This window comes from Triticum aestivum, chromosome 1D (genome assembly GCF_018294505.1).
Source record: "Triticum aestivum cultivar Chinese Spring chromosome 1D, IWGSC CS RefSeq v2.1, whole genome shotgun sequence".
Classification (NCBI taxonomy): domain Eukaryota; kingdom Viridiplantae; phylum Streptophyta; class Magnoliopsida; order Poales; family Poaceae; genus Triticum; species Triticum aestivum.
The window spans coordinates 454,824,853-454,896,941 of record NC_057796.1 but is presented as its reverse complement, the minus strand read 5'-3'; the positions used below and the strand labels follow the sequence as shown (position 1 = coordinate 454,896,941).

The window sequence follows — 72,089 nt, the reverse complement described above, 5'->3', positions numbered from 1 at the left end:
TTATCTATGAACAATATTTGAATCTTCTCTGAATTCTTTTATGTATGATTGGTTATCTTTGCAAGTCTCTTTGAATTATCAGTTTGGTTTGGCCTACTAGATTGATCTTTCTTGCAATGGGAGAAGTGCTTAGCTTTGGGTTCAATCTTGCGGTGTCCTTTCCCAGTGACAGTAGGGGCAGCAAGGCACGTATTGTATTGTTGCCATCGAGGATAACAAGATGGGGTTTATATCATATGGCATGAGTTTATCCCTCTACATCATGTCATCTTGCTTAAAGCGTTACTCTGTTCTGATGAACTTAATACTCTAGATGCATGCTGGATAGCGGTCGATGTGTGGAGTAATAGTAGTAGATGCAGGCAGGAGTCGGTCTACTTGTCTCGGACGTGATGCCTATATACATGATCATACCTAGATATTCTCATAACTATGCTCAATTCTGTCAATTGCTCAGCAGTAATTTGTTCACCCACCGTAATACTTATGCTCTCGAGAGAAGCCTCTAGTGAAACCTATGGCCCCGGGTCTATTTTCTATCATATTAATCTTCCAACACTTAGTTATTTTTATTGCCTTTTATTTTACTTTGCATCTTTATCATAAAAATACCAAAAATATTATCTTATCATATCTATCAGATCTCACTCTCGTAAGTGACCGTGAAGGGATTGACAACCCCTTTATTGCGTTGGTTGCGAGGATTTATTTGTTTGTGTAGGTGTGAGGGACTCGTACATGGCCTCCAACTGGATTGATACCTTGGTTCTCAAAAACTGAGGGAAATAATTACGCTACTTTACTGCATCACCCTTTCCTCTTCAAGGGAAAACAAACGTAGTGCTCAAGAGGTAGCAAGAAGGATTTCTGGCGCCGTTGCCGGGGAGTCTACGCAAAAGTCCACATACCAAGTACCCATCACAAACCCTTATCTCCCGCATTACATTATTTGCCATTTGCCTCGTTTTCCTCTCCCCCACTTCACCCTTGCCATTTTATTTGCCCTCTCTTTTCCGTTCGTCCTTTTGTTTGCTCGTGTTGCCATGTGCCTTCTATATGCTTGCATCTTCGCTTGCTGAAAATCTATTGATATGGATCCACTTAAAGTGTTCTACTTGGATCATCTTCGATCCTTATGCGCTCGTGCTGAAACCCCAACTAGCCTAGTTGATGGGAAATCTTTAGATGAGCATGCTCAATTTGTGCGTCATCGTTTGTCTGAAAATGGGAAGCTCTTATGGTATCATATAAATAGTTTGCTATGCTATGCTTGGAATCTTTGTGAAATTTGTGATTTTACTTGTTGCTCTAAGAACCCTTAAAAACACCTTCCCTACCTATGTGAGTTCAATGATAATGAAATCTTATCTTCTTATGCAAAGGGTGTTTATAGTTACTATGATATCGAACAAATTGAAGAATTTGTCGTTTTTAAGGGTGCTCATGAAGTTGCTTCTTTGATTGAAAAGTATGATTTTACTCTCAACAAATCTGAAAATTCCGTCATACTTAAATATTGCAATGAAAAATTTGCTCATAATGTCTATGTCTAAGAATTTATTGAAAGAATGACTGTTGCTTTGGAAGAAAATAATGATATGCATGAATCTATAGATAATGATGATTCCGATGATTTGGTTGAAATATCCCTTGATGAACATGATGCTTGCTATTCTTGTGGCCATGATGCCAACATTTATGAAGACGAATTTGCTATAGTTCCAATGAGATCGTTGCTATTGCACCCATGCTTGATAGTTCCTTCGATGAAAAGCATGATTGCAATGATTTTACTATAAATTCTCTTGATGTCAATTGTGCTAATAATATGCAAAACCCTAAGCTTGGGGATGCTAGTTTTGCTATGTCCACTATTTGTTGCAATGATCATGATTGGGGTGATTTTTCTTATGATCTTGAAAATTTATTTAATCCCCATGATAAATATGAGATTGACAATATTGTTTGCAATAATATTGAAGAGTGTCAACTTTAGATCCCACATATTTGGAGAATATTCAATCTTATGAATTTTTTGATAAAAGTGGGTTTGGAGAGGTCATGACTTTAGTTAATGTTAATCCCACTATTTCGGAAGAGTGTCAACTTTGCATGCATGTGGATCGTGTTGAAAATATTTTATATGATAGCTATATTTTTGAATTTTCTTATGATCCTACATGTAATTATTATGAGAGAGGAAAATATGGTTGTACAAATTTTCATGTTACTAAATTACCTCTCGTCATGTTGAGATTGCTATCGTCTCTTTCTTCTTCCTTCCATATGCTAGTTTTTGCTTGCCTTGATAATTTGTTTGCTTATAAAATGCCTATGCATAGGAAGTATGTTAGACTTAGATGTGTTTGTCACATGCTATTTGATGCTCTCTTTGTGCTTCAATTCTTGTCTCTCATGCGAGCATCATTAAAATTATCAATGCCTAGCTAGGGGCGTTAAACGATAGCGCTTGTTGGGAGGCAACCCAATTTTTTTTAGTTTTTTGCTTTTTGCTTATGTTTAGGAATAAATCTTTGATCTAGCCTCTGGTTAGATGTGTTTTTATGTTTTAATTAGTGTTTGTGCCAAGTTAAACCTATAGGATCTTCTTGGATGATAGTTGTTTGATCTTGCTGAAAATTGCAGAAACTTTCTGTTCACAAACATAATTATTAAAAATTACAAGAACGTGATAAAATACTGATTCCAATTGCTGCTGATCAATAAACAAATTTTCTAGGTCTTCCTATTTTGGCTGAATTTTTGTAGTTCCAGAAGTTTGCATTAGTTACAGATTACTACAGACTGTTCTGTTTTTGACAGATTCTGTTTTCGTGTGTTGTTTGCTTATTTTGATGAATCTATGGCTAGTAAAATAGTTTATAAACCATAGAGAAGTTGGAATACAGTAGGTTTAACACCAATATAAATAAAGAATGAGTTCATTACAGTACCTTGAAGTGGTGTTTTGTTTTCTTTTGTTAACGGAGCTCACGAGATTTTCTGTTAAGTTTTGTGTTGTGAAGTTTTCAAGTTTTGGGTAACAGATTTGATGGATTATGGAACAAGGAGTGGCAAGAGCCTAATATTGGGGATTCCCATGGCACCCCAAGATAATCTAAGGACACCAAAAAGCCAAAGCTTGGGGATGCCCCGGAAGGCATCCCCTCTTTCGTCTACTTCCATCGGTAACTTTACTTGGAGCTATATTTTTATTCACCACATGATATGTGTTTTGCTTGGAGCGTCTTGTATTATTTGAGTCTTTGCTTTTTAGTTTACCACAATCATCTTTGCTGGACACACTTTTTGAGAGAGACACACATGATTCGGAAATTATTAGAATACTCTATGTGCTTCACTTATATCTTTTGAGCTATATAGTTTTTGCTCTAGTGCTTCACTTATATCTTTTAGAGCACGGTGGTGGTTTTGTTTTATAGAAACTATTATTCTCTCATACTTCACTTATATTATTTTGAGAGTCTTAAACAGCATGGTAATTTGCTTAGATAATCCTAATATGCTAGGTATTCAAGACTAGTAAAAAACTTTCTTATGAGTGTGCTGAATACTAAGAGAAGTTTGATGCTTGATGATTGTTTTGAGATATGGAGGTAGTGATATTAAAGTTGTGCTAGTTGAGTAGTTGTGAATTTGAGAAATACTTGTGTTGAAGTTTGCAAGTCCCGTAGCATGCACGTATGGTAAACGTTATGTAACAAATTTGAAACATGAGGTGTTCTTTGATTGTCCTCCTTATGAGTGGCGGTCGGGGACGAGCGATGGTCTTTTCCTACCAATCTATCCCCCTAGGAGCATGCGCGTAGTGCTTGGTTTTTGATGACTTGTAGATTTTTGCAATAAGTATGTGAGTTCTTTATGACTAATGTTGAGTCCATGGATTATACGCACTCTTACCCTTCCATCATTGCTAGCCTCTTCGGTACCGTGCATTGCCCTTTCTCACATTGAGAGTTGGTGCAAACTTCGCCGGTGCATCCAAACCCCGTGATATGATACGCTCTTTCACACATAAACCTCCTTATATCTTCCTCAAAACAGCCACCATACCTACCTATTATGGCATTTCCATAGCCATTCCGAGATATATTGCCATGCAACTTTCCACCGTTCCGTTTATTATGACACGCTCATCATTGTCATATTGCTTTGCATGATCATGTAGTTGACATCGTATTTGTGGCAAAGCCACCGTTCATAATTTTTCATACATGTCACTCTTGATTCATTGTTATCCCGGTATACCGCCGGAGGCATTCATATAGAGTCATACTTTGTTCTAGTATCGAGTTGTAATCATTGAGTTGTAAATAAATAGAAGTGTGATGATCATCATTCATAGAGCATTGTCCCAAAAAAAAGAGAGAAATGGCAAATAAAAAAAGGAAGGCCCAAAAAAAGGATAAAATAAAAAGGGACAATGCTACTATCCTTTTTTCCACACTTGTGCTTCAAAGTAGCACCATGATCTTCATGATAGAAAGTCTCTTGTTTTGTCACTTTCATATACTAGTGGGAATTTTTCATTATAGAACTTGGCTTGTATATTCCAACAATGGGCTTCCTCAAATGCCCTAGGTCTTCGTGAGCAAGCAAGTTGGATGCACACCCACTTAGTTTCTTTTGTTGAGCTTTCATGCATTTATAGCTCTAGTGCATCCGTTGCATGGCAATCCCTACTCCTTGCATTAACATCAATCGATGGGCATCTCCATAGCTCATTGATTAGCCTCGTTGATGTGAGACTTTCTCCTTTTTTGTCTTCTCCACATAACCCCCATCATTATATTCTATTCCACCCATAGTGCTATATCCATGGCTCACGCTCATGTATTGCGTGAAGGTTGAAAAAAGTTTGAGATTACTAAAGTATGAAACAATTGCTTGGCTTGTCATCGGGGTTGTGCATGATGAGAGCATTCTTGTGTGACGGAAATGGAGCATGACTAAACTATATGATTTTGTAGGGATGAACTTTCTTTGGCCATGTTATTTTGAGAGGACATAATTGCTTAGTTAGTATGCTTGAAGTATTATTACTTTTATGTCAATATTAAACCTTTATCTTGAATCTTTCGGATCTGAATATTCATACCACAATTAGGAGAATTACATTGAAATTATGCCAAGTAGCATTCCACATCAAAAATTCTGTTTTTATCATTTACCTACTCGAGGACGAGCAGGAATTAAGCTTGGGGATGCTTGATACGTCTCCAACGTATCTATAATTTTTTATTGTTCCATGCTATATTATATTCTGTTTTGGACATTATTGGGCTTTATTATACACTTTTATATTATTTTTGGGACTAACCTATTAACCGGAGGCCCAGCCCAGAATTGCTGTTTTTTTGCCTATTTCAGAGTTTCGCAGAAAAAGAATATCAAACGGAGTCCAAACGGAATGAAACCTTCGGGAACGTGATTTTCGGAACGAACGTGATCCAGAGGACTTGGACCCTACGTCAAGACATCAACCAGGAGGGCACGAGGTAGGGGGCGCGCCTACCCCCCTGGGCGCGCCCTCCACCCTCGTGGGCCCCACGTTGCTCCACCGACGTACTTCTTCCTCCTATATATACCTACGTACCCCCAAACTACCAGATACGGAGCCAAAAACCTAATTCCACCGCCGCAACCTTCTGTACCCGTGAGATCCCATCTTGGGGCCTTTTCCGGAGCTCCGCCGGAGGGGGCATCGATCACGGAGGGCTTCTACATCAACACCGTAGCCTCTCCGATGATGTGTGAGTAGTTTACCTCAGACCTTCGGGTCCATAGTTATTAGCTAGATGGCTTCTTCTCTCTTTTTGGATCTCAATACAATGTTCTCCCCCTCTCTTGTGGAGATCTATTCGATGTAATCTTCTTTTGCGGTGTGTTTGTTGAGACCGATGAATTGTGGGTTTATGATCAAGTTTATCTATGAACAATATTTGAATCTTCTCTGAATTCTTTTATGTATGATTGGTTATCTTTGCAAGTCTCTTCGAATTATCAGTTTGGTTTGGCCTACTAGATTGATCTTTCTTGCAATGGGAGAAGTGCTTAGCTTTGGGTTCAATCTTGCGGTGTCCTTTCCCAGTGACAGTAGGGGCAGCAAGGCACGTATTGTATTGTTGCCATCGAGGATAACAAGATGGGGTTTATATCATATTGCATGAGTTTATCCCTCTACATCATGTCATCTTGCTTAAAGCGTTACTCTGTTCTTATGAACTTAATACTCTAGATGCATGCTGGATAGCGGTCGATGTGTGGAGTAATAGTAGTAGATGCAGGCAGGAGTCGGTCTACTTGTCTCGGACGTGATGCCTATATACATGATCATACCTAGATATTCTCATAACTATGCTCAATTCTGTCAATTGCTCAGCAGTAATTTGTTCACCCACCGTAATACTTATGCTCTCGAGAGAAGCCTCTAGTGAAACCTATGGCCCCGGGTCTATTTTCTATCATATTAATCTTCCAACACTTAGTTATTTTTATTGCCTTTTATTTTACTTTGCATCTTTATCATAAAAATACCAAAAATATTATCTTATCATATCTATCATATCTCACTCTCGTAAGTGACCGTGAAGGGATTGACAACCCCTTTATTGCGTTGGTTGCGAGGATTTATTTGTTTGTGTAGGTGCGAGGGACTCGTACATGGCCTCCAACTGGATTGATACCTTGGTTCTCAAAAACTGAGGGAAATAATTACGCTACTTTACTGCATCACCCTTTCCTCTTCAAGGGAAAAACAACGCAGTGCTCAAGAGGTAGCAGCTGCCTCCACTCTCTTCCACTAAAGCCCATGTAGGACCATTAAGCCCCCGGGGGGTTCCGGTAACCCCCCGGTACTCCGAAAAATGCACGAACTAGTCCAAAACCTTTCCGGTGTCCAAACATAACCTTCCAATATATCAATCTTCATGTCTCGACCATTTCGAGACTCCTCGTCATGTCCGTGATCACATCCGGGACTCCAAACAACCTTCCGGTACATCAAATCACATAAACTCATAATACCAATCGTCATCGAACGTTAAGCGTGCAGACCCTACGGGTTTGAGAACTATGTAGACATGACCGAGACTCATCTCCGGTCAATAACCAATAGCGGAACCTGGATGCTCATATTGGTTCCTACATATTCTACGAAGATATTTATCGGTCAAACCGCATAACAACATACGTTGTTCCCTTTGTCATCGGTATGTTACTTGCCCGAGATTCGATCGTCGGTATCATCATACCTAGTTCAATATCGTTACCGGCAAGTCTCTTTACTCGTTCCGTAATGCATCATCCCATAACTAACTCAGTAGTCACATTTCTTGCAAGGCTTATAGTGATGTGCATTACCGAGAGGGCCCAGAGATACCTCTGCAACAATCGGAGTGACAAATCCTAATCTCGATCTATGCCAACTCAACAAACACCATCGGAGACACCTGTAGAGCATCTTTATAATCACCCAGTTACGTTGTGACATTTGATAGCACACTAAGTGTTCCTCCGGTATTCGGGAGTTGCATAATCTCATAGTCATAGGAACATGTATAAGTTATGAAGAAAGCAATAGCAATAAACTAAACGATCATAGTGCTAAGCTAACTGATAGGTCAAGTCAATCACATCATTCTCTAATGATGTGCTCCCGTTCATCAAATGACAACTCATGTCTATGGCTAGGAAACTTAACCATCTTTGATTAACGACCTAGTCAAGTAGAGGCATACTAGTGACACTATGTTTTTCTATGTATTCCCACATGTATTAAGTTTCCAGTTAATACAATTCTAGCATGAATAATAAACATTTATCATGATATAAGGAAATATAAATAACAACTTTATTATTGCCTCTAGGGCATATTTCCTTCACCATCTACTGGGGAGGCTAAAAAAACTAGTTGGAAAGCTATTGGGGATGTGTGAAATTTACCTGGAAGTGGCTGGCAAAGCTTCTTGCTTGCAAAGAGGGAAAAATAAAACAAGTCCTGCTGGGATGTACACAAAATGCATATAAGTTTGAGGCAACTCCTCTTTTTTTCCTGAAACATAAAATTGGATAGCTTTGTGCGAAGCTTACCCAGAAGTGTATGTTGAAGCTTCTTTCTTGGGCGTGTGCACAAAACCTCGAAAACGTTGCTTTGACACCATTTTATAATTTAGTGAGGCCCTGCAAGCAAAACAAACACTCTGTTTAGGCAAGAATATCTATGAAAGCATATTTATGAAACTTAGGTGCTTAGGTAGTGTTTTGAGCAATGGTTTTGGTTTGCTCCAGTAGGTACTAGTCAAATATTCAAAATATGGTAGGATAGGATAGTCATTGCAGTAGCAGTAATAACAACCATACAAAATGAATCAGAATCTTAAGTGCCTCTGCATCTCGTGTCCCTTGCTCTCTCTCAAGTTATATTGTGTGGAACATCAAGTTGTGATGTGTCCCCTGGGCAAATATGATAACCCAAAAGTATAGGGGATCGCAACAGTTTTCGAGGGTAGAGTATTCAACCAAAATTTATTGATTCGACACAAGGGGAGCCAAAGAATATTCTCAAGTATTAGCAGTTGAGTTGTCAATTCAACCACACCTGGATAACTTTGTATATGCAGCAAAGTATTTAGTAGCAAAGTAGTATGGAAATAATGGTAATGGTGGCAAAAGTAACAATGATAGTTTTGTACTGATTGTAACAGCAGCAACGGAAAAGTAAATAAGCAAAGAACAATATGTGAAAATCTCGTAGGCATTGGATCGGTGATGGGGAATTATGCCGAATGCGATTATTCATGCAATAGTTATAACATAGGGTGACACAGAACTAGCTCCAATTCATCAATGTAATGTAGGCATGTATTCCGAATATAGTCATACGTGCTTATGGAAAAGAACTTGCATGACATCTTTTGTCCTACCCTCCCACGGCAGCGGGGTCCTAATGGAAACTAAGGGATATTAAGGCCTCCTTTTGATAGAGTACCGGACCAAAGCATTAACACATAGTGAATACATGAACTCCTCAAACTATGGTCATCACCGGGAGTGGTCCCGATTATTGTCACTTCGGGGTTGCCGGATCATAACACATAGTAGGTGACTATAGACTTGCAAGATAGGATCAAGAACTCACATATATTCATGAAAACATAATAGGTTCAGATCTGAAATCATGGCACTCGGGCCCTAGTGACAAGCATTAAGAATAGCAAAGTCATAGCAACATCAATCTCAGAACATAGTGGATACTAGGGATCAAACCCTAACAAAACTAACTCGATTACATGATAAATCTCATCCAATCCATCACCATCCAGCAAGCCTACGATGGAATTACTCACGCACGGCGGTGAGCGTCACGAAATTGGTGATGGAGGATGGTTGATGATGACGATGGCGACGAATTCCCCTCTCCGGAGCCCCGAACGGACTCCAGACCAGCCCTCCCGAGAGAGATTAGGGCTTGGCGGTGGCTCCGTATCGTAAAACATGATGAATCCTTCTCTTTGATTTTTTTTCTCCCCAAATGTGAATATATAGAGTTGGAGTTGAGGTCGGTGGAGCTCCAGGGGGCCCACGAGGCAGGGGGCGCGCCCAGGGGGCAGGCGCGCCTCCCACCCTCGTGGACAGGGTGTGGACCCTCGTGCCTTGATTCTTTCGCCAGTATTTTGTATATATTCCAAAATAATTCTCCGTTGATTTTCAGGTCATTCCGAGAACTTTTGTTTCTGCACAAAAATAACACCATGGCAATTCTGCTGAAAACAACGTCAGTCCGGGTTAGTTCCATTCAAATCATGCAAGTTAGAGTCCAAAACATGGACAAAAGTGTTTGGAAAAGTAGATACGTTGGAGACGTATCAACTCCCCCAAGCTTAAACCTTTGCTTGTCCTCAAGCAATTTAGTTGATAAACTGAAAGTGATACAGAAAAACTTTTACAAACTCTGTTTGCTCTTGTTGTTGTAAATATGTAAAGCCAGCATTCAAGTTTTCAGCAAAGATTATGAACTAACCATATTCACAATAACACTTAGGTCTCATGTTTACTCATGTCAATGGCATAATCGACTAGCGAGCAATAATAATAAATCTCAGATGATAACACTTTCTCAAAACAATCATAATATGATATAACAAGATGATATCTTGCTAGCCCTTTCTGAGACCGCAAAACATAAATGCAGAGCACCTTTAAAGATCAAGGACTGACTAAACATTGTAATTCATGGTAAAAGAGATCCAGTCATAGTCATACCCAATATAAATTAATAGTAATAGATGCAAATGACAGCGGTGCTCTCCAGCTGGTGCTTTTTAATAAGAGGGTGATGACTCAACATAAAAGTAAATAGATAGGCCCTTCGCAGAGGGAAACAGGGATTTGTAGAGGTACCAGAGCTCGATTTTAAAGCAGAGATAAATAATATTTTGAGCGGCATACTTTCATTGTCAACATAGCAACCGAGAGATGGTGATATCTTCCATGCTACACACATTATAGGCGGTTCCCAAACAGAATGGTAAAGTTTATACTCCCTCTCCACCAACAAGCATCAATCCATGGCTGGCTCGAACCAGCGAGTGCCTCCAACTAACAAGAGTCCCGGGGGAGTTTTGTTTGCAATTATTTTGATTTGATTTGCATAAAGCATGGGACTGGGCATCCCGGTGACCACCCATTTTCTCGTGAGTGAGGAGCGGAGTCCACTCCTCTTGAGAATAACCCGCCTAGCATGGAAGATATAGACAGCCCTAGTTGATACATGAGCTATTCGAGCATGCAAAACAGAATTTCATTTGAAGGTTTAGAGTTTGGCACATACAAATTTACATGGAACGGCAGGTAGATACCGCATATAGGAAGGTATAGTGGACTCATATGGAATAACTTTGGGGTTTAAGGGATTGGATGCACAAGCAGTATTCCCGCTTAGTACAAGTGAAGGCTAGAAAAAGACTGGGAAGCGACTAACTAGAGAGTGACAACAGTCATGAACATGCATTAAAATTAATAAACATTGAGTGCAAGCATGAGTAGGATATAATCCACCATGAACATAAATGTCGTGAAGGCTATGTTGATTTGTTTCAACTACATGTGTGAACATGTGCCAAGTTAAGTCACTCGAATCATTCAAAGGAGGATACCACCCTATTATACCACATCACAACCATTTTAATAGCATGTTGGCACGCAAGGTAAACCATTATAAACTCCTAGTTAATTAAGCATGGAATAAGCAACTATAATCTCTAATTGTCATTGCAAACATGTTTATTCATAATAAGTTGAATCAGGAACGATGAACTAATCATATTTACAAAAACAAGAGAGGTCGAGTTCATACCAGCTTTTCTCATCTCAATCAGTCCATCATATATCGTCATTATTGTCTTTCACTTGCACGACCAAACGATGTGAATAATAATAATAGTGCACGTGCATTGGACTAAGCTGGAATCTGCGAGCATTCAATAAACAGGAGAAGACAAGGCAATATGGGCTCTTGGTTAAATCAACAATAATGCATATAAGAGCTACTTCAACATTTTCATTATGGTCTTCTCCTTTCGATCCCCAAAGAAAAGAAAAGAAATAAAACTATTTACACGAGAAAGCTCCCAACAAGCAAAAGAAGAACAAGAAATCTTTTTGGGTTTTCTTTTAATTATTACTACTACAAGCAAGAAAGTAAACTAGCTAAGAGCTGCAACTAAATTAATTTTTTTTGTTTTTTCTTAAGGTTTATCAAACACACAAGAAGAAAGCATAAAAAGAAAAATAAACTAGCATGGATAGTACAATGAAAAAGTATGAGCACCGACAACTAGCATGAGTGTGTGAACATAAATGTAATGTCGGTGAGAAATACGTACTCCCCCAAGCTTAGGCTTTTAGCCTAAGTTGGTCTATTGCCACAGCTGGCCTGGCGGATATCCAAAGTTGTAGTTGGGGTCGTACTGAGATGCAGCGGCTATCGCATCGTGGGCTGCAGCTTGGAGGCGAGCTGTCTCAGTCCTCCACTCGTACTCGTTCGCCTCCTCCCTGGTTATAACATGTCTCCCTTTTGCCTGAAAGTCAAAGAAAGTAGGAGCAGGGAGAGCGACGTGATAGGTGCGTCGTCTGTCAAAGATTAGTCGGTACTGGAGGAACTGATCGTTCCTCTCAACAAACTGATGACGAACCATAGCCTCATAATCTAAGTAAACAGGAGGCAACTCAATATCATACTCACGTATGGGTATATCAAGAAAATTAGCTAAACAGGTTGCATAAATTCCACCAAAGAAATGTCCATTAATTCTATTATTATGCAACCTACGTGCAACAATGGCTCCCAAATTATAATGTTTATCTCCTAATACAACACTTCTGAGAACACTGAGATCAGGGACACACATATGACATGCTTCATCCTTACCATTTATGCACCTACCTATGAAGAGAGCAAAATAATGTATAGTAGGAAAATTCAAACCTTGTCACAAAGGAATCAGTGAGATAGTGGTACTGGTGATAATCCCCAAGTGCAGGGAATCATCGTAGCAATTTCCAAAGGTGGAAGTGATAAGTATGGAGTGTCGAACCCACAAGGAGCTAAAGGTAAGATCAATATTCTCTCAAGCCCTATCTGCCACTGATACGACACTACGTGCACCGAAAGTTTGCTTTCAACTAGCAACGAGTAATAAAACTACGTTGTGGGTATGAAGAGGATAACTTTGTATTATATCGGAGAGCTAAAAATATAAAAGTATGTGCTGTTATCATAGAGTTAGAATATATTACTAAGTATTATAAATAGCGAGTGTGGAATAATGGTGGATCGGTGTGCGGAATTGTCCTAGGCAATTGTTAACAAGACCGGTAGTCGTCATTGCAATTTCATATGAGGGAGAGGCATAAGCTAACATACTTTCTCTACTTGGATCATATGCACTTATGATTGGAACTCTAGCAAGCATCCGCAACTACTAAAGATCATTAAGGTAAAACCCAACCATAGCATTAAAGCATCAAGTCCTCTTTATTCCCATACGCAACAAACCCCTTACTCGGGTTTGTGTTTCAGTCACTCACCAACCCACTATAAGCGAATCATGAACGTATTGCAACACACTACAGTGGGGATCCCTCACGCTTGCGCGACACGGAGGGCACTATAGGACAGCACTAAAATAGAACATACAACTCGTACCAATCTAGATCATCAATCAACCCAAAGACAAAGGATATCTACTCAAAACATCATAAGATGGCAACACATCATTGGATCATAATATGTGGCATAAAGCACCATGTTCAAGTAGGGATTACAGCGGGGTGCGGGAGAGTGGAGCGCGTAAAAGAGATGAGGATGGTGATGATGATGGTGATGTTGATGAAGACGATCACCGCAGCGATGATTCCCCTCCCGATGGCACTCCGACGGCACCGAGAGAGAGGAGGAGAGGTTCTCCCCCTTGTGCTTCCTCCTCCATGGCCTCCCCCCTAGATGGGGAAAGGTTCTCCCTCTGGTCCTTGGCCTTCATGGTGATGATGGCCTCTCCGGGATACTCCTCCATGGCCACCAGTGATGATGGCCCCCTCCGGCAGGGTGCCGGAGAGGGCCTAGATTGATTTCTCGTGGCTACAGAGGCTTGCGGCGGTGGAACTTCCGATCTAGGTTTCTTTCTGGAAGTTTGGAGTTATATAAGAGGTGTTGGAGTCGGGAATAATTCAGGGGGGTTCCCGAGGCGGCCACGAGGCAGGGGGCGCACCCCCCACCCTCGTGGTGGCCTCGGGGCTCTTCTGGCCCACTTCCGTTACTCCGTGGGCTTCTTCTGGTCCAAAAATGGTCTCCGTCAAATTTCAGCTCAATTGGACTCCGTTTGGTTTTCCTTTTCTGTGAAACTCAAAAACAAGGAAAAAACAGAAACTGGCACTGGGCTCTAGGTTAATAGGTTAGTCCCAAAAATCATATAAAATATCATATAAATGCATATAAAACATCCTAGAAGGATAATATAATAGCATGAATACTTCATAAATTATAGATACGTTGGAGACGTATCAGCATCCCCAAGCTTAATTCCTGCTCGTCCTCGAGTAGGTAAATGATAAAAGAAATAATTTATGAAGTGTGAATGCTAGCAAGTGCACAAGTTTGATCAATGATAATTTCAATCACCTTTTTCTAGCATCATTATATGTCATAACAGTAGCTCATCTCATAAAACTTTTCATGATCAAGTAACAAGCTATTCACATGTTAAAGTATAGATCATAAACTTTCTTGAAACTAACAAACTATATTCTCAGTCATCAAACAATTGCAATTCATCTTATTTTCAGGAAGGGTCTATGTCAGAGCTTTGATTTAGCAAACTCCACATACTCAACTATCATTTAATCTTTCACAATTGCTAACACTCACGTGATATTTATGGGTTCAAAGTTTTAATCGGACACAGAGAAAGATAGGGGCTTATAGATTCGCCTCCCAACCTTTTACCTCAAGGGTAATGTCAACAATAATAGTTCATGATAACTTACATCCAATTGGACATATATATCAGGATCTTTCCAACACAATGTGCTTGCCAAAGGATAAAATGTAAAAAGGAAAGGTGAAGATCACCATGACTCTTGCATAAGGTAGAAGATAAAAGTAAAAGATAGGCCCTTCGCAGAGGGAAGCAGAGGTTGTCATGCGCTTTTATGGTTGGATGCACAAAATCTTAATGCAAAAGAACGTCACTTTATATTGCCACTTGTGATATGGACCTTTATTATGCAGTCCGTCGCTTTTATTTCTTCCACATCACAAGATCGTATAAAGCTTATTTTCTCCACATTAATAGATCATACATATTTAGAGGGCAATTTTTATTGCATGCACCGATGACAACTTACTTGAAGGATCTTACTCAATCCATAGGTAGGTATGGTGGACTCTCATGGCAAAACTGGTTTAAGGAATGTTTGGAAGCACAAGTAGTATCTCTACTTGGTGCAAAGAATTTGGCTAGCATGAGGGGGAAAAGCAAGCTCAACATGTTGGATGATCCAAGACAATATACTTTATTTCGGATATAAGAAAACATAACCCATTACGTTGTCTTCCTTGTCTGACATCAACCTTTTAGCATGTCATATTTTAATGAGTGCTCACAATTACAAAAGATGTCCAAGATAGTATATTTATATGTGAAATCTCTCTTCCTTCAATATTCTTTCATGAATTGTTCAAGTGACCAATTCTACGTTTGCTAAATTTCAATAAGTTTACTACCTATACTTATTCTATGTGAAGTCATTACTCCCCATGGTATAAGCATATGAAACATATATAAATTCAGATTTATGATATTCAATTATTCAACCATTTACTCATAGGATATACGTGAAGCACGTGAGTAAATGACAAACTACTCCAAAAGATAATAGTGAAGGACACTGAGTGGTCAAATAGTTAACTAGCCATGGGAGGATTCTTTTTCATTTAATATTTCAGAAACAATGATTTTATTCAAACAGCAAGTAAAATTGAAAATACGCTCCAAGCAAAACACATATCATGTGACGAATAAAAATATAGCTCCGAGTAAGGTATACCGATAGTTTTGAAGACGAAAGAGGGGATGCCTTCCGGGGCATCCTCAAGCTTAGGCGCTTGAGTCTTCCTTGAATATTACCTTGGGGTGCCTTGGGCATCCCCAAGCTTAGGGTCTTTCCACTCCTTATTCTCCTCATATCGATATCTCACCCAAAGCTTGAAAACTTCAATCACACAAAACTTAACGAAACTTCGTGAGATAGGTTAGTATGATAAAGAGTAAACCATTCACTTTGGTACTGTCAAAGAAAAGGTTCATAATTGTTCCCACACAATGTCTACTGTACCATATCATTTCTACAATTTATATTGAGGAATATAAGCCATAGAAACTAGAAAACAAGCAAACTATGCAATGAAAACAGAATCTGTCAGAAACAGGACAATCTGTAATGATCTGAACAGCAACCGTACTTCTGCTACTCCAAAAATTATGAAATAAATTGGTGGACGTGAGGAATTTGTCTATTAATCTTCTGCAAAAAGAATCAACTCAAAAGCACTCTTCTGTAAAAACTGATAGCTAATCTCGTGAGCGCAAAGTTTCTGTTTTTTACAGCAAGATCACATTAACTTTCACCCAAGTCTTCCCAAAGGTCTTACTTGGCACTTTATTGAAACAAAAGCTATAAAACATGATTACTACAGTATCTTAATCATGTAACAAAAAAAAAACAGTAAGGGTAAATATTGGGTTGTCTCCCAACAAGCGCTTTTCTTTAATGCCTTTTAGCTAGGCATGATGATTTCAATGATGCTCACATAAAAGATAAGAATTGAAACATAAAGAGAGCATCATGAAGAATATGACTAGCACATTTGAATCTAACCCACTTCCTATGCCTAGGGATTTTGTGAGCACACAATTTATATGAAACAAGAATCAACTAGCATAGGAAGGCAAAACAAGTATAACTTCAAAGCTTTAAGCACATAGAGAGGAAACTTGATATTATTGCAACTCCTACAAGCATATATTCCTCCCTCATAATAATTTTCAGTAGCATCATGAATGAATTCAACAATATAACCATCACATAAAGCATTCTTTTCATGATCTACAAGCATAAAAAAAATTCTACTCTCTACATAAGCAAAATTCTTCTCATTTGGAATAGCGGGATCACTAGTTCCTAAAGTTGACACTCTTCCAAACCCGCTTTAGATGATAGTATAATTCATACTCCAAAAGATATAAGTGAAGTTCATGGAGCATTGTACGATTAATATAGACTAACCAATATCCAAGATCAAAATGTATAAGTGAAGCACACGAAGCATTCTATAAAACCATACTCAAAAGATTTAAGTGAAGCACAAAGAGCAATTCTATAAGATCATACTAAAAAGATATAAGTGAAGCACATGAAGTATTCTATAAATTGATGAAGGGACATATCATACTAGCATGGTTCTTAAAGAAAAAGAAAAACACAAAGACACAAATCATGTGAAGAAAAGAAAATCGAGGTATACTGATATTTGTTGAAGAAGAAAGATGGGATGCCAACCGGGGCATCCCCAAGCTTAGATGCTTGAGTATCCTTTGAAATATTTACTTGGGGTGCCTTGGGCATCCCCAAGCTTGAACTCTTGCCTCTCTTTATTCTTCTCATATTGATAGCTCCTCGATCTTTGAACACTTCATCCACACAAAACTTTTAACAAAAACTTTGTGAGATCCGTTAGTATAACAAAGCAAATCACTACTGTAAGTACTGTTGCAAACCAATTGATATTTTGTTTTTGCATTATAGATACTGTAATATAACTTTTCCATGGCTTAATCCACTGATAGAAATTGATAGTTTCATCAAAACAAGCAAGCAATGCATCAAAAACAGAATCTGTCTTAAACAGGACAGTCTGTAGTAATCTGGAAGTTTAGCAAACTTCTGTAACTCCAAAAATTATGAAATAAATTTGACAATTTGAAAATTTTGTACAGAAGTAATACGCAAAAATTTTCAGACCCATTTGACCTTCCAGTCAAAAAATGTAAATTCATGCACTACAGCCAAAGTTTCTGTTTTTGTTCTGCACATAGTAAACAAGCAATCTAATCATCCTAAAACCAAAGCTTGGCACATTATTTTTATAATACAATGGATATATACAAGGGGATAATTATTTACAGAGAAACTTCCATGAAAAGTTCTACATTGTTTCCGTGAGCATGAACACAAGTGCTCAAGGTCGACCCTCACTTCTTCAATGCATAACTTTCCAATCACTTCTCTTTTTGAAAAACTTTTTAGGCATGAGAGGCAAGTAATAATTTTTTTGTATTTTCATTCTTTTAAATTTTTTTGTATGTTTCACCCACAACTAAACAGAAACAAAAAGGAAGAACAAAATCTACTTAGTGAAGAAAGCAAACAAGCACACACAAGAATATCAACCCCACGCTATTGCTCCCCGGCAACGGCGCCAGAAAAGAGCTTGATAATCCCCAAGTGCAGGGAATCATCGTAGCAATTTCCAAAGGTGGAAGTGATAAGTATGGAGTGTCGAACCCACAAGGAGCTAAAGGTAAGATCAATATTCTCTCAAGCCCTATCTGCCACTGATACGACTCTACGTGCACCGAACGTTTGCTTTCAACTAGCAACGAGAAATAAAACTATGTTGTGGGTATGAAGAAGATAACTTTGTATGATATCGGAGAGCTAAAATATTAAAGTAGGTTCCGTTATCATAGAGTTATAATATATTACTAAGTATTATAAATAGCGAGTGTGGAATAATGGTGGATCGATGTGCGGAATTGTCCTAGGCAATTGTTAACAAGACCAGTAGTCGTCATTGCAATTTCATATGAGGGAGAGGCATAAGCTAACATACTTTCTCTACTTGGACCATATGCACTTATGATTGGAACTCTAGCAAGCATCTGCAACTAATAAAGATCATTAAGGTAAAACCCAACCATAGCATTAAAGCATCAAGTCCTCTTTATTCCCATACGCAACAACCCCCTTACTCGGGTTTGTGTTTCAGTCACTCACCAACCCACTATAAGCGAATCATGAACGAATTGCAACACCCTACAACGGGGATCCCTCATGCTTGCGTGACACGGAGGGCACTATAGGACAGCACCAAAATAAAACATACAACTCGTACCAATCTAGATCGTCAATCAACCCAAAGACAAAGGATATCTACTCAAAACATCATAAGATGGCAACACATCATTGGATCATAATATGTGGCATAAAGCACCATGTTCAAGTAGGGATTACAGTGGGGTGCGGGAGAGTGGACCGCGTAAAAGAGATGAGGATGGTGATGATGGTGATGTTGATGAAGACGATCACCGCGGCGATGATTCCCCTCCCGATGGCACTCCAGCGCCACCGAGAGAGAGGAGGAGAGGTTCTCCCCCTTGTGCTTCCTCCTCCATGGCCTCCCCCTAGATGGGGAAAGGTTCTCCCTCTGGTCCTTGGCCTTCATGGCGATGATGGCCTCTCCGGGATACTCCTCCATGGCCACCGGTCATGATGGCCCCCTCCGGCAGGGTGCCGGAGAGGGCCTAGATTGATTTCTCGTGGCTACAGAGGCTTGCGGCGGCGGAACTTCCGATATAGGTGTTGGGGATCATTGCAGAAATTAAAAAATTTCTACGCATCACCATACCCTTGAAGATCGTGATGCGGAGGCGTTACAAGAATGCGGATGAAGGAGTCGTACTCGTAGCGATTCAGATCGCGGTTGATTCCGATCTAAGCGCCGAACAACGGCTCCTCCGCGTTCAACACACGTACATCCCGGGGACGTCTCCTCCTTCTTGATCCAGCAAGGTGAGAGGAGAAGTTGAGGGAGAGCTCCGGCAGCACGACGGCGTGGTGGTGGAGCTTGCAGTTCTCCGGCAGGGCTTTGCCAGGCACTACTACTACGCAGGAGGTGTTGGGGAGGGAGAGGGCTGCGCCAGGGGAAGGCGTGCCGCTGCCCTCTCTCTCCCTCACTATATATAGGGGGAAGTGGGTGGAGGAGGCACCCTAGGGTTCCCTAGGGGAGGGGTGGCGGCCACAGGGGAAACCCTAGATGGGTTTGGGCGCCCCCACCCCTAGGAAACTTGCCCCCCAAGCCGGGAGGGGTGGCTGCCCTAGGGGAGGCGCCCCCACCTCTCCATGTTACGTGAGATGGGGTGGGAGGGGTGCACAGCCCCTTAGTGGGCTGATGTGCCCCCTCCCCTTGGCCCATAAGGCCCCCCAACGCTTACCGGGGCCTCCGAAACACCTTTCGGTCACGCTGGTCGTCACCCGGTACTCCCAAAACAATTCCGGACTCCAATACCCTTCGTCCAATATATCGATCTTCACCTCCAGACCATTCCGGAGTTCCTCGTCACGTCCGGGATCTCATCCGGGACTCCGAACAACCTTCGGTAACCACATACTATTTCCCATAACAACTCTAGCGTCACCGAACCTTAAGTGTGTAGAGCCTACTGGTTCGGGAATCATGCAGACATGACCGAGACGTTCTCCGGCCAATAACCAACAGCGGGATCTGGATACCCATGTTGGCTCCCACATGTTCCACGATGATCTCATCAGATGAACCACGATGTCGGGGATTCAATCAATCCCGCATTCAATTCCCTTTGTCTATCGGTATGTTACTTGCCCGAGATTCGATCGTCGGTATCCCCATACCTCATTCAATCTTGTTACCGGCAAGTCTCTTTACTCGTTCCGTAATGCATGATCCCGTGGCTAACTCCTTAGTCACATTGAGCTCATTATGATGATGCATTACCGAGTGGGCCCAGAGATACCTCTCCGTCATACGGAGTGACAAATCCCAGTCTCGATTCGTGCCAACCCAACAGACACTTTCGGAGACACCCGTAGTGCACCTTTACAGTCACCCAGTTACGTTGTGACGTTTGATACACCCAAAGCACTCCTACGGTATCCGGGAGTTGCGCAATCTCATGGTCTAAGGAAATGATACTTGACATTAGAAAAGCTCTAGCAAACGAACTACACGATCTTGTGCTATGCTTAGGATTGGGTCTTGTCCATCACATCATTCTCCTAATGATGTGATCCCGTTATCAATGACATCCAATGTCCATGGTCAGGAAACCATAACCATCTATTGATCAATGAGCTAGTCAACTAGAGGCTTACTAGGGACATGTTGTGGTCTATGTATTCACACATGTATTACGGTTTCCAGTTAATACAATTATAGCATGAACAATAGACAATTATCATGAACAAGGAAATACAATAATAACCATTTTATTATTGCCTCTAGGGCATATTCCCAACAGTCTCCCACTTGCACTAGAGTCAATAATCTAGTTCACATCACTATGTGATTGTAATGAATCCAACACCCATGGGGTTTGTTCATATCTCGCTTGTGAGAGAGGTTATTAGTCAATGGGTCTGAACCTTTCAGATCCGTGTGTGCTTTACAAATCTCTATGTCATCTTGTAGATGCAGCTACCACGCGCTACTTGGAGCTATTCCAAATAACTGCTCTACTATACGAATCCGGTTTACTACTCAGAGTCGTCCGGATTAGTGTCAAAGTTTGCGTCGACGTAACCCTTTACGACGAACTCTTTTACCACCTCCATAATCGAGAAAATTCCTTAGTCCACTAGTTACTAAGGATAAGTTCGACCGCTGTCATGTGATCCATTCCTGGATCACTCTTATACCCCTTGACTGACTTATGGCAAGGCACACTTCAGGTGCGGTACACAACATAGCATACTGTAGAGCCTACGTCTAAAGCATAGGGGACGACCTTCGTCCTTTCTCTCTCTTCTGCCGTGGTCAGATCTTGAGTCTCACTCAATGCTCACACCTTATAACACAGCCAAGAACTCCTTCTTTGCTGATCTTATTTGAACTCCTTCAAAATCTTGTCATGGTATGTATTCATTTGAAAGTACTATTAAGCGTTTTTGATCTATCCTTATAGATCTTGATGCTCAATGTTCAAGTAACTTAATCCAGGTTTTCCATTGAAAAACACTTTTCAAATAACCTTGTATGCTTTCCAGAAATTCTACATCATTTCTGATCAACAATATGTTGACAACATGTACTCATCAAAAATTCTATAGTGCTCCCACTCACTTCTTTGGAAATACAAGGTTCTCATAAACTTTGTATAAACCCAAAATCTTTGATCATCTCATCAAAGCGTACATTCCAACTGCGAGATGCTTACTCCAGTCCTTAGAAGGATTGCTGGAGCTTTGCATACTTGTTAGCATCTTTCAGGATTGACAAAACCTTCTGGTTGTATCACATACAACCTTTCCTCAAGAAAATCGTCGAGGAAACAATGTTTTGACATCCTATCTGCAAGATTTCATAAATAATGCAGTAACTGCTATTATAATTCCAACAGACTCTTAGCATCGCTACAAGTGAGAAAGTCTCATCGTAGTCAACTCCTTGAACTTGTCGGAAAACATCTTAACGACAAGTCGAGCTTCCTTAATGGTGACACTTACCATCATTGTTCGTCTTCCTTTTAAAATCCATCTGCACCCAACAGCCTTATGACCATCAAGTAGTTCTTCCAAAGTCTATACTTTTTTTATACATGGATCCTCTCTCGGATTTTATGGCCTCGAGCCATGTCAGAATCCGGGCCCACCATCGCTTCTCCATAGCTCGTAGGTTCATTGTTGTCTAGCAACATGACTTCCAAGACAGGATTACGTACCACTCTAAAGTAGTATGCATCCTTGTCGACCTATGAGGTTTGGTAGTGACTTGATCCGAAGTTTCATGATCACTATCATAAGCTTCCACTTCAATTGGTGTAGGTGCCACAGGAACAACTTCCTATGCCCTGCTACACACTAGTTGAAGTGACGATTCAATAACCTCATCAAGTCTCCACCATCCTCCCACTCAATTCTTTCGAGAGAAACTTTTCCTCGAGAAAGGACCCGTTTCTAGAAACAATCAATTTTGCTTCCGAATCTGAAATAGGAGGTATACCCAACTGTTTTGGGTATTCTATGAAGATGCATTTATCCGCTTTGGGTTCGAGCTTATCAGCCTGAAACTTTTTCGCATAAGCGTCGCAGCCCCAAACTTTTAAGAAATGATAGCTTAGGTTTCTCTAAACCATAGTTCATACGGAGTCGTCTCAACGGAATTGCGTGGTGCCCTATTTAAAGTGAATGCGGTTGTCTCTAATGCCTAACCCCTAAACGATAGTGGTAATTCGATAAGATACATCATGGTATGCACCATATCCAATAGGGTGCAGTTATGATGTTCGGACACACCATCACACTATGGTGTTCCAGGCGGTATTAGTTGTGAAACAATTTCCACAATGTCTTAATTGTGTGCCAAACTCGTAACTCAGATATTCATCTGTATGATCATATCATAGACATTTTATCCTCTTGTCACGACAATCTTCAACTTCACTCTGAAATTACTTAAACCTTTCAATAATTCAGACTTGTGTTTCATCAAGTAAATATACTCAGCATCTACTCAAATCATCTGTGAAGTAAGAACATAACGATATCCACTGCGTGCCTCAGCACTCATTGGACTGCACACATCAAAATGTATCACTTCCAACGAGTTGCTTTCTTGTTCCATCTTACTGAAAACGAGGCCTTTCAGTCATCTTGCCCATGTGGTATGATTTGCATGTCTCAAGTGATTCAAAATCAAGTGAGTCCAAACGATCCATCTGTATGGAGTTTCTTCATGCATATCTACCTATAGACATGGTTCGCATGTCTCAATCTTTTCAAAAATGAGTGAGTCCAAAGATCCATCACCATGGAGCTTCTTCATGTGTTTTATACCAATATGACTCAAATGGCAGTGCCACAAGTATGTGGTACTATCATTACTATCTTATATCTTTTGGCATGAACATGTGTATCACTACAATCGAGATTCAATAAACCATTCATTTTAGGTGCAAGACCATTGAAGGTATTATTCAAATAAACAGAGTAACCATTATTCTCCTTAAATGAATAACCGTATTGCGATAAACATAATCCAATCATGTCTATGCTCAACGCAAACAGCAAATAACAATTATTTAGGTTTAACACCAATCCCGATGGTAGAGGTAGCGTGCGATGTTTGATCATATCAACCTTGGAAACACTTCCAACACATATCGCCATCTCACTTTTAGCTAGTCTCCGCAGCCTTTTATTTCGAGTTACTAACACTTAGCAACCGAACCGGTATTTATTACCCTGGTGCTACTAGGAGTACTAGTAAAGTACACAATAATATAACGTATATTCAAAATACTTCTGTCGACCTTGCCAGCCTTCTCATCTACCAAATATCTAGGGTAGTTCTGCTTCAGTGACCATTCCCATCATTATAGAAGCACTTACTCTCGGGTTTGGGTTCAACCTTGGGTTTCTTCACTAGAGCAGCAACTGATTTGCCGTTTCATGAAGTATCCCTTATTTCCCTTGCCCTTCTTAAAACTAGTGGTTTTACTAACCATTAACAATTGATGCTCCTACTTGATTTCTACTTTCGCGGTGTCAAACACCGCGAGTTGCTCAAGGATCATCATGTCTATCCCTGATATGTTATAGTTCATCACAAAGCTTTAATAGCTTGGTGGCAGTGACTATGGAGAACCATCACTATCTCATCTGGAAGATTAACTCCCACTCGATTCAAGCGATTGTAGTACTCAGACAATTTGAGCACATGTTCAACGATTGAGCTTTTCTCCCTTAGTTTGCAGGCTTAAGAAACTTGTCATAGGTCTCATACCTCTTGACGTGGGCACTAGTCTGAAATCCCAATTTCAGTCTTTGGAACATCTCATATGTTCTGCAACGTTTCAAAACCGTCTTTGGTGCCACAATTCTAAACCGTTAGCATTACGCACTGAACTATCACGTAGTCATCAAAGCGTGTATGTCAGATATTTCGCAACATCTACAGACAATGCTCGAGGTTTAGCACACCGACCGGTGCATTAAGGACATAAGCCTTCTGCGCAGCAATGAGGATAATCCTCAGTTTACGGACCCATTCCGCATAATTTCTACTATCAACTTTCAACTAAATTTTCTCTAGGAACATATCTTAAACAGTAGAACTAAAGCGTAAGCTACGACATAATTTGCAAAGACCTTTTGACTATGTTCATGATAATTAAGTTCATCTAATTATTTAATGAACTCCCACTTAGATAGACATCCTTCTAGTCATCTAAGTGATACATGATCCGAGTCAACTAGGCCGTGTCCGGTCATCACGTGAGACGGACTAGTCATCATCGGTGAACATCTTCATGTTGATCATATCTACTATACGACTCATGTTCGACCTTTCGGTCTCTTGTGTTCCGAGGCCATGTCTGTACATGCTAGGCTCGTCAAGTCAACCTAAGTGTTTCGCATGTGTAAATCTGGCTTACACCCGTTGTATGTGAACGTTAGAATCTATCACACCCGATCATCACGTGGTGCTTCGAAACAACGAACCTTCGCAACGGTGCACAGTTAGGGGGAACACTTTCTTGAAATTTTAGCGAGGGATCATCTTATTTATGCTACCGTCATTCTAAGCAAATAAGATGTAAACATGACAAACATCACATGCAAATCATAAAGTGACATGATATGGCCAATATCATCTTGCGCCTTTTGATCTCCATCTTCGAGGCGCAGCTTGATCACCTTCGTCACCGGCATGACACCATGATCTCCATCATCATGATCTCCATCACCGTGTCTTCATGAAGTTGTCTCGCCAACTATTACTTCTACTACTATGGCTAATGGTTAGCAATAAAGTAAAGTAATTACATGGCGTTTTCCATTGACACGCGGGTCATACAACAAATTAAGACAACTCCTATGGCTCCTGCCGGTTGTCATACTCATCGACATGCAAGTCGTGATTCCTATTAAAGAACATGATCAATCTCATACATCACATATATATATAATTCGTCACATCCTTTTGGCCATATCACATCACATAGCACACCCTGCAAAAACAAGTTAGACGTCCTCTAATTGTTGTTGCATGTTTTACGTGGCTGCTATGGGTTTCTAGCAAGAACGTTTCTTACCTACGCAAAAGCCACAACGGTGATATGCCAATTTCTATTTACCCTTCATAAGGACCCTCTTCATCGAATCTGATCCGACTAAAGTGGGAGAGACATACACCCGCTAGCCACCTTATGCATCAAGTGCATGTCAGTCGGTGGAACCTGTCTCACGTAAGTGTACGTGTAAGGTCGGTCCAGGCCGCTTCATCCCACAATGCCGCCGAATCAAGATAAGACTAGTAACGGCAAGCAAATTGAACAAATCATCGCCCACAACTACTTTCTGTTCTACTCGTGCATAGAATCTACGCATAGACCTAGCTCATGATGCCACTATTGGGGATCGTTGCAGAAATTAAAAAATTTCTACGCATCACCAAGATCAATCTATGGAGAGACTAGCAACGAGAGAGAGGGGAGTGCATCTTCATACCCTTGAAGATCGCGATGCAAAAGCGTTACAAGAACGCGGATGAAGGAGTCGTACTCGTAGCGATTCAGATCGCGGTTGATTCCGATCTAAGCGCCGAACAATGGCGCCTCCGCGTTCAACACACGTACAGCCCGGGGACGTCTCCTCCTTCTTGATCCAGCAAGGAGAGAGGATAAGTTGAGGGAGAGCTCCGGCAACATGACGGCGTGGTGGTGGAGCTTGCAGTTCTCCGGCAGGGATTCGCCAAGCACTACGGAGGAGGAGGAGGTGTTGGGGAGGGAGAGGGCTACGCCAGGGGAAGGCGTGCCGCTGCCCTCTCTCTCCCTCACTGTATATAGGGGGAAGGGGGTGGAGGAGGCGCCCTAGGGTTCCCTAGGGGAGGGGTGGCGGCCACAAGGGAAACCCTAGATGGGTTTGGGCGCCCCCACCCCTAGGAAACTTGCCCCCCAAGCCGGGAGGGGTGGCTGCCCTAGGGGAGGTGCCCCCACCTCTCCATGTTATGTGAGATGGGGTGGGAGGGGAGCACCCTTAGTGGGCTGATGTGCCCCTCCCCTTGGCTCATAAGGCCCCCCAACGCTTGCCGGGCCTCCGAAACACCATTCGGTCACGCTGGTCGTCACCCGGTACTCCCAAAACAATTCCGGACTCCAATACCCTTCGTCCAATATATCGATCTTCACCTCCGGACCATTCCGGAGTTCCTTGTCATGTCCGGGATCTCATCTGGGACTCCGAACAACCTTCGGTAACCACATACTATTTCCCATAACAACTCTAGCGTCATCGAACCTTAAGTGTGTAGACCCTACGGGTTCGGGAACCATGCAGACATGACTGAGATGTTCTCCGGCCAATAACCAACAGCGGGATCTGGATACCCATGTTGGCTCCCACATGTTCCACGATGATCTCATCGGATGAACCACGATGTCGGGGATTCAATCAATCCCGCATTCAATTCCCTTTGTCTATCGGTATGTTACTTGCCCGAGATTCGATCGTCGGTATCCCCATACCTCGTTCAATCTTGTTACCGGCAAGTCTCTTTACTCGTTCCATAACGCATGATCCCGTGGCTAACTCCTTAGTCACATTGAGCTCATTATGATGATGCATTACCGAGTGGGCCCAGAGATACCTCTCTGTCATATGGAGTGACAAATCCCAGTCTCGATTCGTGCCAACCCAACAGACACTTTCGGAGACACCTGTAGTGCACCTTTACAGTCACCCAGTTACGTTGTGACGTTTGATACACCCAAAGCACTCCTACGGCATCCGGGAGTTGCGCAATCTCATGGTCTAAGGAAATGATACTTGACATTAGAAAAGCTCTAGCAAACGAACTACACGATCTTGTGCTATGCTTAGGATTGGGTCTTGTCCATCACATCATTCTCCTAATGATGTGATCCCGTTATCAATGACATCCAATGTCCATGGTCAGGAAACCATAACCATCTATTGATCAACGAGCTAGTCAACTAGAGGCTTACTAGGGACATGTTGTGGTCTATGTATTCACACATGTATTACGGTTTCCAGTTAATACAATTATAGCATGAACAATAGACAATTATCATGAACAAGGAAATACAATAATAACCATTTTATTATTGCCTCTAGGGCATATTTCCAACACTAGGTTTCTTTCTGGAAGTTTGGGGTTATATAAGAGGTGTTGGAGTCGGGAACAAGTCAGGGGGGTCCCCGAGGCGGCCACGAGGCAGGGGGCACGCCCAGGGGGGTAGGGCGCGCCCCCACCCTCGTGGTGGCCTCGAGGCTCTTCTGGCCCACTTCCGGTATTCCGTGCGCTTCTTCTAGAAAAAAATCATATTTCATTTTCGGGGCATTTGGAGAACTTTTATTTTCGGAGTATTTTTTATTGCACGGATAAATCAGAAAATTGACAGAATATACTATTTTTGCTTTATTTAATCTAAATAACAGAAAGTAAAAGGAGGGTACAGAAGGTTGTGCTTTCTAACATCATCCATCTCATGCTCATCAAAAGGAATCCACTAACAAGGTTGATCAAGTCTTGTTAACAAACTCATTCCGAAAAACATGGAACCGGAGAAATTTCGAATAACACTATGTTACCTCAACGGGGATATGCACATCCCCAACAATAAGAATATCATATCTCTTTTTGACGGTAGGAAGAGGAAATTCAAAACCACCAATAGTAATCGATGGAATTTTTCCAATAGAATTGATACTGTGGACTTGAGGTTGTTTCCTCGGAAAGTGTACCGTATGCTCATTGCCATTAACATGAAAAGTGACATTGCCTTTATTGCAATCAATAACAGCCCCTGCAGTATTCAAAAAGGGTCTTCCAAGAATAATAGACATACTATCGTCCTCGGGAATATCAAGAATAACAAAGTCCGTTAAAATAGTAATGTTTGCAACCACAACAGGCACATCCTCACAAATACCGATAGGTATAGCAGTTGATTTATCGGCCATTTGCAATGATATTTCAGTAGGTGTCAACTTATTCAAATCAAGCCTACGATATAAGTAGAGAGGCATAACACTAACACCGGCTCCAAGATCACATAAAGCAATTCTAACATAGTTTCTTTTAATGGAGCATGGTATAGTAGGTACTCCTGGATCTCCAAGTTTCTTTGGTATTCCACCCTTAAAAGTATAATTAGCAAGCATGGTGGAAATTTCAGCTTCCGGTATCTTTCTCTTATTTGTAACAATTTCTTTCATATACTTAGCATAAGGATTCATTTTGAGCATATCAGTCAAACACATACGCAAAAAGATAGGTCTAATCATCTCAGCAAAGCGCTCAAAATCCTCATCATCCTTTTTCTTGGATGGTTTGGGAGGAAAAGGCATGGGTTTCTGAACCCATGGTTCTCTTTCTTTACCATGCTTCCTATCAACAAAGTCTCTCTTGTCATAACGTTGATTCTTTGATTGTGGGTTATCAAGATCAATAGCAGGTTCAATTTCTACATCATTGTCATTACTAGGTCGAGCATCAACATGAACATCATCATTAACATTATCACTAGGTTCATGTTCATCACCAGATTGTGTTTCAGCATCAGAGATAGAAATATCATTGGGATTCTTAGGTGTGTCAACAACAGGTTCACTAGAAGCATGCAAAGTCCTATCATTTTTCTTTTTCTTCTTTTTAGAAGGACTAGGTGCATCAACATTATTTCTTTGAGAATCCTGCTCAATTCTCTTAGGGTGACCTTCAGGATACAAAGGTTCCTGAGTCACTTTACCTCTAGTTGCAACTCTAACAGCAAAGTCATTATTCTTACTATTCAATTCACTGAGCAAATCATTCTAAGCTTTAAGTACTTGTTCTACTTGAGTGGTAACCATAGAAGCATGTTTACTAATGAGTTTAAGTTCACCTTTAACTCTAGACATATAATCACTCAAGTGTTCAATCTTATATGTATTGCGTTTTAATTCTCTACCAAAATAAGCATTGAAGTTTTCTTGTTTAACAATAAAATTGTCAAACTCATCTAAGCATTGGCTAGCAAATTTAGTAGGCGGGATTTCAGCTTTATCATATCTATAGAGAGAATTTACCTTTACTACCTGTGTCGGGTTATCAAGACCATGTGTTTATTCAATAGGTGATGGATTAAAACCATGTATTTCTTCAACAGGCGGTAAATTAAGACCATGTATTTCTTCAATAGGAGGTAAATTCTTAACATCTTCAGCTTTTATACCTTTTTCTTTCATAGATTTCTTTGCCTCTTGCATATCTTCAGGACTGAGAAATAGAATACCCCTTTTCTTCGGAGTTGGCTTAGGAGTTGGTTCAGGAAGTGTCCAATTATTTTCATTAGTCAACATATTATTCAATAGAATTTCAGCTTGATCAACAGTTCTTTCCCTGAAAACACAACCAGCACAACTATCCAGGTGGTCTCTGGAAGCGTCGGCTAGTCCATTATAAAAGATATCAAGTATTTCATTTTTCTTGAGAGGATGATCAGGCAAAGCATTAAGTAATTGGAGAAGCCTCCCCCAAGCTTGTGGGAGACTCTCTTCTTCAATTTGCACAAAATTATATATTTCCCTTACAGCAGCTTGTTTCTTATGAGCAGAGAAATATTTAGCAGAGAAGTAATAAATCATATCCTGGGGACTACACACACAACCAGGATCAAGAGAATTAAACCATATCTTAGCATCACCCTTTAATGAGAACGAATATCTTAAGGATATAATAGTAGCGAGTTTTCTCATCATTAGTGAACAGGGTGGCTATATCATTTAATTTAGTAAGATGTGCCACAACAGTTTTAGATTCATAGACATAGGAAGGATCAGATTCAACCAAAGTAATTATATCAGGGTCGACAGAGAATTCATAATCCTTATCAGTAACAAATATAGGTGAAGTAGCATAAGCAGGATCATATTTCATTCTAGCATTCAAAGTTTTTTCTTTCAGCTTAGCTAATAATTTATTAAGATCACTCCTATCATTGCAAGCAAGAAAGTCTCTAGCAGTTTCTTCATCCATAACATAACCCTCAGGCACAACAGGCAATTCATATCTAGGGGGAGAATCTTCATCATCACTTTCATCAATATTATCAGTTTCAATAATTTCATTCTCTCTAGCCCTAGCAAGTTGTTCATCAAGAAATTCACCAAGTGGCACAGTAGTATCTAGCATAGAAGTAGTTTCATCATAAGTATCATGCATAGCAGAAGTGGCATCATCAATAACATGCGACATATCAGAATTAATAGCAGAAGCAGGTTTAGGTGTCGCAAGCTTACTCAAAACAGAAGGTGAATCAAGTGGAGAGCTAGATGGCAGTTCCTTACCTCCCCTCGTAGTTGAGGGATAAATTTTTGTTTACTCATCTTTCAAGTTCTTTATAGTGACCAGCAGATATAAATCCCAAGTGACTCAAAGAATAGAGCTATGCTCCCCGGCAACAGCGCCAGAAAATAGTCTTGATAACCCACAAGTATAGGGGATCGCAACAGTTTTCGAGGGTAGAGTATTCAACCCAAATTTATTGATTCGACACAAGGGGAGCCAAAGAATATTCTCAAGTATTAGCAGTTGAGTTGTCAATTCAACCACACCTGGATAACTTAGTATCTGCAGCAAAGTATTTAGTAGCAAAGTAGTATGGAAATAACGGTAACGGTGGCAAAAGTAACAGTGATAGTTTTGTACTGATTGTAACAGCAGCAACGGAAAAGTAAATAAGCGAAGAACAATATGTGAAAAGCTCGTAGGCATTGGATTGGTGATGGAGAATTATGCCGGATGCGATTATTCATGCAACAGTTATAACATAGATGACACAGAACTAGCTCCAATTCATCAATGTAATGTAGGCATGTATTCGGAATATAGTCATACGTGCTTATGGAAAAGAACTTGCATGACATCTTTTGTCCTACCCTCCCGTGACAGCGGGGTCCTAATGGAAACTAAGGGATATTAAGGCCTCCTTTTAATAGAGTGCCGGACCAAAGCATTAACACATAGTGAATACATGAACTCCTCAAACTATGGTCATCACCGGGAGTGGTCCCGATTATTGTCACTTCGGGGTTGCCGGATCATAACACATAGTAGGTGACTATAGACTTGCAAGATAGGATCAAGAACTCACATATATTCATGAAAACATAATAGGTTCAGATCTGAAATCATGGCACTCGGGCCCTAGTGACAAGCATTAAGCATAGCAAAGTCATAACAACATCAATCTCAGAACATAGTGGATACTAGGGATCAAACCCTAACAAAACTAACTCAATTACATGATAAATCTCATCCAACCCATCACTGTCCAGCAAGCCTACGATGGAATTACTCACGCACGGCGGTGAGCATCATAAAATTGGTGATGGAGGATGGTTGATGATGACGATGGCGACGGATTCCCCTCTCCGGAGCCCCGAACGGACTCCAGATCAGCCCTCCCGAGAGAGATTAGGGCTTGGCGGCGGCTCTGTATCGTAAAACGCGATGAATCCTTCTCTTTGATTTTTTTTCTCCCCGAACGTGAATATATAGAGTTGGAGTTGAGGTCGGTGGAGCTCCAGGGAGCCCACGAGGCAGGGGGCGCGCCCAGGGGGCAGGCAGCCTCCCACCCTCGTGGACAGGGTGTGGTCCCCCTGGCCTTAGTTCCATTCAAATCATGCAAGTTAGAGTCCAAAATAAGGGCAAAAGTGTTTGGAAAAGTAGATACGTTAGAGACGTATCAAAATACATCAGTGGTTAAAGGCAAGTTGTGCTCTGATCTAAGCAAATTGCATAGTATATCCAGGCAACTCGAGGTTTTGTTTACAAAAAAGGATTGAAAGGTAGAACCTCGTACTGGGTTTGTAAGCAACTTCTATAGATTCTGCAGCCAACTCATTAGCTTGCCAGCCGAAGAAAAATAAATAGTGAAAGTCAGGAGCAACTACTACTTGGTTTGTAGGCAATTTGCCTACAAGTTTCAGACAATAAATATGGACCTATATTGTGTGGAACATCAAGTTGTGTTGTGTCCACTGCACAAATGCTTTTGTTGTTGCAGGCAAGTTGTGCTCCAATCTAAGCAAATTGCATACTATATCCAGGCAAACCAGGTTCTATTTAGGAAAGGGATTAAAATGTAGCAACTCATACTTGGCTTGCCGACAATTTCCATAGATTCTACAGCCAACTCATTAGCTTGCTTGCCAAAGAAAATAAAATAGTGGATACAAACTGCATGTCGACCCATTGAGCAAGTCCAATAGCAGAAATGAGGTACTTATAAAAAAAATCATGCAAGTTTGAGCAAGTCCAATAGAAGAAATGAGTCTAATAGCTCAATATAAATCTGCTTTATTATATGCCGTAATCACTTGGACACAGATAAGTAAATATCTATCAAGTTTTCATACATGACACATGTTCTTTATAATGGCTAGAATGAATTGGAATGGTAACGAAACAACAGATTACTTCATTACTTCATAATGCAGTCTCTTTTTTGTCATGTGTTACATGAAAAATCATAGTACAGTTACCATCATACTATGAAGTGCCCATTTAAGAGAGTCTATACTTGCTATTATCATCTATACCTACTAATAAAAGAAATAGGTATTCTTAGTCCGTTATGCTATTTGTAGAAAACCTCCTGATGTTTCTGACATTAAACCCGCAGTACATATCAAATGTTTTTTAAAATACTCATATCTTTTAAAACGTAACTCCAAATTTAACATATTATATATGAAATTTGATTAGAAAAATATGTAGAATCTAAATATGATGTTATTTTACCTGTTAATAATTTAAAAAATATAATCTAGGCTGCAATGTTAATCAACAATGCATTATCCGTCTTTTTTCATACCGGTACTGATTCAGATTGGGGATGAATACCTCAACAAAATCAGGATTGGACATCAAATTGAAGATAAATTTGTTAGAGACACCAATAAATAAGGACATGAATGACAAGAAATAAAAGGACCAAACAAAGATGGGATGTCCGCTATAAAATAAATAAAGAGAAAATGCAGAGGAGATCCGATAAAGATGAGATGTTGCGCTATTCTCCTATATATAATAAGAAAAAAATAGGAAATGCATGAAACAAGTAAAAAGAAGGCATGCATGACAAAAAATAAAATAAAAGACAAGTTTGATAAGAAATAAATAGTGATGAAATAGGGACCAATACCTATGACATGTATGACAATAAATAGTGACGAAATAGGGGCGCAAGTACCTGCATCAACATGAGACCATAAAAAATGTTCTTTTCCTGACAAAAAAATTCTCTTTTTATGATTAAAAATTCTGTATCTTTTTAACAACTTTTTTAACTCTTCATGTATTTAAGAAATAGCTACAAATTCTCAGATTATAGAACTTTTTGTAATTTAAGAGCGTGTGGTATTTTTTCTCCCATTGCAACGCACGGGCCTTTTTGCTAGTCTCTCCTAACTATCACAACAGATCAACCCAAGCTACAATGCAATCATCACGCATAGGGGAAGCACAACTGCAAAAGGAGGAAGGAGAGAGAGAAAACACTTTCAAATTGCAGCCATCACTAGCAACACTTCAAGAGAAAGGCACTAGCACCATCATCCACCTGCTACCTCGATGCAATTTTTCTGCTCCAGTCCAAGCTACAGCCAGCACCTGTACACGGTCACAAAGTAGAACTTCAAACATCGTAGATGGGGCAGCAAGAGATAGAAGTAGGGAGAAAGACGTGGACCAACAGCTAGCAGCAGGAGGACGAGGCCATCCCGGATGCGGCCGGCGGCGAGATGCTGGAGAGGAAGAGGCCCGCTGCACGGTGTGGGGGCCAGCGACCCTGAATGAGGAGCGCGGGGCGGTGCGCGCTCGACTTCCTCGTGGAGATGGGTGCGCGCTCGCCTAGCTTCGGAGGACACCAATGCGGCCAACACGGACACGCCCTTGTCGCGGGAGGCCGAGCGCAGGTCGCCGGAGTCGAGCATCGCGGCGACCGCGGAGACGACGGCGGCAGGGGGCCGACGGATTCGGCAAGCGAGTCCAGCACCGCGGCTCTGGAGATGGCCGAGCCAAGTCGGAGGCGGGAGAGTAGGCTGTAGGATCCGCCACCTTGGCCCCCGACTTCGGCTGGGGAGACGAGCAGGCGCTCGCGGAGTGCGGCGCGGCCGGGGCCGCGGATCGACGAACGCAACGGTGGATTTGGGAGAAGAAACTGTGGTGCGCTTGTGGATGGGGGAGCGTGGGTTTGGGTGGGGGCCACTACCGATGTCTGTCGTTCGTTCGTGTTTCGCTTCGCTGTAACCCGACCGTGGAACACCTGGCGATCGTGATCCCGATCAGACGGCCTGGAAGGGTGTGTGCTCAAGACCTCTAAAAAGTGCAGCTGCACTTTTTAGAATTTAGGCATAATATATACCCTTATATTAAGGGGTCCAACAGAGTGAAAAGTGTCATTTACACTTACTTAAAAAGAAAGTGTAATTTACACTTTTTTAACACGGTTGTTGTTTTACCCAAGTGTAAGCTGCACTTTTCAAACAACTAAATCTGAAGTGATTGGGATTTCCGAAAATCTCGGTGGAATATGACTAGAATGGGATCAATCCTTTTTTTTGCGAGAAAACTTTTGATCTATTTATCTTCCATCATGGCAGTACAACGAACATCAGAAAAAATAAAAATTACATCCAGATTTGTTAGACCATCTAGCGACGACTACAAGAACTGAAACGAGCCGAAGGCGCGCCGCTGTCATCGCCCTTCCCTCGCCGGAGTCAGGCACAACTTGTTGTAGTAGACAGTCGGGAAGTCGTCGTGCTAAGGCCCCATAGGACCAGCGCACCAGAACAGCAACCGCCGCTAATGAAGAATAACGTAGATCGAAAGGATCCAACCCGAAGACACACAACCGTAGACGAACAACCAGATCCGAGCAAATTCACTAAGGATAGATCTGCCGGGAGACACACCTCCACACGTCCACCAACGATGGTAGATGCATCACCGGAACGGGGGCTGGGCGGGGAGATCGTTATTCCATCTTCAGGGAGCCGCCGCCGTCTCGCCTTCCTGAACATGACACAAACCCTAACAAAACTTAAAGAAATGACTAACAACGGAGCCCTCCCATAGTCCTTGCATCCACCGCGCCCCCATGGTCCTAGGGCCACTGGAAAGGTGGCGGATCTGCGGCGGTACCGGCGAGAGGCACGAACCCTAACTTTTTTGGAAGAGGAGGAGGCACGGGCTGCTTTCTTGTTTTTTTACTGCTATATCATGTGCAATTCAACCACTTATTAGACGAATGGCCCAGATCTAAGATGGAGTGTCTACATATCCACTGATGCAAATTTGTGTTTCATGTCGATGACAGTTTGAAAGAATGGTGTCGGATCCCAACCTGACGTTCATTCTTGATCGGAAAAGCAAACGGGACGAACCATAATCAAAAGAAATAGGCGAGGAAGATGATGACATTATGCCCCTGCCGGAGGCTACCAACCTGCAGCCGCCCAGATGGATCAGCTACCGCCGTCGGGCCTGAAAGGGTGTCCCTATTCGGGCACCCTTAAAATAATCTTGGTTGTTTTGGTCGCTTACGGCCAATGTCGACATGGTTTATTTTCACATCATTTGAAGAACAAACGTGTTTTTCAGTAGAGTGGGAGACATGTTAATATTATTTGTCTCCATCTCGGTCTAGAGATGAGACAAGAGCACTATTTATGTCAGTTGTTTCTTGTCGGTGGTGTGCTATGTTACAATTTGCTTATGTTATTATGTGAGCACAGGCGAATAAGATGCCTGTGCATTGCAACAGAATACATATTGGCGTGATGTACAAAGAGATAAAGAAGACGAAGACTGAGGTAACCAAATGTTGAAGAACGATGACGAACAAAATGATACCATGAGATAGAAACTTGGTTCATATGTAGGATATGTTACATAAATAAAAATTAAAACATAATTGCTTCTGCCAATTCTCATTCAACATGGGCACAAGTTACAGACATTATCTTATTTCTCATTACATAACACAACTATGATTTAGGTACATCTTTGCAACCAATATTTGTGGTAATGTCCCAACATGAATTTGGAATAAACCTATCATCGTTTAGCGGTGCAACAAGTACTTTAAGATTGTTTTTGGATGTAGCTCGAGGGAATGACATACCATTGTCCATGGACAAAATATGAGGACGTAGACTCCTAAATTTGGTACTCACTACAAGAAATTTGCACATCTCTGACAAATCATCTTGATGGTTCAAATTTTTTGTCATAAAAATCGTCGTAAACGTGCATCACAATGACCAACTCATATTGTCGGTAGCCAATTGTCAGGATCTCGAGTTGAGGGATTTGTAGGAAGCGCAATTTTTGCGTAAGTGGGTGACCGAAGGTTATCAGTCCACGAGAGGTAACAACAAGGAATTTCCTCTGTCAAGTCGCAGTGAAGTAAAATAAAATAAAAATTATAGCCGGACAGTTCTACTGTGAGTGTCAACCAACTACTCTTCTTTTTCTCTTCTTAGTTACAACGAGACATGGGTAGATATGGATTGTTTGTCAACAAAGATCGGACCAGTTGTATTGTACTTCTTCACCTCTTGCGAGAGTCTGCTATCGAATGATTTATCTATAATCCTTACGATTATGTGATCGCAAGCCATTGTTGTTGGCATGTATACATGCAAAATCTAATGGTTGTATCAGATGGTTGCTTTGTAATACAAAGCGGGGGGAAACCCTTTTTCTCAATCTAATGGTTATTATTATATACAGATCTTGCCATGCTTGAACAAATGAAAGGAGTCTCCTTAATTTGTTGGACTTGTCATCCATGTCTCGTTCCTAAAACACATATATTACTTATGTTTGGTCATATTTATATGGCTCGCATGATGGACTACTATAGATTAACTTCCACCATTAGATCTGACAAATAAATGACGATTTGAATGTGACATAAAAGAGATCATCAAGAAGATGCAAACTAGTCAAAAATAATAGTGGGGAAAAGTTGGCAACAAGTGGTAAAACCTATCCATGAATGATACTATCTAAGCAGTTTAAAGCACATATCACATTGTTCACGAAAAGAGTTTGATAAAACTAAAGTTAACCATGGCCGCATCCATCTGCTTATTACATCTGCTAACTAAATAAAAAGAGACAAACGCTCCTAAACCCACGTCCGAGAGAAACTAGATTTAAGATGCTTGTGGCTAGCCAAGTCGGAGATGGATGAGCAGCTGCATGATGATTTAGTTGGGAGCGAAGAAGATCTCGGAGTCGAGCCTCTTGGAGCGGAACATCTTCTCCATCTCAGGAGTGGTGTTGAAGGCCGTCTCCAGCACCGCCGGCGATATAGCCTTCCACACCGAAGTCCTCCCCGCCAAGTGGCTAAAGATTGGGCTGCATTTTACATAAAACAAAAATTAATTAAGAGGCTGATATATACTTCAATATGCACGCTCGAATGTATATGTACCATTTATCTCTACAATGCATTTATTTCGAGATGTGCCCAGTAAAATATATGTGAGCAGTTGAGGTTGACCTTTGTTCACTTTAGGACAAAAGAACAAGCTACGATGAATACTTAGTTTGTGTGTGCGACCATATGCCGTGAGATTTCAAAATTTATAGGAACCTTTTTCCCAAGAAAGGGCATAAAGTATATCAATAATTTCGTTGACCTCTCGCTAAAGAATTGTTATATACAAAAACCCTGAAAAATGTATATGTTAAGGTGTGGTTTTATTTTTATGTATATATCTACATTGTTACTACCAAAATGCAGTTAGACAAGTTTGCAATGTTAAGAATAGATAGAAAATCACAACTATTAAATGAACTTTTTCGTGAATAACTATTGAATGAACTTAATACTATATAGAAAACATTAATTTCTGAAAGGGAAAACACATGTCAAATTGTGCATCCAATAGGTGTATGCTAGATTAAAAATAATTCATACTTCAATTTTTAAATACTGAAACAGAATATACCGAACAAAAATAGTGCATGCTATCAGATCTGATACACATGCTTCAAGAGTTCTAGAAATTAAAAATGTGGAAGTCTCCTACGGTGCCTTTTGACGGACATGCATGCATCTCGCGTACGTGTAACAGTAGCCTAGGCATAGTGCAAGTACGTGACATGCTTGTGCGTAGCAAATATACTGAAGAAGTATATATGTACGTACTTGGGGGTGGTGATGATGGAGAACCACTCCATGCCGGTGTCGTCGGCGATCTTGGAGACGACGAAGAACCTGGGCACGATGAAGAGGCAGCCACCCTCGGCGCGGGTCTCCAGCACGCGGGTGCCGTCGATGCCGACCACCTGGACGCGCCCGCTCCCGCGCACGATGTACGTCACCTGGTACGCCGAGTCGCACGAGAAGCCCGGCGAGCACATGGAGTGGGCGTCGATCCTGACGAGGTCGGCGCCGAGCCCCACCTCCTTGACCAGCGGCAGGTTGGCCGTGTTGAGCACCACCACGCGGCCGCCGCCCTTGATGTCCACGTCCAGCGGCGCCTCCAGGCAGTTGAGCACCATGCCGTCGCGGTCCTCGGCGCGCGGCGCCGGCATCCTGTGGCCGTCGGCGAGCTTGACGATGCCCGAGCCGGGCTGGGTGGAGACGAGCTTCGCCGCGGACTCCTGGTCGAGGTCCCACGCGCGCGCCACGAACTCGGTGGAGAAGCCGGTGAAGATGCCGGAGGCGCCGGTGAGCTGGAAGTTGGTGAAGCGGCCGGGGCGGTGGCCCTTGGAGGTGTCGCCGAGGAAGAGCACCACGAGCTCGCCCGCGGCGGCGTCGGCGGCGTTGTGCCACCAGGTGACGGCGCCGAAGGGGAGCGCGAGGGCGTCGCCCTCCTTGACGGGGATCACCTTCTCCCTGGCGGCCTCCGGGAGGACGACCCCGCAGGCGCCGGCGCCCTGGAGGACGTAGGCGACCTTGGCCGAGTCGGAGTAGCTGGGGAGGGAGAGGCCGCCGGCGGCGAGGTGCAGCTTGGCGGCGCCGATGGAGGCCGCGCCGAGCATGGGCAGGTCGGCGGGGGCCCAGTCGTAGTAGGCGCCGCCGTCGCCGCCGTAGGCCTTGGCGGGCTTCTTCGGGGACAGGTCCATGGACATGGCCTCGGCGGGGAACGTGCGCTGCACCATCGTGGTCGTGGATGGATCGGTGGGACTTGCGTACGTAGGTAGGGCTAGCCTGCTAGGAGTAGGAGCAGGATGATGGCATTGATGGGAATGAATGAGATGGAGGAGGTGGCTGCATGCGGAAGGGCGAGTATTTATAGCCGCAGCTGGTTGGATAATGCATGGTTAGGAAAAGTATACTAACTCCAGTTTGTTTGTTGGAGCTAACAAATTAATCCTGTTGAATAGCTACTACTGCTAGACCGGATCGTGATTAGGATAAGGATTTATTTTTTTGTGCGAGATAAAAGGATGTAGAGTATTTGATGACACGTCACGTATGGTTTGCTGACCGGTGCGCATGATTCGGTACATTAATCTGTACAGTTTGTCTAATTCACATCTAAATGTTTTTTAAGGATGTTACATTTAAGCTCCCACAAATATATAATGCAGCAACAAAAAACAAAAAATTCGGTACATTGCCGTACATACTGTTCACAAACAAAAAAAAAATCAAAATTTGCATAAAACATTAGCTTGTGGTGATCACGCCCAGCCTCACGGCCTCCAGATAGGTGAAAATGAGCCCGTAGTGAGGCCATTCTTCTCCAATCTACTCTAGTGATTTTTGGGGGTAATGTATGTATCCTCTTCCTGCATTTTTCTTATGGGCAATGCATTTTCGTCTGTGTCACTGGTCTTTGCCATCAACCCTTTCTGGCAATGTTTGATTAGTTATTTGATTTTCTAGTATCCTTGCTAAACTCTCTTTGAGATATTCTCCTGCTACGGCAAATTACTAGGTTGTGCTCCGTTTAGAAGTACAAGGGCGGGATTTTGTGTGCTAATGTGCCTCATTTGTTGCTTGCGGGTTTGTGAGATAAAACAGAGGCAAATGCTGATCAATGATAATGGTGGTGCAGCGCCTTCTTCTGAAACATGAAAATGTACTTGTCATGTTCTACAGACAATAAGCCTTCTTCTTTTTTTTGCTATATACGAGTACTTATGTACCTTTCATTTATTTTTATTAGCATAAAGTTTATCGTGTTGCAGAACACAGCAGATCAACCAGTGTTTCATCTGATACTCCCTCTGTCCAAAAATACTTGTCATCAAAATGAATAAAAAAAAGATGTATCTAGAACTAAAATACATCTAGCTACGTCCCCTTTTATCCGTTTTGATGACAGGTATTTTCGGACGGAGGGAGTACATGACAAGAACAGAACTGAGTTCACTCCCAAAAGGACTGCAATACAGATAAAATAAAAAAGTACAGTAATATTTAAACAGGAACATTCTTTAGTGTTCAGGCATGGTATTTACCACAGATACGGAATCGATCAGCCAATTCCTATCTTGATATTTGTTCCACAATCCACAGATCCTGGTAGCAGTTGGCATACACTCAAACATGCAAAAGGAATACATGACTGATACTGAATAACCGAGTCCGAGACACTGAAGAACCAAAATCTGAAGTTCCAAGTTTCAGCCATTGCAACACCAGTTTGATACCAATAAGGCTGCAACATTAATGCCCAAAAAGGCACCGCAATTCAAGCAACATCGTTTGTAGAAGCTAGGCTCCAGTAACAATCAACGTGGACTTCTGTCGGCCATCTGGGATGGCAAAAAGCACAATTGGTTTGGACGACCGGACAAATGGAACATCACACCTGTAGTACCCTTTCCTTTCGAGCTGTATAACTTCTCCTTTCTTGACGTTCCGCATGTTTGGGTCTCCAAGAGCTAAAGCTTCTCGGCGAGTGCAAGGGTTGAGATTGTCAAGGAAGTCCTCGTCTTCTTCCAGCTGCAAAGAGTGCTAGATATTAGGATCTAAAGTACATGTAGATACCACTTAATGATGGACTGAGACATGGACACAATGATCGAACAGATCCAAGGAAACATCATCACATACATATAAAAAGAAGAAAACTACTCCCTCCGTTTCTAAATATAAGACTTTTTAGAGATTTCAATACTACATGTGGATGTATATAGACATATTTTAGAGTGTAGATTCACTCATTTTGCTCCGTATGTAGTCCACATTGGAATCTCTAAAAGGGCTTATATTTAGAAACGGAGTGAGTAAATATCATCTACATCAGCTTTCAACACTAGTAGAGTGGAACAGATTATTTGTTAGCTCCAACACTAGTAAAGGTGCTAGATAGGTTGCCAAGGACCAACCAATTCATCGAAAGTCTCAAGCTGTTGACTGTTGAGGACAGATAAGTTGGCCAAACCACGCATAGTTGAACTGTACCACAGAAGTATCTAATAGCTAGTCCAACTGAAAAAGCATTCATACCACTAGAACGATAAATAATGTAGCACATATGTAGTGTAAGAATATGGTTCTGGCGCCCATGTGATTGCATGCCTACCAACATGAACTTAGAACATGATTTCTTACCTTCTTTTTATTAATTAGGTAGTCAAAATCTACCAAAGAGAGAGACACAAGGTCTTCAATGTCTGATAGCCATGTTAGTTTCAGCTTTGTCATCTTCACTGACCCTTCAAGATGGAGTTCACCAACTAGTTGAGTGATTGTTCCATTATCTGTCTTGATTTCTCTAATGATAGCATTTCCCCAGTCCATCAAAGTGACTTCCTCACCCACGCTAATGACTGATGCATCAGCATACTCTAGCCAAATTCTGTTGGCGAACGTTGTAGCCTTCTTCCCAGCACCCTCGTATTTCTTGTGTCGTGGTAAGATTCGAACAAATGGTTCCTCTGGACCGTTAGCAAGTGTGAGAAGCACACATTTTTCTTTCAGCACAGCAGTATGCCTTCCACAAATTGGATCAACTATCTTCTTGTTGATTGTCCAGAGTTTATCCCACTCCATAAGATTCAGATTTTTTGAAGCACCCTTCACAAATAGAAAATACAAAAAAGAAAAAGGGAGTTAATAACTTAGCTACCCAAATATACATATAATTACAAGATCATAAAAGAGCAACTCGTTAGAAATTACCTGTTCCAGTATAAACTGGATCAGTGCTTCAATCTTCAAGCCACGACGCACTATGCCTTGTACAGTGGGAAAGCGTGCGTCGGTCCAGTCCTCCACCATCTTGTTTTGGACGAACCACAGAAGCTTGCGCTTGCTAAGAACGGTATAAACCATATTCAGCCTGCTGAACTCATAGATTTCTACCCTCCGCAGGCCCATGTCTTGAAGGATACGATAGTACTGTGCATTCCGATCATGGTATTCACTTGAACGAAGAGCATGAGTGACTCCTTCCAGTGCATCAACAAATGGACAAGCAAAGTCATATGTTGGATAGACCTTGTATTTTGAGCCCACACGATGATGGGGATCAGGGTTGCAACGGTAGTACACAGGATCTCGAAGTGATTTGTTTGGGTCCTGCATGTCAAGTTTACCACGTACACAGCACTGAGTACCCCTTCTGGTGCCATTAACCATCTCTTTCCACAACGACAAGTTCTCCTCAACAGTACTGTTCCTACGTTTAGATTCCACACCATCCATCCTTTCACTCCTCATTTGCTCCTTGGGTGTATCATCAATATATGCCTTTCCCTGTTTAATCAAACTTTCAGCCATTTCCATTAGCTTTGGGAAATAATCCGATGTGTATGTAACTACATCGTATTTAACCCCAAGTGTCTCAATATCTTTCAGGACATTCTCCACAAATTCATTGCTTTCCTTAGAAGGATTTGTGTCATCAAATCGAACTATTAGACGCCCTTTATATCTCTCTGCAAAATACTTGTTCAACAGTGCAGCCTTTGCATGACCAATGTGGAGATACCCGCTAGGCTCTGGGGCAAAACGAACACAAACCTCCCCAACTTTTGCACCTGGGAGATCTATTTCATGACCTGACGTGTTCTCCTTCAAACCGGGCATCTTTTCTTTCAAACTTGGCGCAGGAGATTTGCCAATTCCTCGCTTGCCAACATAAGCAGATGTAACTTCATCCAGTGCATCTCCATAGCCTGCAGCTACACTGTTAAACCAGCGCACAAGGCTTTGATATTTCTTTGACCTCCTTAGACTTTCCCATCGTTGACCAGTTCCTGAAGAAAAGAGTTGTGACGTCTAAGTCAAGACATAGAGAGAGGGAGAGACCAATAAATTACTCAACGATGAAAGAAGCCAGGTAATAATTACCTGTCAGATTTGACCACACGACAATGTCAGCAATTGATAGGCCATAACCAACCAAAAAGGTTCGAGTTGCCAAGTATCCATCAAGAAATGAGCACGCAGCTTCAAATTCAGAGCCTGAGAGAATGAGTGGTGCGTACTCGAGCCATTGGTCAATCTACAGATTTGCAAGCAATAGCAACTCAGGACATAGTGAGATGATAGTGAAAAACAATGACAAACACCGTAAAACCCGAACATACTTGTGCTGCCTGAATATCGTCCTGGCCATAGAAGCTGGAAACAGATGCAGCACGTGCAATGTACCGGAGAATTGTGTTGACACCATGTATAAAATTCCTGCACAGAATCATGATAGATTTACTGACACACGACAAAATACCATACAAAAATACTGCCATGTTTCACAAATAAAACTGTTTTGGTTGACACATAATGTTCTAATAGTCGTGAGTGCCATCCACACAATTTTAGGAATATTAGGATGAGGAGATTAAAATAAGAGGTAATCTTCAGAGTCAACTACAGTAACTATTCAAACATATGGCTCTTCAGAAAAAAAAAACCTATTCAAACATATATCATGGTAATAAAGTGTCCACAGTTCTTGTATAAAATAAAGGAAATGTGGTAGTTAATCAGAGAGAGGGAGGGAACCTAAAAGGTACTCCCTCCGTCCCAAAATAAGTAGTATAATTGAACACTGATCACTTACCCAGAACTGAAGTGTAGTGTGGGCACTGAACCTGACGCAAGGGTCGGATCAATGATTACGGAAACACCTGCAATCTTAGCAGCCGAAATGATGGAAAGTGGCGGTCTGTCCTGGGGGAATGCTAGTTTGACCTCCATTCGGACCATTGCCAACCAAAGAGCGGAAATCTGCCAATGGCAGATAAATATTGTCAGCCAGACAGATCAATGAACAAGTCATGAGCCAGCATGGCATAACATGGAAGGTGGAACCTGAAGATCAATCAGCTAACACGCAAAAGGAGAAACAGTCACTTTAAATGGAAATATTTTAGGTCTGACTGCTAAAATCAACAACACAGTGTGACAGTACCACTATATTCCCAATCATAAACAATATTTGGAACATCTATCATGCCAACAATACCACTAGTAGTAATGTGTTGACTAATTTCGGCCAGTATAACCAAGAAAAAGCTCCTACTCTCTCGAATCGCATGTAACTGCTAAGCTTTGGTTTGAGGTCAATACGGTGCAGATAAAACAACTTAATCTTTTCCTTTTCATATATCGTCATTCATTGAAGTTTCACAGCTAACATGTTCAAACCAAAACATTTGCTCATGTGAAAAAAAAATCAAACTACAATTTGTAAACATTTGCCCCTACAAGCATCATCACAAACACCTTCCAAGCAAAATCCTTTCACATGTAAGTAAACTTGAACATGCACTGGAAAAATCATGCAGCAAGCACTCATCAAGAGATAGTCATCATTATACTCACAATATCCAATCTACAGCAAGTAGTCATCCCATACAAAAATCAGGAAAACAAAATTTGAACAGACAGAGTATGCAAGAGGAAGGAGAGGGGGGTGAGGGAAGAGGGGGCAAGGAGGGAGGACGAAGGAGTGGTGGCTACCTGCCTATGGACTGGTCGCCCGCGTAGCTCCGGGCGGTGGCGGCGTTGCTGGGCGGGAGCGGCTGCTCCAGGGAGGGAGGCGCTGCTGGTGGGAGCGGCTGCTCGACGGAGGGAGGCGATGCTCGTCTGCTGTACCGGCGGCGGGGCGGCGGGGCAGCGGAGGATTCGGCCGGCTAGGCGCTCCGCGGCAGAGAGACGGCAGTGATGGCGGCGCTGCGCGGCGGAGGGCCCGCGGCGGTAGGAACCCTAATATTTTATTTTATTTTACACTTGATGACTAGTCTTTGAAGCCTGAACCTGAAGGGCGAAGGAACTACCACGGCTTTTCAGGATGCCCAGCTGCGAGTCCTACCACGGTCCACGGCTCGCCTGCAGACAGCAGGTATTGGCCCGGCCCAGTAACCGCGTCCAATCATCATGGTACTGTCATGTCGTGTTTTCGCTTCGGTTTTTTATTCACATTTTGTTTTCGTTTCTTTCTTTTTCTGCCTTATTTTCTTAATTTTTTTTATATTTCGAAATTTTCAAAAAATATATATATTACAAAAATACATTATGTAAAATTTAAAAAAAAGGTTAACCTTGTATTTGGAATATGAAAAACGTGTATAGAAATGTTTATACATTGTTCAAAATGTACGTGTTATTAAAAAAGAATGATTGGTCATTAAAAAAATGCTTGCTACATTTAGAAAAATGTTTAAAAGTTCCATAAATGTGTTTGTGACATTTTCAAAAAATAATGTTTGCACAATGTAAAAAAATGTTTACATAATTAAGGAAAAAGGTTTATCATTAAAAAAATCCAACATGTATATAAAAAATATTTAACATGTATTCATAAAAAAATTTCAAAACATGATTTTTTTTAAATGTTAAACATGTATTTGAAAATGTGAAACATTTATAAAGAATTGTTTTAGATGTATAAATGAAAAGTGTACAACGTGTATGAAAAAAATTAGACATCAAAACATATATTAAAATAATGTTAATTATGTATTGGAAAAATGTTAAACATGTGTAGAACAATATTCCTAATGTATATAAAAAATATACACTGTATATGAAAAATGTAGACACGTGTTGGAAAAAGAAAAAGGAAAAGAAGGGGAAAACCAAAAAAATCAGAGAAACTCGGTGAAACCCGGAGAAAGAAAAAAAACAAGAAAGTAACAAGGAAAACCAAGAAAAAAGAAACAAAATTAAAAAGGGAAAAAGGAAAAAACAGATGAAAAGACAAAAAAAGGAAAGGGAAACCAAAAACCAAAAAACCCCATAGAAAACTTGAGGAAAACGACCTACAAACAGTGGAAACCCGAAAGAAAACAAACAAACACGCGCCGCGCTATAATGTTGGGCAGGCCTCCTAGCGCCCGCCCATTGGTGATTCTTAATAGGAATCAGTAAGGAAGATACATAGCTTTGGCAGTTGCATGCAGCCAGCTTCGCCATGATGGGCCGGTACCCATGGTTGTCTAGTAGATGGACTTTCAATCGTTGTCTGTGTAGTGGATGACATAATTTGGTACACAAAAAGTAACTCTTAGGGCTAATTATTCTTATTTTTAGTTGGAATTTATTTAGGACAGTAAAACTGAGCCTAATCCCTAGCCTCTCACGTCTTCAGACGTCTGGACCGTTCATTTTTCTGATCAGGCCGTTTCTGGCCATCCGATCTGATCTGGGTGCCTCCTTTATGTTTCGTATGCCGGTTGTCCTAAGGGGACACTACTCTGGCGGCCGAAACATAGTATACTGGTTGATTGGACTATTAGGCCTAAGGGACCGGCCCATTAGGCAGTTGGGGATGATGAGCGTCTGTGTGGTTCTCGTGCGGATGCAAAGGCAACGGTTCGAGAGCGACTTCTCTGCTCTCCCCATCTATGGCGACAACGGCACTAACAATCGGAACCCCACGACGACTCCCTCCGCCCCAACCTCCTCTTGCAGCAGCGTGGGCGATTGGGATGGAGCCACCACCACCGTTCCCCGGCCACTCTGATTCCCCAATGACTACAAAGTAGATGACTTATTCCTCTTCTTTGTTGCCACCTTATCAAGGGCCTTGCCAGCCAGCGCTAGCTTCTTCATCCACTTGCCGTTGGGAGAATCAACTGAAGGGCGGCCGATTATCTTTGTAGACGGCGTGGCCTTGTAGCCAATCTTCGTGGACAGCGCGACAGAGAGCTTGGTGGTGTTTGTTCCGAGCCATATCCTTGCCGCATTCATCTATGTTGGCGGTGTAACGCTGGTGGGAGGGGTAACCGGTGGTGCGGAGGTGGTGGGCCGTTCCATTCCCGGTGCAACTGGGGCGTCCGGTGCCTGCGGTGGCAGAGGCGGGAAGAGGAGCAATGAGAATCTTTTGCTAAAACTTCGAGGCGCTCAAATTTATGCTAATTGGGAAACTTTTGAGGCTTCTTAAATTTTTGAGTTAACTGTGTGAGGGTTTGGTTAGCTACGGCTTAACTCCTCAAAATGAAATCCTTTAAAGAGTTAAGCGTTTTTGATAATTCAGTTAGAGATGCTCTAAGATGCCAAAATAACGTTGTGGCAATTGATGCTCTCTGTGGGCAAGTTTGTGTTTACCTTTGGTGTTATTTACTCTTTAGTTAAAAATTCACACTTAACATGATCTTGTTTTTCAAGACATGGCTAATTTTGGTAATGTCTTTATTCTAGTAGGAATAAAAGAGGCGAACTTTTATTTTTACATGGTGTATTCGCAGATGTTGAGGCTTTCCTGTTTAGTTCACCAGCAAAGAAAGTATAATAAAAAAATCATCGTATGGCCTAAAATTGCCAACACTTTCTTGACGAGTCACGACACTTGCGCTACCTACTTCATCAGAGACAAATTTACTGTCACGTTGCATGCAGACCGTGAGCTGATGATGTGAGAATCAACATGTGATCCATCATCCAATTACACTGTTTGGAGAACACACAATACACCTCCCGCCTTAGCAGCGCAATGGCGACTACCACCATATCCCTCTCCTCGACCTTCGCCGGCAAGTCAGTGAAGAACGTGGCTTCATCAGCTCTCTTTGGTGAGGCCCGTGTCACTATGCGCAAGACCGCTGCAAAGGCCAAGCAGGTTTCATCAGGCAGCCTGTGGTTCGGTGCCGATCGTGTGCTCTACCTCGGCCTGCTTTCCGGCGACCCCCCGAGCTACTTGACGGGTGAGTTCCCCGGCGACTACGGATGGGACACCGCTGGGCTCTCAGCCGACCCCGAGACCTTTGCCAAGAACCGGGAGCACGAGGTGATCCACTGCCGGTGGGCCATGCTCGGTGCGCTCGGATGCGTCTTCCCTGAGCTTTTTGCACGCAACGGCGTCAAGTTCGGCGAGGCCGTATGGTTCAAGGTCGGTTCCCAGATCTTCAGCGAGGGTGGCCTTGACTACCTCGGCAACCCCAGCCTCGTGCATGCCTAGATTATCCTTGCTATCTGGGCATGCCAAGTCGTGCTCATGGGCGCCGTTGAGGGGTACCGCGTCGCCGGCGGCCCACTTGGTGAGATAGTCGACCCACTCTACCCCGGGGGCAGATTCGACCCATTGGGCTTGGCCGACGATCCAGAGGCATTCGCGGAGCTGAAGGTGAAGGAAGTCAATAACGGTCGCCTTGCCATGTTCTCTATGTTTGGCTTTTTCGTGTAGGCCATCGTCACCGGCAACGGCCCACTCGAGAACCTCGCCGACCACCTCTCCGACCCTGTCAACAACAACGCATGGGCGTTTGCCACAAACTTTGTTCCCGGCAAGTGAGGCGTTGGCGCTCGCTAGCTGCGAGTTATAGCCATCAAGGCAACTGTGGTGAACTGCACACATAATGTGTGGTTCAAATTGTAACATCATGGTGTAAACTACAAGGATCCTTTGGGGAAATGGTTTGATCTGCCCGCTTGCTTCATGTCCTGGATGTAGCCTGTGTGTTGCTCCATGAGAAATGAGAACGATAAATACTTTGGGCTATTTGTTTTCCTAAATTAGAGGTCTTGAGCACACACCCTTCCAGGCCGTCTGATCGGGATCACGATCGCCAGGTGTTCCACGGTCGGGTTACAGCGAAGCGAAACACGAACGAACGACAGACATCGGTAGTGGCCCCCACCCAAACCCACGCTCCCCCATCCACAAGCGCACCACAGTTTCTTCTCCCAAATCCACCGTTGCGTTCGTCGATCCGCGGCCCCGGCCGCGCCGCACTCCGCGAGCGCCTGCTCGTCTCCCCAGCCGAAGTCGGGGGCCAAGGTGGCGGATCCTACAGCCTACTCTCCCGCCTCCGACTTGGCTCGGCCATCTCCAGAGCCGCGGTGCTGGACTCGCTTGCCGAATCCGTCGGCCCCCTGCCGCCGTCGTCTCCGCGGTCGCCGCGATGCTCGACTCCGGCGACCTGCGCTCGGCCTCCCGCGACAAGGGCGTGTCCGTGTTGGCCGCATTGGTGTCCTCCGAAGCTAGGCGAGCGCGCACCCATCTCCACGAGGAAGTCGAGCGCGCACCGCCCCGCGCTCCTCATTCAGGGTCGCTGGCCCCCACACCGTGCAGCGGGCCTCTTCCTCTCCAGCATCTCGCCGCCGGCCGCATCCGGGATGGCCTCGTCCTCCTGCTGCTAGCTGTTGGTCCACGTCTTTCTCCCTACTTCTATCTCTTGCTGCCCCATCTACGATGTTTGAAGTTCTACTTTGTGACCGTGTACAGGTGCTGGCTGTAGCTTGGACTGGAGCAGAAAAATTGCATCGAGGTAGCAGGTGGATGATGGTGCTAGTGCCTTTCTCTTGAAGTGTTGCTAGTGATGGCTGCAATTTGAAAGTGTTTTCTCTCTCTCCTTCCTCCTTTTGCAGTTGTGCTTCCCCTATGCGTGATGATTGCATTGTAGCTTGGGTTGATCTGTTGTGATAGTTAGGAGAGACTAGCAAAAAGGCCCGTGCGTTGCAATGGGAGAAAAAATACCACACGCTCTTAAATTACAAAAAGTTCTATAATCTGAGAATTTGTAGCTATTTCTTAAATACATGAAGAGTTAAAAAAGTTGTTAAAAAGATACAGAATTTTTAATCATAAAAAGAGAATTTTTTTGTCAGGAAAAGAACATTTTTTATGGTCTCATGTTGATGCAGGTACTTGCGCCCCTATTTCGTCACTATTTATTGTCATACATGTCATAGGTATTGGTCCCTATTTCATCACTATTTATTTCTTATCAAACTTGTCTTTTATTTTATTTTTTGTCATGCATGCCTTCTTTTTACTTGTTTCATGCATTTCCTATTTTTTTTCTTATTATATATAGGAGAATAGCGCAACATCTCATCTTTATCGGATCTCCTCTGCATTTTCTCTTTTATTTATTTTATAGCGGACATCCCATCTTTGTTTGGTCCTTTTATTTCTTGTCATTCATGTCCTTATTTATTGGTGTCTCTAACAAATTTATCTTCAATTTGATGTCCAATCCTGATTTTGTTGAGGTATTCATCCCCAATCTGAATCAGTACCGGTATGAAAAAAGACGGATAATGCATTGTTGATTAACATTGCAGCCTAGATTATATTTTTTAAATTATTAACAGGTAAAATAACATCATATTTAGATTCTACATATTTTTCTAATCAAATTTCATATATAATATGTTAAATTTGGAGTTACGTTTTAAAAGATATGAGTATTTTAAAAAACATTTGATATGTACTGCGGGTTTAATGTCAGAAACATCAGGAGGTTTTCTACAAATAGCATAACGGACTAAGAATACCTATTTCTTTTATTAGTAGGTATAGATGATAATAGCAAGTATAGACTCTCTTAAATGGGCACTTCATAGTATGATGGTAACTGTACTATGATTTTTCATGTAACACATGACAAAAAAGAGACTGCATTATGAAGTAATGAAGTAATCTGTTGTTTCGTTACCATTCCAATTCATTCTAGCCATTATAAAGAACATGTGTCATGTATGAAAACTTGATAGATATTTACTTATCTGTGTCCAAGTGATTACGGCATATAATAAAGCAGATTTATATTGAGCTATTAGACTCATTTCTTCTATTGGACTTGCTCAAACTTGCATGATTTTTTTTATAAGTACCTCATTTCTGCTATTGGACTTGCTCAATGGGTCGACATGCAGTTTGTATCCACTATTTTATTTTCTTTGGCAAGCAAGCTAATGAGTTGGCTGTAGAATCTATGGAAATTGTCGGCAAGCCAAGTATGAGTTGCTACATTTTAATCCCTTTCCTAAATAGAACCTGGTTTGCCTGGATATAGTATGCAATTTGCTTAGATTGGAGCACAACTTGCCTGCAACAACAAAAGCATTTGTGCAGTGGACACAACACAACTTGATGTTCCACACAATATAGGTCCATATTTATTGTCTGAAACTTGTAGGCAAATTGCCTACAAACCAAGTAGTAGTTGCTCCTGACTTTCACTATTTATTTTTCTTCGGCTGGCAAGCTAATGAGTTGGCTGCAGAATCTATAGAAGTTGCTTACAAACCCAGTACGAGGTTCTACCTTTCAATCCTTTTTTGTAAACAAAACCTCGAGTTGCCTGGATATACTATGCAATTTGCTTAGATCAGAGCACAACTTGCCTTTAACCACTGATGTATTTGCCCAGGGGACACATCACAACTTGATGTTCCACACAATATAACTGGAGAGGGAGCAAGGGACACGAGATGCAGAGGCATTTAAGATTCTAAGTCATTTTGTACGGTTGCTATTACTGCTACTACAACGACTATCCTATCCTACCATATTTTGAATATTTAACTAGTACCTACTGGAGAAAACCAATACCATTGCTCAGAACACTATCCTAAGCACCTAAGTTTCATAAATATGCTTTCGTAGATATTCTTGCCTAAACAGAGTGTTTGTTTTGCTTGTAGGGCCTCACTAAATTCTAAAATGATGTCAAAGCAAAGTTTTCGAGGTTTTGTGCACATGCTCAAGAAAGAAGCTTCAACATCCACTTCCAGGTAAGCTTCGCACAAAGCTATCCAATTTTTCAGTTTCAGGAAAAAAAGAGGAGTTGCCTCAAACTTATATGCATTTTGTGTACATCCCAGCAGGACTTGTTTTATTTTTCCCTCTTTGCAAGCAAGAAGCTTTGCCAGCCACTTCCAGGTAAATTTCACACATCCCAATAGCTTTCTAACTAGTTTTTTCAGCCTCCCCAGTAGATGGCTGTTAGCTTTTTTGTTCCAACAAATAGAGGGAGTTGCCTGAAACTTACATGCAAATTGCGTACATCAAAGGAATACGTGCTTTCTGGCCCCCTTTCTCGCAAGCAAAAAAATTCACCAACAACTTTCAGGTAAAATTCGCACAACCCCAGAGCTTTTCCCAACATGTTTTTATGCATCCCTAGTAGGTGGCTGTTAGCTTTTTTGTTCAGCAAAAAAAGGGAGTTGCTGGAAACTTATATGCAAATTGCCTACATCATTGGAAGACTTGCTTTTGATTTCCCATTTTCCTTGTTTTGGCACCAAACTAACAAGCTGGCTACATAAATAGGTTTTAACTCACAAACTTTGCCTACACCGCAAGCACAACTTACCAAGCAAAAAACAACCCAAAACATTATCCTACTGATGATTTTCTTTTTTCAAAAAATAGAAGTTGCCTGCAGGCATTAGAGAAATTGCCTACAACACACGACACAACTTGTCTAACCAAAGAGCCACACAAGAGTATCATACAAATCTAGAAAAAAGTGTCTCACAACCATTGTACTAGGATTTTCACTAGTGTGGGCAACTCTTTCTTGTTGGATTCCTGTTTTCCCTGAACAATTAGAACCTTTTTTCTTAGAATTTTTACTGCTGAGCGCTTCGGGGAAGGAGGGATGGGGTGGATGTGTAGGGTACCTATAGCACGAAATTCTTGAGAGTTCATTCTTTTTTTCTGAAGTTCTTAGGCCAACCCAAATGCGGGAACCCATTTTGTCCTTTTTGGGTCATCTAGACAAAAAACTTGGCCCAACAGGAGTACCCAAACAGTTGTCCATTTGTTGTCCGTCCCGACCCAAACCTGAACCAATTACGGGCAAGAAATGGGTCTCGAACGGACAGAAGTGAACCGAAAAATAGCGACGGACCGCATGAGCTGGGTCCCTACATCGATCCTCTTCGCTGTGACGACGGAGCTGCCGTTCCCTGCACCTCCCGAGTCCCACCGTTCTCTGCCTGGATCTAGCCGGTGACGAGCCCCTTGAGCTCCGTTGTTGTCGTCCCGATCGAGCTCCCGCCTGCGAGCGGCCATGCCATGGCCATGGTCGTGTTGCTCCAGTGATACGTCTCCAACGTATCTACTTTTCGTAACGCTTTTCCTCTTATTTTGGATTCTAATTTGCATGATTTGAATAAACTAACCCCGGACTGATGCTGTTTTCAGCTGAAATATCATGACGTTATTTTTGTGCAGAAATAAAAGTTCTCGGAATGCAACGAAACTTTGTGAGGAATTTTTATATCAATAAAAAGAATTTCTGGAGCCAAGATCCACCAGAGGGGGGCACCTGGGTGGGCACAACCCACCAGGGCGCGCCCCCCTCCTGGCGCGCCCAGGTGCGTTGTCCCCACCTGGTGGCCCCGCAGACCCTGAAACAGACGCTATAAAATCCTATTTTTCCAGAAAGAAATCAGGGAGAAAGAATTATCGTGATCCATGAGACGGAGCCGCCGTCACCTCCTGTTCTTCATTGGGATCCCAGATCTGGAGTCCGTTTGGGGCTCCGGAGAGGGGGATCTTCGTTCTTCGTCATCACCAACCCTTCTCCATCGCCAAATTCCATGATGCTCCCCACCGGGAGTGAGTAATTCCTTCGTAGGCTCGCTGGTCGGTGAGGAGTTGGATGAGATTCATCATGTAATCGAGTTAGTTTTGTTAGGGCATGATCCCTAGTATCTACTATGTTCTAAGATTGATGTTGCTATGACTTTGCCATGCTTAATGCTTGTCACTTTGGGCCCGAGTGCCATGATTCCAGATCTGAACCGTTTATGTTATCACCGTTATATCCATGTTCTAGATCCGATCTTGCAAGTTATAGTCACCTACTACGTGTTATGATCCGGCAACCCCGGAGTGACAATAGTCGGGACCACTCCCTGTGATGACCGTAGTTTGAGGAGTTCATGTATTCACCGTGTGTTAATGCTTTGTTCCGGTTCTCTATTAAAAGGAGGCCTTAATATCCCTTAGTTTCCAATTGGACCCTGCTGCCACGGGAGGGTAGGACAAAAGATGTCATGCAAGTTCTTTCCATAAGCATGTATGACTATTTACGGAATACATGCCTACGTTATATTGATGAACTGGAGCTAGTGCCGTATCGCCCTAGGTTATAACTGTCTCATGATGAATATCATCCAACAATTCACCGATCCAATGCCTACGAATTTATCTTATATTGTTCTTGCTAAGTTACTACTGCTATCATCACTATCGCACTTGTTACAAAACTACTGCTATCACTGTTACCGTTACTGTTACTGCGGTCACTATTATCAAAACTATTATATTACTTTGCTACTGATCATGTTGCTATAGATAATTAATCTCCACGTGTGGTTGAATTGACAACTCAGCTGCTAATACCTTCAAATATTCTTTGGCTCCCCTTGTGTCGAATCTATAAATTTGGGTTGAATACTCTATACTGTTGCTATCCCCTATACTTGTGGGTTATCAAGACCTTTTTCTGGCGCCGTTGCTGGGGAGCATAGCTATATTTGTTGAGTCACTTGGGATTATTATCAATTTCTCACTATGAAGAATCTGAAGGATGCTAAGACTAAGATTTATCCCTCTAAGATGAGGGGAGGTAAGGAACTGCCATCTAGTTCTGCTTTAGATTCACCTTCTGTTATAAGTAAACTTGCAACACCACCACATGCTATTAATCCTGATATGTCGCAAGTTATTGATGATGCCACTTCTGCTATGAATGATACTTATGATGATGCTAGTACCTTGCTTGATGATAATGATGTGCCACTTGGTGACTTTCTTGATGAACAAATTGCTAGAGTAATACAACATGATGTTGTTGAATCTGATGATGAGCTTGAAAGTGAAACTCCTGAAACACCTGCTAGAACTAGCCTTCCTAGATATGAATTGCCTAAGGTACCGGAAGGTTATGTTATGAATGAGGAGACAACTAGAGATATTCTTGCTTGTGAGGATAGAGATGATCTAGAGAAATTATTATGCAAGTATAAAGAAAAATCTCTGAATGCTAGAATGAAATATGATCCTAAGTTTGCTACTTCACCTATCTTTATTGATGATAAGGATTATGAATTCTCTGTCGACCTAGAGTTAATTACTTTGGTTGAATCCGATCCTTTCCATGATTATGAAACTGAAACTGTTGTGTACTAAGTTGAATGACATAGCCACCCTTTTTACTCATGATGAGAAGACTCGCTATTACTTTATTCTCAAATTATTTCCGTTCTCATTAAAAGGTGATGCTAAAGCTTGGTACAATACTCTTGCTCCTAGTTGTGTGCGTAGTCCCCAGGATATGATTTATTACTTCCCTGAAAAATATTTTCCTGCTCATAAGAAACAACCTGCCTTACAGGAAATATTTAACTTTGTGCAAATTAAAGAAGAGAGTCTCCCACAAGCTTGGGGGAGGCTTTGCCAGTTACTTAATGCTTTGCCTGATCATCCTCTTAAGAAAAATGAAATACTTGATATCTTCTATAATGGACTAACCGATGCTTCTAGGGATTTCCTAGATGGTTGTGTTGGTTGTGTTTTCAGGGAACGAACTATTGGGCAAGTTCAAGAATTGTTGAATAATATATAAAAAAATTATGATGATTGGACTCTTCCATAACCATCACCCAAACCCATTATGAAGAAGAGGGGTATATTATATCTCAGTCCTGAAGATATGCAAGAGGCAAAGAAATCTATGAAGGAAAAAGGTATTAAAGCTGATGATGTTAAAAATTTACCTCCTATTGAAGAAATACATGGGCTTAATACACCACCACCACCCAAGGTGGTAGAGGTAAATTCTCTAATGAAGTTCAATGATAATGACAATCCTCACAATATGCACCCTAGCCAATGCCTTTATGAGTTTGAAAACTACATTAGAAAACAAGATCAGTTCAATGCAAATATTATGAAACAATTGAAATATAATTCTGATATGATTGCTCGCTTGAGTGACTTGTTATTTATAATCTCAAATGATGTTAGAGGTGTTGGAAAACATGCTTCTATGGTTCAAACTCAATTAGAACAAGTTGCTAAATCTCAAAGAGAGTTGCTTGATGAAATGAATAATAATATACATGACTTTGGTGTTAGAGTAGCAACTTGAGGAGGTAAAATGACTCAGGAACCACTTTATCCTGAGGGACACCCAAAAAGAATTGAACAAGACTCACAAATAAATAACACTAGTGCACCTAGTCTTTCTAGAAAGAAAAAGAAGAAGAAAACTGATAGGACTTTGCATGCCTCTAGTGAACCTGAAGTAGAAAAACCTTCTGGTAATGATAATGAAATTTCTATCTCTAATGCTGAAACTCAGTCTGGTAATGAACACTCACCTTCTGATAATGAAAATGATAATGATGAGGTTCATGAAAATACTCAAACAAATAATGAAGAACCAGACAATGATGTTGAGATAGAACCACCAGTTGATCTTCATAACCTAAGAATAAAAGGTATTATAAAAGTGACTTTGTGGCTAGAAAACACGGTAAAGAAAGAGAACCGTGGGTTCAAAAACCTATGCCCTTTCCACCTAAGTCAACTAAAAAGAAAGATGATGAAGAATTTGAACGCTTTCCTGAAATGTCGAGGCCAGTCTTTTTGCGTACTTGCTTGACTGATATCTTGAAAATGCCTTCTTATGCAAAGTATATGAAAGACATCATCACCAATAAGAGAAAAATACCGGAAGCTGAAATCTCCACCATGCTTGCTAATTATACTTTTAAAGATGGAGTACCTAAAAAACTTGGAGATCTGGGAATACCAACTATACCTTGCTCTATCAAAAGAAACTATGTGAAAACTGCTTTGTGTGATTTAGGAGTTGGTGTTAGTGTTATGCCTTTCTCTTTATATAAAATACTTGATTTGAATAAACTCACACCTACTGAAATATCTTTGCAAATGGCTGACAAATCAACTGCCATACCTATCGGTATCTGTGAGGATGTGCCCGCTGTTGTTGCTAATGTTACTATTTTGACTGACTTTGTTATACTTGAGATGCCTAAGGACGACAACATGTCGATTATCCTTGGTAGACCCTTCTTGAATACTGCAGGGGCTGCTATTGATTGCAATAAAAGCAAGGTCACTTTTCATAGCAATGGTAATGAGCATACGATGCACTTTCCGAAGAAACAATTCCAAGTGAATGGTATTAATGTTATTGAAAAATCTCTGACAATCACTATTGGAAGTTTTCAAATACCTCTACCTACTGTTAAAAAGAAATATGAAATGCTTATTGTTGGGGACATCCATATCCCCGTTGAGGTAACTTAGTGATTTACAAAAGTTCTTCGGTTTCATGCTAATCGAAAGTGGTTGTTAATAAGACTTGATCAACCTTATTAATGGACCATTTTTTAGAGGTATGAAGTTGATGAATTTAGTAAGCACTATCTTCTGTCCCTACCTTTTGTTTTCTGTTTTCATTAGTTAAATAAAATAAAATGCCATGTTTTGTCTGTTTTCTGGATTTCCTGTGCAATGAAAAAATGACCCAAAAATAAAAGTTCTCAGAATGCTCTGAAAATTTAATATGATTTTTTTTGAATATTTACGAATTTCTGGTGCAAATAATACGAGAGGGAGGTGCACCAGGTGGGAACAACCCACATGGGCGCACCAGGACCCCCCAGGCGCGCCCTAGTGGGTTGTGGTCCCCACGTGGCCCCCTCACTTATCCCTTCACACCACATCATCACTTACCTCCAGAAAAAATTATCCATTGCTCTCTCTCTCCCGTGTTCTTGCTGTCAAACCCGCAGATTTCTATCTCTTTGCTCGAAGCTCCATTTCGGAAACTGTTTTGGGGGATTGTTGCTCAGTATGTGACTCCACCGTTTGTCTAATTAGTTTTTGTTTTACTGGTTTATATTTTGAATAATTAGCTACTCTTGGTGCTGCTGTAGATAAGCTTGCATGTTGAATTCTTAGAGTTCTAAGTAGTTTGAATGCTTGCTATGGCCTCTATGTATCCCTATGAGTAGTTGCTATCAATTTTGTGAAGTTTTGTTGAGAAAAGTTTATGGACTCAAAATTTCAGAATTTTTGTTCATAGGAAAAGGATGAATATCTTTAGGAAGTTTGCTTCTAAGAAGAACTCCAATGGTGTTATTGGGGAGTCATCTGACAGTGATCTCCATCCTCGGTGGTTGGCAGAAGTACGGCCGTGCGAATGGCCGCGCACCCAGTTCATGGAAGAGGCTGGAATCCTTCAGGAGTTCACACAATATGCTGCTAATGCCGGCCTCACCGACTTCATCGCAGCTGAATGTGAACAGTATCATCTCCTCACAAACATCTTTGTTCAAAGTTTTACTTTCCTTCCTAGGAATAATCCTCCTGAGGTACAGTTTAATTAATATGCTAAAACCCGTCAGATACCACTTACTGAATTTTCTAACATATGCATGATGCCTTCTGACGGGAGTTTAGTTGAGCCTAGGCCGGCAGAGTTTGAGGCCTTTTATCGTACCTTGACAGTGGGAGATGAGAGAGGGGTGTCAGCTATCACTGCCGCTGGCTTGCATTTTCCTGTTGTTCATTACTTTGCTCTTTTCATTGAAAAATGCTTGCTTGCTAGAGAGAAGGTGGGTGCACTCAGTTCATCAGACCTTGCCGTTTTATGTTGTGCACAAGAGGGCGACAACACTTATAGCTTGGGAGCTATTGTGGAACGTCGTCTCTATATTAATAAGTCCAAGGATAAAATACATGGTGGGATTTTCGCTACTCGTTTGGCGGCTCACTTCAATGTTGAGATACGCCTTCATGATTACCCTCTGACCAAGGTTTACCTAGACCGCGCAGCCATGGAACACCACCATTTTATTGCACGAGATTACCCTAACATTCCTATTCCTTATAATCTGGTTTTTAGCATTGAAACTCGTGATATTATTCCATTGCCTGCTCATGCTTTGTTTGATCCTGTTACCATGGGTGGATATAGGATTATGCATGCGTACATCATCGCCTACCGGAATGACCAAGCTGCAGCAGATGAGGAGCCTCAGAGTGGGATCAGTGGATGCCCGCTCCTCAGCACCCCGACTACTATCCAGGCTACTGATCGATTACCAAGCTAGGCCAAAAGCCTAAGCTTTGGGGAGTACGTGTTTCCACCGACTTTATATTCATGTCCACTTATTCCATTTGTCGGTGTTCACACTTTTTCATTGTATTATCCATTCTTAATTTTATTTTCTCGCTTTCTTCTTGTGTGTTTGAAAAACCTTAGGAAAAAAACCAAAAAAATAGTTGTAGTTAGTTTACTTTCTATGCATGCTTAGTTGTAATACTAAAAAGAAAACCCAAAATATTTCCTTGTTCTTCTTTTGCTTATTGGGAGCTTTCCCGTGTAAATAGTTTTTCTCTTTTTTCTTTTCCCTTTTATTTGCTTGTTCAATAAAACCAAAAACTCCAAAAATATATTTCAGTATGTTTCTGTGAATTTCTATTCTTTTTATTTGAGTCATATCAAGGAGAAGACCACGATGAAAATGTTGAGTGGCTCTCACATGAATAACCGTTGATCTAATAAAGAGTCCATTTTACCTTATCTTCTCCTGTTGAATAAAATATTTGCAGATTCCAGCTTAGTCCACAACACTCTTGAACTGTTATCATTTTCATATCGTTTGGTCGTGCAAGTGAAAGGCAATAATGACGATATTCGATGAACTGGCCGTGGCAGAAAGAAACTGGTATGAACTCGACTTGTTCTGTTTGTGTAAATATGTTTAACCTAGTATCCATGATTCAGCCCATTATGATTAAACATGTTTGCAATGACAATTAGATATTATAGTTTCTCATGCCATGCATAAGTAGCTAGGAGTGGATAATGATTTATCTTGGATATCAACATCGCGTTAAAATGATTGTGATGTAGTATGATGATATGGTATCCTCCTCTGAATGTTCGAGTGGCTTGACTTGGCACATGTTCATGCATGTAGTTGAATCAAAACCAACATAGCCTCTATGATATTTATGTTCATGGTGTTCATATCCTACTCATGCTAGTGTCCAATGTTACTTATGCATAATGCATGTTCATGACCGTTGTTGCTCTCTAGCTGGTCGCTTCTCAATCTAATTGCTAGCCTACGCCTGTACTAAGTGGGAATTCAGCTTGTGCATCAAAAACCTTGAACCCAAAGTTATTCCAGATGAGTCCACCATACCTACCTATACGCGGTATTACCCTGCCGTCCTAAGTAAATTTGCATGTGCCACCTCTAAAAACTTCTAATAAATATCCTTTTTGTGTGCCTGGATCGTTCATGGAACGACAGGAGGTGGTCGATATCTTCCATGCTAAGCGGGTTATTCTCAGGTCAAGTGTTTATTCACTCGCCATCGCACGAGAAAAGGGCGGTAATAGGGATTCCCAGTCTTGAACTCAAAATGCGAATAATTAAACAAAACTCCCCCGGGACTGTTGTTGGTATGGACGACACCCATTGTTTCGGACAAGCCATGGAGTGTGATTGTTGGTGGAGGGGGAGTAAACTTTTACTTTTATCGCTTGGGAACCGCCACTAGCATGCTTAGCATGGAAGATATTGATAACTGATAGTCGTGAAGTAAATGACAAGGGTTCATGTCTCAAAATATCATTTACCTCTGTTTTAAAACTTGAGCTCTGGCACCGCTGCAAATCACTGCTTTCCTCTGCGAAGGGACTATCTATTTACTTTTATGTTGTGTCATCACCCTCTGAAATAAGCACCAGAACCTGAGAGCACTGCTGTCATGCTGATACATTGTGTGTAGCTAATGTTGATGCATTATGACTGGATCTTTTCTACCATGAATTACAATGTTTAGTCGTTGCTTGGACTTTGGAGGTGCTCTACATTTATGTTTTGCGGTCTCAGAAAGGGCTAGCGAGATACTGATACGTCTCCAACGTATCTATAATTTTTGCTTGTTCCATGATGTTATATTATCAATCTTGTATATTTTATAATCATTTTATATCATTTTTTTGGTACTAACCTATTGACATAGTGCCAAGTGCCAGTTGCTATTTTTTGCATGTTTTTTTACATCGCAGGAAATCAAAATCAGAAGGAGTCCAAATGCCACGAAACTTTACGGAGAATTTTTATGGGCCAGAAGGAACACAATGGGCCCTGGTTACGCCTGGGGGTGCCTTGAGGGAGGCACAACCCACCAGGGCGCGTCAGGAGGCCCAGGCGCGTGATACGTCCATTTTGCATCATGCTTTTATATCGATATTTATCGCATTATGGGCTGTTATTACACGTTATGTGACAATACTTATGCCAATTCTCTCTTATTTTACAAGGTTTACATGAAGAGGGAGAATGCCGACAGCTGGAATTCTGGGCTGGAAAAGGAGCAAATATTAGAGACCTATTCTGCACAACTCCAAAAGTCCTGAAACTCCACAGAAGTTATTTTGGAATTAATAAAAAATACTGAGCGAAGAAAGTACCAGAGGGGGGCCACCCACCATCCACGAGGGTGGGGGGTGCCCTACCCCCCTGGGCGCGCCCCCTGCCTCGTGGGCCTCCTGGCAGGCCTCCGGTGCCCATCTTCTTCTATATGAAGTCTTTTACCCTGGAAAAAATCATAAAGCTTTCGGGAAGAAACTCCGCCGCCACGAGGCGGAACCAATCTAGGGCTCCGGCAGAGCTGTTCTCCCGGGGAAACTTCTCTCCGGGAGGGGGAAATCATCGCCATGATCATCACCAACGATCCTCTCTTCGGGAGGGGGTCAATCTCCATCAACATCTTCACCAGCACCATCTCCTCTAAAACCCTAGTTCATCTCTTGTATCCAATCTTTGTCCCAAAGCCTCAGATTGGTACCTGTGGGTTGCTAGTAGTGTTGATTAGTCCTTGTAGTTGATGCTAGTTGGTTTATTTGGTGGAAGATCATATGTTCAGATCCTTTATGCATATTAATACCCCTCTGATTATGAACATAAATATGATTTGTGAGTAGTTACGTTTGTTCCTGAGGACATGGGAGAAGTCTTGCTATAAGTAGTCATGTGAATTTGGTATTCGTTCGATATTTTGATGAGATGTATGTTGTCTTTCCTCTAGTGGTGTTATGTGAACGTCGACTACATGACACTTCACCATTGTTTGGGCCTAGAGGAAGGCATTGGGAAGTAATAAGTAGCTGATGGGTTGCTAGAGTGACAGAAGCTTAAACCCTAGTTTATGAGTTGCTTCGTAAGGGGCTGATTTGGATCCATATGTTTCATGCTATGGTTAGGTTTACCTTAATACTTCTTTTGTAGTTGCGGATGCTTGCAATAGGGGTTAATCATAAGTGGGATGCTTGTCCAAGAAAGGGCAGCACCCAAGCACCGGTCCACCCACATACCAAATTATCAAAGTAACGAACGCGAATCATATGAGCGTGATGAAAACTAGCCTGACGATAATTCCCATGTGTCCTCAGGAGCACTTTTCTCTATATAAGAGTTTGTCCAGGCTTGTCCTTTGCTACAAAAAGGATTGGGCCATCTTCGTGCACCTTATTTACTTTCATTACTTGTTACCCGTTACAAATTACCTTATCACAAAACTATCTGTTACCGATAATTCAAGTGCTTGAAGAGAATATCTTACTAAAAACCGCTTATCATTTCCTTCTGCTCCTCGTTGGGTTCGACACTCTTACTTATTGAAAGGACTACGATAGATCCCCTATACTTGTGGGTCATCAGGGCGCCCTGGTGGGTTGTGCCCCCGGGACCGCCTCTTTGCTCTATAAATACCCCAATATTTCCAGAACCCTAGGGGAGTCGACGAAATATTCATCCAGCCACCGCAGAGTCGAGAACCACCATATCCAATCTAGACACCATCTCGGATGGGGTTCACCACCTCCATTGGTGCCTCTCTGATGATGCGTGAGTAGTTCTTTGTAGACCTTCAGGTCCGTAGTTAGTAGCTAGATGGCTTCATCTCTCTCTCTCTAAATTCTCAATACAATGGTCTCTTGGAGATCCATATTATGTAACTCTTTTGCGGCGTGTTTGTTGGGATCGATGAACTTTGAGTTTATGATCAGATCTATCTTTTTATATCCATGAAAGTATTTGAGTTTCTTTGATCTCTTTTATGCATGATCTCTTATAGCCTCATATTTCTTCTCCGATATTTGGGTTTTGTTTGGCCAACTTGATCTATTTATCTTGCAATGGGAAGAGGTGCTTTGTAGTGGGTTCGATCTTACGGCGCTTGATCCCAGTGACAGAAAGGGAACCGACACGTATGTATCGTTGCTACTAAGGATAAAACAAGGGGGTCTATCTCTACATAGATAGATCTTGTCTACATCATGTCATCGTTCTTATTGCATTACTCCGTTTCGCCATGAACTTAATACACTAGATGCATGCTGGATAGCGGTCGATGTGTGGAGTAATAGTAGTAGATGCAGGCAGGAGTCGGTCTACTAATCTTGGACGTGATGCCTATATAATGATCATTGCCTGGATATCGTCATGAGTATTTGAAGTTTTGTCAATTGCCCAACAGTAATTTGTTCACCCACCGTTTGCTATTTTTCTCGAGAGAAGCCACTAGTGAAACCTACGGCCCCCGGGTCTCTTTCTCATATATTTGCCTTTGTGATCTACTTTTTCCTTGCATTTATTTTCAGATCTATTAAACCAAAAATACAAAAATACCTTGCTGCAATTTTTTCTTATTTATTTTATTTGGCGTTCGATCTATCAATTTACTACAAATTTATCTCACGTCCGTTTGCCTACTTGAGGCGCCGTACCCGAAAGGGATTGACAACCCCTTTAACACGTCGGGTTGCGAGGATTTGTTATTTGTGTGCAGGGGCTGTTTACGTTGTGTTGCTTGGTTCTCCTACTGGTTCGATAACCTTGGTTTCATATCCGAGGGAAATACCTACCGCCGCTGTGCTGCATCATCCCTTCCTCTTTGGGGAAATACCGACATAGCTTCAAGCAACATCAAAAGGAATTTATGGCGCCGTTGCCGGGGAGGATCTTCAACATATACCAGGTTCCTAATCACAAATCTCATCTCCTTGCAATTTACATTATTTGCCATTTGCCTCTCGTTTTCCTCTCCCCCACTTCACAAAATTTGCCGTTTTATTCGCCTCTCTTTTTCGTTCGCCATTTTCTTTGCCGGATCTGTTTTTGAGTGCAATCTTATTGTGTGGTCATCCTGACTCAAGAGAACACCAAGTTATGTGATGTCTCAAATACCAACAACAATGATTTTATCGGCACTCCAATTGCTCCTCCCGCCACTAGTGCGGAGTCTTGTGATATTAATACTGCTTTGCTGAATCTTGTTATGAAAGATCAATTTTCCGGCACTCCTAATGAGGATGCCGCATCCCATCTTAATACCTTCGTGGAATTATGCGATATGAAAAAGAAAAAAGATGTGGACAATGATGTTGTGAAGATGAAATTATTTCCATTTTCTTTGCGTGATTCTGCAAAAATTTGGTTCTCTTCTTTGCCTTGCAATAGTATCGATTCTTGGAATAAGTGCAAAGATGCTTTTATCACTAAGTATTTTCCGCACGCAAAAATTATTTCCCTTAGAACCCAGTTCATGAATTTCAAGCAACTTGAACATGAGCATGTTGCACAGTCTTGGGAAAGGATGAAAATGATGCTAAGGAATTGCCCAACTCATGGGTTAAATCTTTGGATGATCATACAAAAATTTTATGCGGGGTTGAATTTTGTTTCTCGTAATATTTTAGATTCCGCCACGGGTGGTACTTTTATGGAAATTACTTTGGATGAAGCCACCAAATTTCTTGATAATATCATGGCAAATTATTCACAATGGCATACCGAAAGAGCTCCTACTAGTAAAAAAGTTAATTCGGTTGAAGAAATTTCTTCTTTGAGTGAAAAAGTTGATGCTCTTATGAAATTGGTTGCTAGTAAAAGTGCTCCTATTGAATTTAATGATATGGCTTTGTCTACATTGATTGAGCAAAATAGTGATGCCATAGATGTGAATTTTATCTCTTGAAATAATTTCAATAACAATGCTTATAGAGGTAATTTTAATCCTAGGCCTTTTCCTAGTAATTCCTCTAATAATTATGGTAATTCCTATGGAAATCAATCTTATAATAATAATAGGAACACCTCTTATCTTAAGAATAATATTAAAGAATTTATCAACACGCAAAAAGTTTTCAACACTTCCATAGAAGAAAAGTTGAGTAAGATTGATGATTTGTCTAGAAGTGTTGATAGAATTGCTCATGATGTGGAAAATCTCAATATGAAAATTTGTGTGCCTAAAGTAGATGAATCAATTGAAGCTCTTTATGTTTCTATGGATGAAAGTAAGAAAAGAACCACCATGCTTAGAGCTAAAAGAGAATTTTTAGAAAAAGCGTTTTCTAGTGATTTCTTTCGCAAAAGTGATGAAGATCTTAAAATGATTGGTGTTTCTTCTATTGATTCCTTGTGTATTAAAGTTAAAATTGATTAAAAATGGACTAGAGAAGAGTCAACTTTAGGTAGAAGGCGTCCCAATATTTCGGAGGGTGAAAATGTTGTTGAGAAAAGAGAAAATTGATGAAAGTGGGTTTGAAGAGGTCAAAACTTTAGCTAGTGATGTGCCCACTCTTTTGGATTACAAAGACTTTAATTATGATAGTTGATCTTTGATTGATTGTATTTCTTTGTTACAATCCATGATAAATTCACCCCATGCTTATGAACAAAATAAAGCTTTTACTAAACATATTGTTGATGCTATGATGAAAGCTTTTGAAGAAAAATTGGAAATAGAAGTATCAATTCCTAGAAAATTGCATGATGAATGGGAACCTACTATCAAAGTCAAGATTAAAAATTGTGAGTGTTTTGCTTTGTGTGACTTGGGTGCTAGTGTTTCTACAATTCCGAAATCTTTATGTGATGTGCTTGGTCTTAGCGATCTTGAAGAATGTTCTTTGAATTTGCACTTGGCGGATTCTACTGTTAAAAAGCCTATGGGAAGAATTAATGATGTTCTTATTCTTGCAAATAGGAATTATGTTCCCATAGATTTTATTGTTCTTGATATTTATTGCAATCCATCTTGTCCAATTATTCTTGGTAGACCGTTTTTACGCACTATCGGTGCCGTGATTGATATGAAAGAAGGCAATATTAAGTTCCAATTTCCTTTGAGGAAGGGTATGGAACACTTTACTAGAACAAGAATTAGGCCACCATATGAATCAATCATGAGGGCATCTTATGGATCTCGAACCAAAGATGACAAAAATTTAGATCCTTGCTTTATGCCTAGCTAAGGGCGTAAAACTATAGCGCTTGTTGCAAGGCAACCCAATGAATAAAATTTATTTTTGATTTTTTGCTTTCTGTTATTGAGTGTTAACACAATTATGCTACTGTTATGATTGTGTTTTTTGTGTTTTAATTAGTGTTTGTGCCAAATAAAGCCTTTTGGATCTTCTTGGGTGATAGTTGTTTGATCTTGCTGAAAAACAGAAACTTTTGCGCTCACGAAAACAATTCTTATTTTTTACCAGAGCATGATAAAATGCCAATTCTTTTTGCAGAAGATTAATATACAAATTTCTCAGGTCTTCCTAATTGTTCATAATTTTTGGAGTTCCAGAAGTTTTCGAAATAGTCAGATTTCTACAGACTCTTCTGTTTTGACAGATTCTGTTTTTGTTTGCGTTGTGTGCTTATTTTGATGGCTCTATGGTTTTCTTTGATGAGTTTTTGCCATAGAAAAGTTGGAATACAGTAGATATAATGCAGAAAAATATGAATTGGTTTGGTACAGTACTTATAGTAGTGATTTGCTTTCTTACACTAACAGATCTCACGAAGGTTTTGTTGAGTTTTGTGTGATTGAAGTTTTCAAGTTTTGGGTTATCTTACGATGGATGAAGGAATAAAGGATAGAAGAGCCTAAGCTTGGGGATGCCCCGGCATCCCAAGCTATTATCCAAAAATGAGCAACCAACTAAGCTTGGGGATGCCCCCGAGTGGCATCCCCTCTTTCTTCTAACGACCATCGGTATCTTACTCGAAGCTATATTTTTATTCGTCACATGATATGTGTTTTGCTTGGAGCGTCTTGTATGATATGAGTCTTTGCTTGTTTTATTTTGTGTTTCAAGTCTTGATCCCTTACTGGACACACCTACTTGAGAGAGCCAAAATTATGTCATGACTTGTTAGAATTTCTCTCTATGCTTCACTTAAATTTTTATGAGCAATGGACTTGCTCTAGTGCTTCACTTATATCTTTTTGAGCATGGTGTGATTACTAATTTTCAAGAAATTCTCTCTTGCTTCACTTAAATTACTTTGAGAGAAAGAAAAATTATGCTCATGATCTTCACTTATGTTTGTTTGAGATTATGAAAAGCAACATATGAAAATTAGTCCCAAAGTGATAGATATCCAAGAAGGATATAATAAAAACTTTCATGAAGATCACTGGACAAAATAAACTTGATTCTTAGTAACAGTTTTGAGATATGATGATGTGACATGTGAGTTATGTTGATGAGTAATTATGCTTTAGTAAGAATATTGATGTTAAGGTTTGTGAATCCCTATGCAAGTACGAAAGTCAATAGTCATGCGATGAAATTATATCCTACTTGTGGTGCATTATTCGGTGTTATTTATGCTTAATGCTTGCTTATGAGATTACTCGTTTCTTGGTTGGTCGCTTTTCAATCTTTTGCTAGCCTTCATTTTGCACTAAGTATGATCCCTACTTGTGCATCCAAAAACCTTTAAACCAGTTTTGCCACATGAGTCCACTATATCTACCTATATGCGGTATTCTTTTGCCGTTCTAAGCAAATTTGTATGTGCCATCTCTAATTTTCAAAAATACTTCTCTTTTGTGTGTTTGTTTCACTCGCGGAGCGGTGAGGGGTGGCTAATATTTTCCATGCTAGATGTGTTATTCTCAAGATGAGTGTTTATTCACTTGTCATTGCACGAGAGTAAGGCAAAGGTATTAGGTATGCCCAGTCCCGAAATGAAAAATGAATTTACTTTATGTTGTCAAATAATAAATTCCTTGGAAAGTGTTGGTATCGAAGGCACCCATGGATACGGCTAGCCATGGAAAGTGAAAGTATGGTTGAAAAAGGAACAACCTTTATTTTCTGGTTGGGAACCGCCTATGATATATCTAGCATGGAGAGTGCTGGGAACTCTAAGTCGTTTTCATTAGTGGGATGGATACACCTCCCAAAATGTTTTTATCTCTAAGTTTTTCGCTTTGAGCTCTGGCACCTCTACAAATCCCTACTTCCCTCCGCGAAGGGCCTTTCTTTTACTTTATGAAATTTTGATTTGAATTTGAGTCTCCATCTTCTCTTACAAAATAACCAACTAGGAGGCAATATGATCGTACTTAAGTATTGGGTGTAACTAATATGCGAGTGTGTTTCATGAATGGATCAATGGTTGAGCATGATGGGCTAGGGATAACTTATTTTAGCGTTGGTATTTTGAAAGACATGGTTGCTGATACGTCTCCAACGTATCTATAATTTTTTATTGTTCCATGCTGTTATATTATCAATCTTGGATGTTTTATAATCATTTTATAGTCATTCTATATCATTTTTTGGTACTAACCTATTGACATAGTGCCAAGTGCCAGTTGCTGTTTTTCCCATGTTTTTTACATCGCAGAAAATCAATATCAAACGGAGTCCAAATGCCACGAAACTTTACGGAGAATTTTTATGGGCCAGAAGGAACACAACGGGCCCTGGCTGCGCCTGGGGGGTGCCCCGAGGGGGCCACAACCCACCAGGGCGCGCCAGCAGGCCCAGGCGCGCCCTGTGGGTTGTGCCCACCTCGGGTGCCCCCGGACCGCCTTTTTGCTCTATAAATACCCCAATATTCTGGAAACCCTAGGGGAGTCGACGAAATATTCATCCAGCTGCCGCAGAGTCGAGAACCACCATATCCAATCTAGACACCATCTCGGATGGGGTTCACCACCTTCATTGGTGCCTCTCTGATGATGCGTGAGTAGTTCTTTGTAGACCTTCAGGTCCGTAGTTAGTAGCTAGATGGCTTCATCTCTCTCTCTGAATTCTCAATACAATGGTCTCTTGGAGATCCATATTATGTAACTCTTTTGCGGCGTGTTTGTTGGGATCGATGAACTTTGAGTTTATGATCAGATCTATCTTTTTATATCCATGAAAGTATTTGAGTTTCTTTGATCTCTTTTATGCATGATCTCTTATAGCCTCATATTTCTTCTCCGATATTTGGGTTTTGTTTGGCCAACTTGATCTATTTATCTTGCAATGGGAAGAGGTGCTTTGTAGTGGGTTCGATCTTACGGTGCTTGATCCCAGTGACAGAAAGGGAACCGACACGTATGTATCGTTGCTACTAAGGATAAAACAAGGGGGTCTATCTCTACATAGATAGATCTTGTCTACATCATGTCATCGTTCTTATTGCATTACTCTGTTTCTCCATGAACTTAATACACTAGATGCATGCTGGATAGCGGTCGATGTGTGGAGTAATAGTAGTAGATGCATGCAGGCAGGAGTCGGTCTACAAATCTTGGACGTGATGCCTATGTAATGATCATTGCATGGATATCGTCATGATTATTTGAAGTTCTATCAATTGCCCAACAGTAATTTGTTCACCCAACGTTTGCTATTTTTCTCGAGAGAAGCCACTAGTGAAACCTATGGCCCCCGGATCCCTTTCTCATATATTTGCCTTTGCGATCTACTTTTTCCTTGCTTTTATTTTCAGATCTATTAATCCAAAAACCTAAAAAATACCTTGCTGCAATTTATCCTCATTTTTTTTATTTGGCGTTCGATCTATCAAGGTACTACAAATCTATCTCACGTACGTTTGCCTACTTGAGGCGCCGTACCCCGAAAGGGATTGACAACCCCTTTAACACGTCGGGTTGCGAGGATTTGTTATCTGTGTGCAGGGGCTGTTTACGTTGTGTTGCTTGGTTCTCCTACTGGTTCGATAACCTTGGTTTGATATCTGAGGGAAATACCTACCGCCGTTGTGCTGCATCATCCCTTCCTCTTTGTGGAAATACCGACGTAGCTTCAAGCGACATCAGTTGCTTGTTGATATGCTTGAGTATTTAAATTATCATGTCAAAACTAGACCATGCTATAAAGAAAAGAATATGATATGACATGTTAGGCAGCATTCCACATAAAAAATTCTGTTTTTATCACTTCCCTACTCGAGGACGAATAGGAGTTAAGCTTGGGGATGCTGATACGTCTCCAACATATCTATAATTTTTGCTTGTTCCATGCTGTTATATTATCAATCTTGGGTGTTTTATAATCATTTTATATCATTTTTTGGTACTAACCTATTGACATAGTGCCAAGTGCCAGTTGTTGTTTTCTGCATGTTCTTTTACATCGCAGGAAATCAATATTAGACGGAGTCCAAATGCCACGAAACTTTACGGAGAATTTTTGTGGGCCAGAAGGAACACAATGGGCCCTGGCTGCGCCTGGGGGTGCCCTGAGGGAGGCACAACCCACCAGGGCGCGCCAGGAGGCCCAGGCGCGCCCTGGTGGGTTGTGCCCACCTTGGGTGTCCCCTGCTACCTCTTGAGCACTGGTTTTCCCTTGAAGAGGAAAGGGTGATGCAGCAAAGTAGCGTAAGTATTTCCCTCAGTTTTTGAGAACCAAGGTATCAATCCAGTAGGAGGCCACGCTCAAGTCCCTTGCACCTACACAAACAAATAAGAACCTTGCAACCAACGCGATAAAGGGGTTGTCAATCCCTTCACGGTCACTTGCAAAAGTGAGATCTGATAGAGATGATAAGATAATATTTTTGGTATTTTCATGATAAAGATTAAAAGTAAAGATTGCAAAGTAAACAAAGATAGAAATAGCTTATTGGCGGGAGATTAATATGATGGAAAATAGACCCGGGGGCCATAGGTTTCACTAGTGGCTTCTCTTAAGATAGCATAAGTATTACGGTGGGTAAACAAATTACTGTCGAGCAATTGATAGAAAAGTGCATAATTATGAGAATATCTAGGTATGATCATGTATATAGGCATCACGTCCGTGACAAGTAGACCGACTCCTGCCTGCATCTACTACTATTACTCCACACATCGACCGCTATCCAGCATGCATCTAGAGTATTAAGTTCATAAGAACGGAGTAACCCTTTAAGCAA

The 72,089-nt window shown here is 41.3% G+C and overlaps 2 protein-coding genes and 2 pseudogenes across 2 annotated transcripts; 1 reads left to right on the top strand and 3 right to left on the bottom strand.

Moving 5' to 3' along the window:
- Nucleotides 1-34,008: 34,008 nt before the first annotated feature.
- On the bottom strand, nt 34,009-34,881 carry LOC123174879 (uncharacterized; annotated as a pseudogene).
- Nucleotides 34,882-37,675: 2,794 nt separating this feature from the next.
- On the bottom strand, nt 37,676-39,907 carry LOC123174863 (12S seed storage globulin 1). Its single transcript, XM_044590109.1, has 2 exons — nt 38,853-39,907; nt 37,676-38,056 (listed from the first exon to the last, which is right to left on the bottom strand). The coding sequence occupies exons 1-2, from the start codon at nt 39,809-39,811 to the stop codon at nt 37,906-37,908; spliced, it is 1,110 nt and encodes a 369-aa protein (XP_044446044.1). The 5' UTR covers nt 39,812-39,907; the 3' UTR covers nt 37,676-37,905.
- Nucleotides 39,908-41,022: 1,115 nt separating this feature from the next.
- LOC123182885 (glutamate--tRNA ligase, cytoplasmic) lies at nt 41,023-45,866 on the bottom strand. Its single transcript, XM_044595556.1, has 7 exons — nt 45,576-45,866; nt 44,674-44,840; nt 44,201-44,297; nt 43,962-44,115; nt 42,789-43,867; nt 42,219-42,683; nt 41,023-41,606 (listed from the first exon to the last, which is right to left on the bottom strand). Exons 2-7 carry the CDS (start codon nt 44,817-44,819, stop codon nt 41,376-41,378), a joined length of 2,172 nt encoding a protein of 723 aa, XP_044451491.1. The 5' UTR covers nt 44,820-44,840; nt 45,576-45,866; the 3' UTR covers nt 41,023-41,375.
- Nucleotides 45,867-49,693: 3,827 nt separating this feature from the next.
- On the top strand, nt 49,694-50,566 carry LOC123182884 (uncharacterized; annotated as a pseudogene).
- Nucleotides 50,567-72,089: the final 21,523 nt, after the last annotated feature.

What these genes read in the sequence shown, in the direction of transcription:
- LOC123174863 (XM_044590109.1), bottom strand. Translation starts at nt 39,811, where the DNA reads ATGGTGCAGCGCACGTTCCCCGCCGAGGCCATGTCCATGGACCTGTCC. An exon ending in TCCATCATCACCACCCCCAA is followed by an intron (nt 38,057 to 38,852) that starts GTACGTACATAT and finishes TGTAAAATGCAG; the next exon opens with CCCAATCTTTAGCCACTTGG.
- LOC123182885 (XM_044595556.1), bottom strand. Translation starts at nt 44,819, where the DNA reads ATGGTCCGAATGGAGGTCAAACTAGCATTCCCCCAGGACAGACCGCCA. An exon ending in ACACTACACTTCAGTTCTGG is followed by an intron (nt 44,298 to 44,673) that starts GTAAGTGATCAG and finishes GATTCTGTGCAG; the next exon opens with GAATTTTATACATGGTGTCA. An exon ending in CGTGTGGTCAAATCTGACAG is followed by an intron (nt 43,868 to 43,961) that starts GTAATTATTACC and finishes TCTTTTCTTCAG; the next exon opens with GAACTGGTCAACGATGGGAA.